Source organism: Lepisma saccharinum, chromosome 6, assembly GCF_977018435.1.
Source record: "Lepisma saccharinum chromosome 6, izLepSacc3.1, whole genome shotgun sequence".
NCBI classification, from domain to species: Eukaryota; Metazoa; Arthropoda; class Insecta; order Zygentoma; family Lepismatidae; genus Lepisma; species Lepisma saccharinum.
Window position 1 is genome coordinate 40527351 of NC_139234.1, and position 60617 is coordinate 40587967.

The 60617-nt window shown below is 37.1% G+C and overlaps 1 protein-coding gene and 1 long non-coding RNA gene across 2 annotated transcripts; one reads left to right on the top strand and one right to left on the bottom strand.

The window, feature by feature from the left end:
- Positions 1-1488: 1488 nt before the first annotated feature.
- LOC145989339 (uncharacterized) lies at positions 1489-5801 on the bottom strand. The gene is made up of 3 exons (XM_083124672.1): positions 5676-5801; positions 3694-3816; positions 1489-2007 (listed from the first exon to the last, which is right to left on the bottom strand). The coding sequence occupies exons 1-3, from the start codon at positions 5737-5739 to the stop codon at positions 1748-1750; spliced, it is 447 nt and encodes a 148-aa protein (XP_082980798.1). The 5' UTR covers positions 5740-5801; the 3' UTR covers positions 1489-1747.
- A 1500-nt stretch (positions 5802-7301) lies between these two features.
- On the top strand, positions 7302-17046 carry LOC145989340 (uncharacterized). The gene is made up of 3 exons (XR_014441828.1): positions 7302-7467; positions 10938-11060; positions 16643-17046. It is a non-coding gene; the product is annotated as an uncharacterized LOC145989340 (long non-coding RNA).
- Positions 17047-60617: the final 43571 nt, after the last annotated feature.

The window sequence follows — 60617 nt, forward strand, 5'->3', positions numbered from 1 at the left end:
GAGCATCTTGGATTAGTTTTAAGTGATGCCAAAACAATATCGAGAAAAGCCATATTTTTAACAAATTTATAAACAGCAATTTTAGCAAATTTAGGTTTAAACACATCAATTTGAGGGGGTCCTCTTTTCTCGGAAGCTTTTTTTTACAAAAATCGTAGGTTTTACACAGTAACAATAAAATTTTATAGACATTTTGCCTTAGTTTTAAGTATTTCTATTCAGTCAAAACACCTCCTCATTTATCGATTTTATAACATGTACTTTCCCACTACTTGTGGAGTTCTTGAAAAGAGGGATGAAGGTCACTTCTTTGAAATTAGCTTTGTATTATCTACGTTCAAGCACAAAGGGGAATCAGCAATTTATACTTATCCTCTTCACTTTTGTCTTTCGTGTGACTGTCGGTATCGGCCAATGATGGCTATTTATTTCCGCTGAAAGCCGCCAACCGTGGCGAAGTGGTTAGCACATCACGCTACGACGCCAGGGATCGAATCCCGGCCTGGGGATGGATGTTTGGGAAATTCCATTCGTCAATTTCATCAGATAACCATTCAGCCCCATCTTCGCAAATTAGCCAAACGTGGCACAAAAAGCGAAGTAAAATAAAGCAAATCAATCAAATCAATCAATCATTTCCGCCGAGATTAGATTGAAAACTTACGGCTTTGAATGATAAGCTAATCGGGACTGGACCTATATTTTAAAGTGAGACCCGAACCACTATGTGCCTCCATTGAGTATTGAACCCGGGATCTATTGATTACAAGGCGACGGCGACACCATCGGAGAGGCCCCTCTAAACATTTATGTACACCACTGCTTACAATAATGTACATAAAGTATTTATCAGGAACTTTACTTTTCATCAAATGGACGTACCATCATTCGTTTTGTTATTCAATAAATATTCAATTTTTTCACTTCTTTCACATACATTTTCTTGCCATGACTGTTGTTTTTACACAAATTTTAACTACACGTAAGCCAGATGATGAATATTTGCTGTTTTATCTCTGATTTTATAGCGTCTTTTTACTATTTATGTAAAAACAATATTTTTTAGTCAAGATACAAAGAACAAAATAAGTATTAACCTTGTATTTCCTTCGTTTCTTAGTCTGTGGTTACATACAACAATACTCCATACGCATCGAAGAAATTAAGCAGTAATTAATTAATGTTCATATTATTACAAATAATTATATTAACGTATTAAATAGAAATAATTGTATTATTATATTTACGAGACTGGCTCCCCAAATTTACGTGCCTCGTGATGTATGACTCTGTAACTAGCTTTTTTTATTTTGTGCTGGAATTATACAATGTATCGGCATCGGTATCGCTGGGTATCGGCCATGGTATCGGTATCGGCAAATGGTGGTAGCGGCCCAGCTCTACTTAAAACAAAAACTCAAATAATATTACAAAATTTTACAATAAATTTTATTCGAAGGTTGCTAATTTACATTAAGCACATACAAGTCTTCAGAAACTCAACACATCACAACAATAACCCTTTGATTACATTTTTAATTATCTCGTTAAGCTCTTAATTCGGCTTGTGAATTCATAATGAATTTGTTTCCAAATTACATCATGTTCTCAAAACGCTTGAACCAATATCCTTCACACCAAACCAGAGAGTTTCTACAATAAAAGTACATTGATATTCATTGTCAGTTTGGAAAAAGTGCACTGATCTATCAAGTCTACTTCCTTTCGGACACATTGCAGGCAAAAGTCAGGTAATATATAGAAGTAGGATATTCAATAGAATGAATACGTCACATCCAAAGATATGAACGAAATCAGAGGTATTTTTAGCAGTAATATGTTTATGAGTAGTCGTGTGTTTAATGGGACAATCAGAAGGCATATCGTCGTTCCCATTGCACAAAGGCGATTTACATGTTTCTTGATAAAGCACTCCTTGAAGGGATACCTTGCAAACAGGATGATTTTGTTCCTTGTCAGCGCAGTCACGTTTTATTGCCGCTATTTCTGAAATGCAAATATACACTCAATATATTGACATGTTAATAGTTTGACAAGCAGTACGAAAGTATAAAAACGTATGTGTGAAAAGTATGCAATGAAACATTTTACCACGTAAGAAATGTGCAATTTCTTAAGTGTTTTTTTTCTTTTAAACTTGAATACTTATTTTAGTGGGATACTGACAATGTTCTAGACGTCTGACAGACGTCATTAAACTCTTGATTTTCGCTACTGAGAAGGTTCTCAAAGGTCCAGGGATTGTAAATAAATTTAATTCCCGTCCGGGAGAGAAAATCTGCAAGAGTAAATGGGTTCTGGACCGGAAAGAACCATTTTATCTTTAAAGTATTTCAATTCGGTCCCAGAATCTTTTTACGTATCAGTTTAAATTCGGTCCAAGTTAGATATTGAAATGAACCAATACGCAACTTGGACAGAATTTAAGTTAAGAAAAAAGTCCTGATTCGCTACGGAACCCAATAGAACCTAGTAGAATTTATGGTTTCCAGAATCTTTAACAACCATGGTTATTGAAGCTCCCAGGTTCGAGTTCGAGCCTGGGCGTAGGTGTTCTTTGTGAGTATTCCTTCATCACTACTCATCGTCAGCCTCTCGATTAGCCATCAGCTACAAAAAATGACGTTAAATAACAAAAATACTGCTAAATACTATCACTAAGTTATAATGTACAGGAAATACTACCCCCTTAACACTGCAAAATACCGCGAAGCCATATGGGAGTTGTGGAGTAATGCTCCACGCCTTCACAATCTAGGCCATTTGTGGAGATGATGTGGTCAGCACCACGCTCCGACTACCTTTAATCCCTTTCTCTCAGGTATACATTTATTAGAGGCCGGATGAACCTCAAAGAAGTGTCATGGAGGGATATTGCTGGAAAAATTCGCACCAAAAATCAGACTCTTGCTAATACATAAAAATATATTCGAAGGAAACATATGGAGGTATGTGCGCACACACACACATACATGAGCCTACAACACGCACTTGCCAACTTTCATAACTCAGAATTGAATGAACCCATTCCTTGCTTCTCAAAAAAATATCTCCTCTCTATCTTTTGTTGTGCCCCTATATTTTCATATTGATGTAACTGACCTACTCTCCTTTTTGTTTAATTGTAACGTCGAGGAATGAATGATAATTAGCCGAATCGAATGAAGGAAGAAATTAAGGAAATACTTATTTGCTGGTCAGGAGGCTAACACTGATAATCTTCAAAGTCTAAAATTTGTAGACCCAAAGTGCTAGGCCTTCGACGTACCATATTAAACTTAAGTTATCGAGATATCACATCCAGTCCAAAATCGACGGGTCCGCATTGTGTCATTTAGAATTCGTGTTATCGTAGTGTAAGGTTGAATAAGAAGTTTATGGAATGAATTTATGAATAGAAAGAAATGTAACAAGTTAATTATATGTGGATTATACCAAAATGGAGCCTTGGGCGTGTTCCTTTTGGGTTACTTCGATTCATTTACAAATTTAAGTTATTTTTATGTTCAAAACATATTGTTCATCCTTTAAAGTTACTTCACATTTGATGGATTGAAATAAATAAATTAAGATAAAATACGAGTTTCTGGCTTCTGCTTGGATAACTTAGAACCAGTTAATTTCCCCGTTATCTATGGATTTATTCAGTATTTGATTGTATTGGATACTTACCACCACTAAATAAGAATTTATCAATGCCAAAGAAACAGATCCCAGTACCACAGTCAGTCGTTGCGGACGTACTCCCCTTTAAACATTCAGGGAATTCTGGATATGTGCAAATGCAACATCTCACTACATAAAAAGGAAAAAAATACTTTGAAAAATACAGGTATTCGTCTTAAACAGATCATGTACACTTTTTGAGTCCCTACCTTAGCTTCCTCAAGCGTTCAGTACATTATTTGACTTCTTTAACAGGTTGGATAAGACGTTTGCTGTCAACTAAGTCGAACGGTGTTGATCATCGCAACAGGCTAACTGCTACCTTGAATTTAACTTCTGGCAACCTATCCAGTAGAGTATTCACCCATGTTAACTGGCTTACCGTTGGTAAACCAACTTTCTTCATACACATATTACCCAAGTCAAACGAAAACCTTGAAATTGCAACAAAAATTGTAGGGTAGACTGTATATAGTTTAATTTTACATGAGGTATCAACTGTTATTTACAAAACGACCTCAAGGCTGCAACACTACTCAAGTGAATTCTTCAAAACGCCATTTTTGAAATTTTAAAGAAATCTGTAAAGAAGAATTTATCAATACTAAATAAATATTACGCACTTACGCCAGTGAAGAGTCATGCCCTCTGTCAGCCCAAATTTGCAGAAATTTCTCGGTAATTGAAAATTCAATATCCCTGTGCATGCTTATCACACCAGCAAGTTTACTAGTAGAGGAGAAAGTTCGAAAATGGGTTCAGTTTAAAGGCAGATGGGTGGAAAGGACTTCGCAGTGGCTCATAAGTGACTGCACGTGGACCCCAAAGACTTATTCTTCTTGACAGGTACTAACTCAATCTTGAAAATATATGTAGATCAGCAATAGGTCTGTGCTGAAGTGTAGCAAACTTGTGCAACCCTACATGCAGAAATATACTAGATAAAATACAAAAACAAATTAAGGTTTTCATTTTACTCTCTTGTATAGAAATTGCCGGAAAATTTCAAGTTTTCGGACTTCTGTTTTTGTTATACTTGCATTCCTATATTGGTGTTTTATTTGTATAATATCTAGTAAAAAATATGTACAATGAATATGAATTGTTGCGGTAAACCATGTTAAATTTTCAGAATACGCAGCTGTCACCTACATTCCACCATGATTTAACCCGACTCTTGTCCAACCAGATGAGGAAACAACATGATGTGGCATAAGCCAAAGAAGGGAAGTTCCAAAAAAGTAAAGAATACAGTAATTATATGAGATTATGACTTGTGTAATTGTGGACATATTGATTTGCTCATTTGTTGTTAACATTATTGAGTTAGGTTTAAAGAGTTATTTGGCAAGTGAAACCAGTTTTCAGATGTCACAAGATTCATCCAAATCGAATATGCGATTTCTGAAGTATTAATTTTCAGTTCTCAACACTATTTTACTAATAATCTAGTTATTTTCTCGAGAATGGAAAATCGTTCAAGCTCACTATACACTATTTTTAATGTTTGTATATTGTCAGGCTGAATATGTCTAAATAGTCAGGTTAATTCAGTTTACTTACAGCATTCATATAAAGAAGGGAAATGCTATAATACAGTGAAATGCGAGATTGGGACCCGGCTTACTATTCAATCATGACCTACATACAGAATAGCTTTAAATGTGTAAGAAACTAATAATATACAATCAGATTTACCGAAAGAAATAGCCATTTTATAAAATAAACTTTCCAGTTAGTTTACGTAATAACTACCTTTCCTTATCTAAAAAAAAGAATGCCAAGATAATCAAACTGTAGTAAACTCTCTATTTTCTTTCACTAGCTCCTCAGTGACTTGGTACCGGGGGCAAGCCATGACATAAACAGTGGGGCAAAGAGAGAATAGAGTGGAGAAGTATGTAGGTTAATATTACTCTTCCCTTTAATCACAGTGCACTTTAAGTAGCAGTGAATTTGTGCACACAAACTAATACTTTTATACTTACTTGCACCAATCTCATCCATCAGAAGACAACCACAGAAAATCGTACAAAGCACAAATAATCTCATGCTTTTACTGGTTCTATCTTAAGCCAGAATATTTAAATCAAACCAATTCTTAGTTCACTAAGCAGCTCTGAGTTTCTTGCCCATCCATTCTATGAAGGCGATAAGTTGATATGGATTCAAAATGTTCATGGTCACAGGTCAATGAAGTATGTGCAGATGATGAGCTCGTGGCCAAAATTGGATACCGTGATACTTCACGAAGTAGGTGGCGTCATACGAGAAATATTATTCTTCTGTTTTGACAGTTTGATGTAATAAATGTCTTCAATATAGTTGTACGTTAATTACTGCACCTCGAAAACCTTTAATTGGAAAAACACTCAACGCAGTACAGACATTTTGTGCAAATGTGTGAGAACCTGGAAGCAAATCCACACGAATATTCCCGACCACAAAGTTTGACGGTCCAACCTGTAGAAATTATATTTTTCCTTGCAACAACACGTAATTAAGAAGTATGATTTATGCACAGACATTTAATTAACAGACTGGAAATGAGAATCGTAGCTTTTCTGGCTACGTGATTCGAGCAAGTGTTCTCGGGTTTCTACATTCCCTGATGATGAGAGCAATGCATGTGTTCGAAACGTTGGAGGCTAACGCCGATTGAATCTGGCTCGTAACCCGAGAACACTTGTTCGAGACTGGAAATGGTGTTGCCAGAAATACTCTTTCCTCATTAGCAATAGATATTTAAGTAGTATTTCAGAATCGAGCATTTAAATCAGCTGTAAGTGGGTTTCATGTGACGTCAGGATTCGCACAGCCGCCAAGGTCGCGGTCAATTTTGTTTGTCCTGTGTTAGGAAATATTTTGAAATAACATGAGCTTCTGTTTGAATAACCGAATACTGCACAATGTACCATCGTAAACAAGGTTCAAATCTCCTGCCCACCCATTTGAGTTCCGTATGCATACAAGAACTGGCCTCCATAATGGCTGCTCGGACCCACAATGCAACAGTTTGTGACGTATGTGAAACACCTATAGTGAGCAAAAAAACTGTCTATTATAAGAGAGATAATACTAATACCACTTTTACGTTAATCCAAGGAACTTGAGACTGAGAGCATGTAGCGTGTAAATGCTCCATTCCGAAACACTACTTAAAGATCTATCACTAATTCGGAAACAGTATTTCGGCAACAGAATTTTCAGTCTGTTATTTAGATGTCAGTACGTAAGTCATAGTTCTTAATTATGTGTTGTTGCAAGTCAAATAGAATCTCTAGAGGTTAGACCGTCTAACTTTGTGGTCGGAAATTTTCGTGAGATTTGCTCCGAGTTTCTCACACATTCGCACAAAACGCCTGTACTGCGTTGAGTGTTTTTCCAATTAGCGGTTTCCAAGGAGCGCAAATTGACTCACATTCAAGAAATGTGTTATATGAAACTGTCAAAAGAGAAGAATTATGTAATATTCCTTATATGACGTCACCTACTTCGTTAACTATTACGACATTCATCTTTGGACACAAACTAATCATCTGTCCTTGATTGATCTGTAACCATGAACTGGTTTTATTTTCTACCAACTCGAATTAATTTAAACTGTATGCTTTCCAAGGATTAGCTTGGGATAAAAACTCGGAGCTGCTTAGTGAACCAAAACCAAGAACTGATTTGACTGAAATAATCATGGATTAAGATAGAATCAGTATAAAATGAGAGTGTTTCTGTTTTTTATGATTTTCTGTGGTTGCCTTTATTTGGTGTCGAGTTTTGCATGTAAGTATAAGGTTTTCAGTTTCTGTGTACAAATTCAAAGAATACTTAATGCGCACTGCTAATAATGGTAAGCAATATTAAACTATGTTCCCATTCCCCTGTTTGTGTCATGGATTCCCCACTGACAAGTCACTGGTAGAAATAAGTGCCAGTCAAAGATAACAGCATAGTATCATTGATCTAACGAACATACTTAATATTGAACAAGGGTAAAACTCTACTTTACGTCCTTTTCCTAAGGAATACGTGTCATATATCGTTGGAAAGCATATTGTATAAGGAATTCAACAACGTAAATCCCAAAGCGAGGAGAAATTACCTGGAGGAGGAAATCGATAAAAACCGATGTTGTCCGGATATGCGTAATTGAACGTACTGAGGAAATTTTTCGATGATGAAGCACTTATTTAGGGGTGAAATGAGTGCTAATGAAACCTAACCTAACAGACCTAACCTAACCTCGTAGGCATACCTCGTCCCCGTGAATGGTTCGTGGGGCTACCCGTGCATGGTTTTTGGAGCTAACGTGAATGGTTTGTGGGGCTACCCGTGCATGGTTTTTCGGGCTAACGTGAATGGTTTGTGGGGCTATCGTGAATGGTTAGTGGGGCTATAGTGAACAGAAAGTGTAAAAAGAAAAAAGGTACTTACCCGAAGAGATGCCGGCTGTCTGCAAGCACGGTTTTGAACGATGCACAAAATTATTACTGGGGATAAACGTATTTTACACTATCTACAAGTTTTTGGAACCTGTTCTTCTTCATGCACCATACACACGCACAACGCACCGCGAACGCAAAGAAGCAATCACCACGCAGAACTCAAACGAGCAAAGCACACGCATTCACAACGCGGACACAAAGACGAGCCTGCAGTGTTGTTAACTCCCATCGGTTACCACCAAAAGGCAATAAGGACGTAAAGTAGAGTCTAGCCCAGGTGTTATCAAAGGAAACCTGACAATCGTATTACACTATGTATGCATTATTATCTCTTTACGGAATATGATTTACATGTAACACGCACATAAATACTTCCTCAAAATACCAAATATTTACATTGCAGCGTGAGGCAAAATTTATACCAAGTACAGAAAATATTAAAATAGTTTTACAATAATGGCAAGTATATTAAATGCAACCGACTTGTAATTTCCATTTACAGAATTGCTTTTACTTTAAGTAAATCTGTACGTAATAAGTTTGTGATATAAATATATGTTGTGTGTTATCTGTTGCTTAAAGTAATATTTAGAGTATATGAGTATGTCCCAAATCTCTGATATCTTCCCTCGTTATCATCTTTTCCAAGTTGAAAATTCATTGTATCAAGACATTTTTCTCCTTTGTATGAATGCTATGACTAAATAGGATCAAACTCAACTTCTAGTTAGGTAAAAAAAAAAAAAAAATATTTGCAAGAAATGCAAATGATGTTGAAAATTGTAAAACGCCTCAGGAGTCATGTGTCCGATTTGGATGAAACCTCGACATTCGAAAAATGTTTCCTCTATCTGACTTGAGTAACAAAAACTCCAACTTGAATAACACCAGCTTAATAATAACAACAAATAAACAAATCCATTATCCACGGAATTAAAAAAAAGAAGAGTAATCATTTATCGCCTGCATGTAAGTGCGAAATAACACTGTTCACACGACCGATAATCAGTAGTCCTCCTTTTATCCACTTGCTACTGTGGTTGTAAAATAGAACAAGCATGTTGGTAGTACATGAATTTTATAGTAATTGGAGACGTATCACATATCTTACGACAGCACACATCTTCACCCAAACACGAAACATAGTATCCAGCTGATTACTGATACCTAACTATAAAGGTGAACAAATGGTAATCAGTCAGGTTTTTGACACTGCATCAAACTAACAAGGAAGGGTTTAGCACCAGATTTGTTAAAAGGGATCATACCATGATGAATCATTTTTCACCTTGGAAGAGACCCAGCGCATTCAGCGGAATCAACAAGAGTCTTCATCCCAATGATGTTCAATCTGTAGCAGTGATCTTATAAGATGTTCTTCTGTAGGACTACTCATCACTAAATACGTTGAGTCCGGAACAACTGTGATTAACAAAATTGTGCAAGTTTATGAAATTTGGGTATAGGTATTAGGGAATTTTTATGTTTAATGACTTTAGAATACATCAAATTGTATGGATGCAACGAGTTTATTGTTTCATATTTGTTTTTAGCCTATCTATTTGTTATCAAACTTGAATTCGTATATCAATAGAAACACCCGTAACAAAACAAATGTAAAACTCGTGACAGATTTTTATTTTATTTTTGAATTTTATATTGAATTTAAGAATATTTTTAAAAATAAAAATGTTGAGAATTCACTTTGTTCTTTATACATAACACAACATACATTTCTATGTATAAAGTTGATTCAGGGATCAGAGTTTTTTTATTTCAAGCTTTCCACCTACAAAGACAGTTCACAAAGTTTTATAAAACCCAATTTCAATTTCTCTAACAAGTTTATATTTTTGTTATGTAAGTTTAGCTGCAGCAACAATTATTGATGTATTACTTCTGTTTCTGTTGCAATTGAGAAAGAAAAATAAGTCACACTACCTTTACAGCTAAAAAATGGAGGGAAAATGTAACACCAGTGAGAAATGGATTGGCTAAATTACTGGTACGTCTGCTGGTTGTAAGAAACGCTCGTAATATAAAGTTGATGCATCTATCAATAGTGTGTCACAACGAAACAACAGTTTCCCGTTGTATTTAGTGCAGTCAAATTAGACCAATTTTCTTGAAACGAAGGAATTAATTCATAACAAGCTGAAATTTGGTACATAACTTCTTTACAGCATTAATAACAACATATTAAAGTCCCAGGCGACCACCTTGTCGCTAAAGCCGCCATATTGAAAAAATGGTGAACATATGAAAGTTTTCACGAAATAACAGTACTACTGGACTGTAGCTTGAATGTCGATGTATATCTTTCCTATACCACTAGTAGCTATCATATTGAAAAAATGACGGACAAATTCCAGTTTTCCCGAAACAATGGAACTAATTCTTAACAAGCTGAAATTTGGTACATAACTTCTTCATAACAACATATCAAATTGGGACCTTTACAAATGCAGGTTGAGGACTAAGGAGTCATCGATCACCCACCTTAAAGTAAAAATCAGATAGCAGTTGTCATGTAACGATGTTCATTACTATCATTCGATTCAGTTGGAAGATAAAAGAACAAACCACGTAACAAGTCAATCGGTACTTTGTTTCAAGTTCTATTAATTCAGTCTTTTAATATTCTACCTTTTATCATGATACAAGCCAAGTCTTGTCCAACCTACTAAATTAGCCATACGATGTGTACCTTCAGGGAGTGAAGCTACGGACCAAAGCAGACAATATAACCTGTGTAATATTGGAATAGTTATATTTTTTCAAGTAATGTCTTTCTCCTTTTTTATATAGCAGAATGCTACCGTTGCACATATCCACAAATTCCCACCTGCAGATGGTCAAAGTCGTCTCCGAAGGTTCCCTGTGATACGGGGATCTGTTTCAATGGCATTTTAAGAACTCTACTTACAGGTAGTAAGTATCCAATACAACCAAATCCTTATTCTGTCTGGAGATGAGTCGCTTAATTAAGTTTTTCTAGAGTTATCCAATCAGTAGCGACAAATTTGCAGATATTTAAAATTATTTATAGCAATTTGTCAAACATGTAGTAAATATTAAGATTTAAAAATATGTTTCTTGTCTTTAAAAATAACTTGAATTTGCCGATTATTCTACTTAGTCCCAAACGAGTGCACCATGTGCTTCACATGATGCATCAACTCATAATGTTTTCGTCACAATTTTCAGCAAGACGTTGCATCACCACATAGGTCCAAGATTGTGGGAAATGTCCGGAACATAACTTTCCCATCGCTCTGAATCCGTAGCGGGGGTCCAATTACCTTGACCTTCTAGATCCCCTGATATTAGATCCCTGGACCTTTTTGTGGGCTTATGGTAAAGACAAACTCCTGTATTAATCTAGATTATCCGCTAAACAGAATAATCTATACCACTGTCTCTATTGACGGGGACATGTTAAGGCATGTCACGCTATTGCTATTGAAGCGTGAAATGGTAAACAAACTCCATGGACACCCTGTACTACCAACAGTTCATTTTCGCTTTAAAATTTCTGGGTGCACTTAAGTAAATAGTAAACATCAATGGATTAATTTAAGCCACTTGCTACTTTGAAGTTGTTTTCATTTAAAGTTTCACAACCAGCGAGTGGCATATTCTGTAATGGAAGAACATTTTTCTTCCGTGAAAAAGAAAGGTAGTGATTCGAATCAGTTATTTTTAACGTTGTTACTACAAGCAACACGTATTTTTTTTTTTCGAGTAACTGAAACTAGTCACTTTTTGAAATGAGTAACGTTAACTGAAACCCATTTACTTTTACAATTAGCTAGTAAATAAACTAAGAGTTATTTTTGCAGTTGCTATTCATTAACCATACGCAAAGAAATACATCTTCCTGATAGATTATTTATATATAAATGCTTGCTTGAAGGAAGTTGTAATTTAATAAATATTAAACATTATTGCGAGAAAATAGGATACCTACATCGCCAAAATTTCCAGTGCCCTTACCAGAGTTGTGATAATTTTTAGAATGCCCATGACACGGGAGGAAATACTTTACCTGTAGTGTATGTCTGTTACAAGCATAAAAACAGTCTTGTGACGTTTCGGGAAACCCACGTTTCATTCATCGTACATTTATTTTTAAATTTGATTAAAGATACATTTATAGCAATGTGATAAGTTTAACAAAAAAGGGAAGCAGTTATACAATGGATCTTGTCAATGTTACATTGTTGTAACATAACAACTTACCTGTGAAACAAGCAGTCTCTTTTTCTTGTTATTTCATTACTATTATTTCAAATGAAAATGTTCATCAAATTTTAATTATACGAGGGGATGCTGAAAAGTTCGTAGCCTGACGTAGAAGGAATGTACAGGGTGAGTATAAAGTATTTCCCTGATTACAAACTTTTATTGCTAAACAACTATGCTAGATACAGATATGCGGTTTGTTGGAATCGTAGCTTAACTCATAATGTTTTGTTATCAGTACACTTCAGTACATTTCGACGTGCTCTCTTTTTTGCCCTTAGAACGTCTAGGTGATACTCAATTTGTCTCCATGTCTTTGCCAACATCTCTTCCGTCACCGTCTCTATAGCATCTCGTATTGGTGTCTGAAGAGTTTGCATATCAGGAACTGGTGAACTAAACACTGTGTCCTTAACGTAACCCCATAAAAAGTCAAGAGTGGGTTATGTCCGGCGAACGCGGTGGCCATGATATGGGACCGTCCATCTGTCTGGAAAGGTGTCATGCAAGTACTGGCGAACAGTTAACTCCCAGTGTGGCGGTGCACAATCTTGTTGAAACACTACCCATGGTTGAAATTCCTGTAATTGAGGCGCAACGTAAAGTTTCAACATGTCCAGGTAAACTGTTGACGTAATGGTAGGCTCAATGAAAGAGAACGGTCCAATAATTTTGTTGTGCATTAAGCCACACCAAACATTCACTTTCGGGCTTCCCCTTATGTGCTGTAACATGACATGTGGGTTCTCCGACCCCCATATACGGACATTATGTCTGTTTACTTTCTAGAATATGTGAAACGTCGCTTCATCTGAAAATTACGCTACCTGAAACACAAGAGAAGAAGAAATCAGACAAGAGAGGAAGAAATCAGACAAGAGAATAAGAATCAGACAAAACAAAGAAATGGAAAAAAACTTGATGTATTGCACTACTTATTGCCATAGGTTTTATTTGCCTATCTACCGTGGAAGTTGAGATATAAATATTCATAATCAGGGAAAGACTTTATGCTCACCCTGTACTTGGAATGATGAAACTTCATAGTTACTCAACATACTCCCCTCCAAGCTCAATGCACTTTCTGACCCGGTACCCCAACTCTTGCAAACAACTTTAAAAAAAAAATCTGAGTTCCCGGGTGTTTTTTGAGCTGATGAAACAGAAAGTAGTCCGATGGAGCAGAGTTCTGCAAGGTGTTGCTCATTTCCTCGTGGATCATGTTCGTAGACTTGCTCTGGAGGAACAGAAACTTCATCACAGCCTTGCACTCCATGTTTGTAAATTTCGCTTGCTGAGCAGACATGGTCACTTAATAAACCTGAAACAACAACAAAGCCTGTCAATTATGCAATGCCTTTTGGAATATGTACGTACATACAAGGATATGTACTTTCAAGACATAATGTGACCTTCCTCTAAACAGTTTGGGAACTTAGTCGGGTTACGAACTTTTCAGCATCCCCTCGTAGATTCCAAAACATCATCAGGCAACTCAAAATCATCTTCTGTTTTATAAAGATTCGTGATGCTTTCAGTCACATTAAATTTGAAAGATGTGGCTTACCCCAATTGTGATAAAGGAGACTCCATAGTGGGTCTATGTTCGCAGAAGAATACTGGATGGTATTAAATAATGAGAATGACAACATGACATTTTCCCTTAGTGACAGCATTGCTCAGTCGTATTTTTGTTATTTTGCGTTCCCTCTTTTACACTGTTGGCGAGGAGCGACGCTGAAGAGATGATTAGGTGAATTGATGAAGAAACACTCACAGAGAACACCTACGCCTAGAATTCGAATTGGAACTTCGATGGTAAGATCAAAAGTTGACCACATATAGCGACCACCGAGCGGGCTAGTGCTTGGTCAGTATCCTAATCTGTATATATAAAAATGTATGTGTGTGTGTATTTCGGCCTAACTCTCGAGCGCCTGGAGCAATTTCAACCATACATATATGACTTACAATCTGGAAATAAATACTGTGGGGGTAAGACACCCATGGCATCCCTAGGGTGACATGTAAAAATAATCGAAAACGACCGATATTAGTGTGGCATCCATAGTTTTCGGGGTCGCTAAGATGAATAGTGACACTCCCAATGCCGTTCAACTCCAAGTTTATCGTCTATCGGCATGGAGGTGAGAGGGAGTGAAAAATAAAATGTCAAAAATGACCTATATTAGTGTCGAATCCATAGTTTTCGGAGTCGCTAAGCTAATTGGTGGCATTCACGATTGCAATTTTCATATGTGTATCAAGTTTGGTTGAAATTGCTCCAGGCGTTCAAGACGTTTGATTACTTTATAATTTGTATACTGTGCTTATACTTTTCAATACCTGTAAATAGAATTAGTTACATTTTACACTATAGTTAGAATTCATTATTTTCCTCTCTAATAGAAGATTGGGATAAATAAATACCCGGGCAACGCCGGATAATCGGCTAGTAAATAAATATTCGTGTCAATGGGTAGGGTAGGTTCCTAAAGAATACACACTTAGTGTTTAAAGTCATATAACGGAAACGTAAACAAACAGAAACACAAAACAACTGCATTTACTTCTTAAGTAGTATCTTTACTTTCGTATGGAACTAAAAATGAAATGAATGGGAACAAAATATAGGATATACAATTATCTTTTTAAGTGGATGCAAAATAGTAGTCTTAGGGGACTAGTCCTCAAAGAGTACGCAACACGTCCTCAAAAAGTACGCACTTGAAAGTGTCGTGCAGGTGAAGGAAATAAAACCTCTTCACATGTCACACTGAAAGGCACCCTGTCCTTTATATGAAGAGCAAGCTTCATGCCACCATTGCTCGCACCCGCCATATTGAATTCAGTCTTCTGTAATTGGTTCCTCGTAGATTTCGTGGCATCCTGGGCAGTTGACAACTTCTTGAAGGTCTGTATATGTGGAAGGTACAACAGCATCAAATTTCAAGCGCTTTTTTCATTTGCAACGCTTGCCTCCTATACGTGGCTCCTTAGTTTGGATGATGCAGACCCCAATGTTGCTCGATATGGTGATGATGTCATTATTTCGGATTTTTTTCCGCATCTACTGCGCTTCAACTCATGCTTGGCTTTGGGGGGGGGGGAACAATTCAGAAGGAGATGCTCGTAGGTCAACTTCTGACTGTCTGTTGCTGCCATTGTCACTTCGACAGTTTGTACTTTCAGACACTGCACTAGCAATGAAATTCCTCGGATGCTGAACATCATCCTCAAGAGGCTGAATTGAAATATCTGAGCACTGACTGGATTCCTCCTGGTGCACTGTTCATTTTATTTGTGATTCAATCTATATAAATTCTTCTAATTTTACAGAAAATTATTGAGAAATTGTGACCTCAGACATCTTTTAAAAAATATCAGACATTCAAGGAATTTTACTACGCAGAAACTACCCTGACCCTCAAGAGTACGCATGCGAACTCTTTGGGTACTGTTCAATGCGTACTCTATGAGCACAACGCCACACTTAATGTTTGGTCACCAGATGGAATAATCAATCAGACTAGACATGTGAAATCCACACCTATGTATTCTCAAGGCGTGCACAGATATTTACTATACAAGTCATTGTCTTCCCGGTTTAGCGTTATTGGCCAGACGTTATATTCTACAAGCGTAATATTACACTGAAATGGCAGTAAAGTACTTACCTCCTAATTACTCAGCAACTGCCAGTCGCTTGTTACTTCTTTCATGCTCATACACAACCTTCCGTACTGCTGCTTGCTAACGTTTAGAAGCTACCATCTCACAATGCTGCCAACTTTGGAAATTGGCCCTGCGTACTCTTTCAAGACCGCGTCCTCTTATAGGAACCTACCTACTTTAAATATCATATATACACACCCTGTATCATGTCGCAGGCCATGTGTATCAGTTTGATACACAACGTGCATGCAGTGTGTATAGATCTTATACACATCTCCTTGATGTGTGTATGAGTTTCCCTGGCCTCTTGGAAGGTTGTCCAATCTTGGTTTCTAAGTTTTCTCCCAAATGGCGTGGGAGTCAAGCTTTGAGAGAAACTAAAATGTGTATCACACAGGCCATGAGCATAATAATTATACACACCATCAAAATAGCTCCAACCTCTAACAAGAAAATACAAATTTCGGCCTGGCAGTTAAAGTAATAATGCACTTTTGTAATGTGGTGAAATATCCCATCGGTTAACATTCACGATTATGTTACGGGTTAAATAGTTATCAGTTCGTATTATTGTGTATCTGTTTGCATTTCAGAAATCGCTGGAATAGAACGCAACTGTACAGAAAAGGCATTGAATCATTCTTATTGTGAAGTAAGTCTTAGCGGAATCGTATATCTTGAAACATGTACAAAGAATTTGTGCAATTCACGCAGCGAAATGCCTCCTGATTGCCCCAGAAAATATCGACCTACAACTAAAGCTCCTAGAATTGTTACTTCTAAGAGAAATACCTCTAATATCGTTAATATAATAGGATGTGACGTATTGTTCGTGTTGAATATCATACTACTATATGTGACTTGACTTTGCCTACGATGTTTCCCAAGGAAAGTAGACGTTATGTATCAGTGCACTTATTTTCTTACAGCCAATGTATCTTGAATCAATGTAGTTTTATTGTAGACACTCTGTGGTTTGAGATAACGCAAGCATTTACAGAACATGCTTTAATAAAGCATTATAAACTCATAGCCGATGATAATTACACAAATTGTCTAGGTTATTGTCGTGATATGTTGAGTTTCTGAGTAATTGTAATATACTTACTGTACATCCATAACTTTCGAATAAAATTTGTTGTAAGATTTTGTATTCTTATTGAAGTTATTGTTTTAAGTCCGCTTTACGCACATATATGCTCACCGAGATGGAGATGATTATCAGGCGTCAACTTTACCACTACGCCATTGGTAGGTACTCGTATTCTTATTGCATAACAGATTGCATGCAGTTTCAAATGGAAATCGTGGAATTGCTCCACTCCTCCCCTCCTGAATTGTGTAATTTCCGGTTTATATTATAAATCTGAGGAAGAAAATCCTCTGCGCTATGAACAATATATTCTCTTATTATTCATGAGACGTTCTACATCTTTATTTGAAGGTAGGAATGTGTAACTGCACGCTGAAGTTTACCTGCTACAATTATTGCAATATTCCACAGTATTTATTAATTAAATTAAAATTGCCACGCTTGATGATTAGAAGTATATTTTTAAAATCACACAACCATTCGAAATTTTCAGCTTAAATATGTTTACAGCACAAAAATAATAATTTTTAATACTGAGATAAATACAACATTACATAAAATACAAGGGTGGTTCAATAATTATTGTCCCTGACATATAAGCAGTATTATTTTTCCACAAAGTCCCCCTTCACAGTAATGCACTTCTTCCACCTATGCTGTAAAGCCACTATGCCAGCTTCAAAGAATGTCTGTGGCTGAGCCGTGAGCCATTCTTCCGCAGCGTCCATAACAGCAGCATTTGAGGGAAAATGCGTCCCCTTGAGGTGCTCCTTCAACCTCGGGAACAAATGAAAGTCACTAGGGGCGAGGTCGGGTGAGTAGGGAGGGTGTTCCAACACATGGAAACCAGCAGCATGGATTACGGCACCAGTAACATGGCTTCTGTGTGCTGGAGCATTATCGTGGTGAAACAACACTTTTCGCCGCAACATCCCACGCCGTTTCTCCTTGATTGCTTCGCGTAACTTAGGGATTAGGGCTGCATAATAGTCCCCAGTAACAGTGTGTCCCACCAGGTAGTCAATAAGTAGCACACCCTTCGCATCCCAAAAAATTGTGGCCATAACCTTGCGTGCTGATGCTTGCACCCTGAATTTGCGGGGGGGAGGTGAATTGCTGTGCCGCCACTCCATACTCTGTCGTTTGGACTCGGGATCATAGTGGTGGAGCCATGTCTCATCCACTGTCACAAATCTATCACAGAACTGCTTCAGGTCTACCCCCATCAGCTCCAAACCAGCCCTTGAACATTGAACTCTGTCTTTCTGTTGTTCACGGGATAACATTTTGGGACCAATCGCGCTGACACCTTTCTGAATCCCAGGTGTTCATGCACAATGGTTTCCACTGAGCCTACAGAGATGTGCATGATGTCTGCTAACTGTTGCACCGTGATTCTTCTGTCAGCCATAATCATGTCATGCACAGCATCAATGTTTTCTGGGGTGGATGCTGTTGTTGGAGGACCAGCACCAGGGGCCTGTTGACAGCTTTCCCTGCCGCAACGGAAATCGCGGCACCAGTTTTTTACCACCTGGTAGGTAGGAGCCCCATCACCCAACACACTGACCATGTCCTCATGAATCTCCTTTGGGCTTAGCCCCTTTTTCTGGAGGTACTTGATGACAGCTCGTTGTTCGGTTTTCTCCATTTTTCAAACTAAGTGCCACCTCTTACACATAAAAAGAGAAAAACAAATTTACTGTAGCACCTACGGTTCTGAAATTTTGCATATAGGCATCTAAGACATTAGGCTACAATATCCCCATCATTCATTGCAATTCATATCCTCTAAGTATGCCGGGGACAATAATTATTGAATCGCCCTCGTATAGCAGACAGAGAATAACATACGTAAAATGCACCTTCGAAAGTAGTTGAACATAACAATGAACTAGTAGTCCGGTAATAAAGTACTTTGTCTACTTACTGCATTACTTCTCGTTCCTGCCATTTTTGGCTAATATGAAAATTGGAAATGAATGATGATATGATGAAGTTGAAGAAAGGAAACTCACAAAGAACACCCATCCGGCCGAGATTCGAACTCTCGACCCCTGGTACATACAGCTATCAGCATATATATAGGAAGTCCTGGAGCCACCAATGAGAAAAACTGACTGTAGTATATTTGTACCTCATTTCCTTTCCCGCAAGCGTTCATATTTGTGTTCGGTCGTGTGCAGTAAAGCCGTAAAGCCTTTTCCAGATGTCCACATATAACGTTCGGAAAGTAAGGCCACATTAACAGTGACACGACTTGCAGTTGGGAGAACGACGCCTCTCTGCATTAATTTCGGTACAGTTTTAATGAGAACACGCATTGCACAAACATGACCACACCTTTGCACATTAGCTTTCTTTATATTTTTTTGCACTTGTATCATCATGCATGACTCTGCTTCAAAAGTATGGCGTCTTTGGAGCTCATAAACATTCATCGTGCCTCGTTTTGCAGTCCTTACTTTTATGGGCAGTTCATAGCAGCCCGTGACCCCATGCCAGTTACGGTCCTGTATCGATCGTTTGAGTTGCAAGGAGGAGTGGGACTTCGACGTGCGAGGTGATATGAGGCATGGCTCATAAACTGAAGCCATAACGAACGCTGTAAACCCACTCCGGAAATCTTACACCTCGATGGTGCTTTGGTGCAGTTGGACCTCTTGCCCGTCACTGATCCACGGGTTCATTATGATGTATTGGTTTGTGAGGGAGGGCTAATTGCCAGTCGAGGAGATATTAGGATCAACCCTTTAATACCCAATCCTCAAGTGCCAATTGACCCATCTATCATAGTTCGCCGCACTTTTTGACTCTCTTTGCACTCACGGGCCTAGTTGGTTGCAGCACCGAGTCGTCTACTTCGTTCATTTGGTGTCGAGTAATGTATTTGGTGTCTGCAACTTTTTCACTACGTTCTGGAGAGGTGTACAGTGTGGTGTATGAGCACGTGGTGTGTGCTAATCAATCAAATGGACGTTCAAAGCAGCAGACCGCCATGTGTTGAAGCTTATGAACTTGAACACCGCTACAGATTCTTTGCACCAACCTTAAACTGGGGGTAAACCTGCACCACACCGGGTGTCAAAAAGTGCAGCGAAATATACGAAGCCAGTGCTGTCTCAGAGAAGTGTGGACGAAGTTTACTTATTTTTATTTATTTATTTACTTTTATTTGGGATTACCCGGTTAGCAGTTTCTCCCATATCTATTTATTTATTTTTTATTTACATTTTACTTGGGATTACTGCTAAGCAGTTTCCCATATCTATATATGTACTGTACATAAACTTACAATATTTAGTACATTATTATTAAAAGACACTATCAATATAAGTTTTTTCTACTAAATAGTTAAGCCACATTTTCTAAAAAAAAAATGTAACAATATATATCCAACTGCAAGGTTAGGTTCACAAATTATTTGGCATCTTTAGCAGGTTGGACAAGATCTGGGTTGAATAATGGTAAAAGGTAGAACTCAAAATCGTAGTAGCAGTTGCTTTGTGGAGTGTTGGTTCCTCTGGCTGGCAACTGAGCTGAAATGTAATGATGATCATCGTAACAGGGCAACTGCTACCTTCATTTTAAATTCTGAGAACCTATTTCACCTACGTTCCACCATGATTTAACCCGAATCTTGTGCAACCAGATGAGAAAACAACAATTTGAGGTATAATCCAAGAGAGCGAAGTGACAAGAAAGTAAAGAATGCAGTAAATAAATAAGATTATGGCTTGAGTAATCCTGGACATAAAGATTTGCTTATTTGTTGTTATTAAGATTATTGACTACATTTAAAGAGTTATTTAGCACATGAAACAGATACAGGGACCAGTTTTAAGATGCCACAAGATTCATCCAAATCGAATATACGATTTCTGTATTACTCTTCAGTGTTCAACACTGTTTTATTATTAACGTACTTAATTTTTCTCGAGAATGGAAAAAATTTAAGCTCACTATACACTATTTTCAAAGATTTTAATTGATCTGGTTGATTATTTTTGAAAAGCTTAATTAAGTTTACTCATATCATTTATATAAAGAAGGGAAATGTTGTAATACAGTGAATTTTCTGTTGCTTGGGAAACATAATAGCTGAGAAAGATATACTAGATAGATCCGTAGATCTCTACGGATCTATACTCTCATCCTTTTACGGGTTCTACATTAAGTCATGAATACTTCAATCAAACCAATTCTTCGTTCACTAAGCAGCTCTGAGTTTCTTGCCAATCAATTGATCAGAAGACAATATGGAGTCCAAAGAGTCGGTACAAAGAAAATCAGTTCATGGTCTCAGATCAATGACGTATTATTATTATTTACATTTTACTTGGGATTACCGCTAAGCAGTTTTTCCCATATCTATATATGTACTGTACATAAACTTACATTTTTTAGTACATTATTATTAAAAGATACTATGAACAATTTTTTTCCTACTAAATAGTTAAGCCACATTTTCTAAAAAAAGATAACCATATACGAGGGTGGTTCAGCATGCTCCGCCCCTGACCCATTTCCAGTGATAGTAGAGACCTGAAATTTTATATGTAACATTGTTCATTCTTTAGACTAATATTCACAAAGTTTCAAGAATTTACAACAATTTCTATTTTCGTTACACGTTGATGATCAGTAAGAAGTGTAGCCACATGTGGAACAATGGAAAAATCTGAGTTCCGAGCAGTGATAATATATTTACTCAAGAAAAATCTAACACCGAAAGACATCCATGCAAATATGGTGCGAACTCTTGGAGACTCTAGCCTTTCATATGATCTAGTGAAGAGATGGTGCCGTGAATTTAAATGTGGTCGGCAGACCTGTGAAGATGAGCATGGTGGTGGCTCATCTGCAATGGTGACCACAGCAGAAATGATTACAAAAGTGCATGACATGATTTTGGCAGACCGACGAGTGACTGTTCGCCATATAGCAGACACATGTGGCATCTCAACTGGCAGTGTGCATTCAATTATTCACCATCATTTGTTAATGAAAAAATCTCTGCACGTTGGGTCCCGAGAATGCTGACGGTCAACCAAAAGAGGACACGTCGTGTGACAAGTCAGAACCTGTTGCGGACAATAAAGGCAGACAAGCCAAAGTTTCTGAAGAGATTTGTTACAATGGATGAAACGTGGGTTCACCACTTCGATCCCGAAAGTAAACGCCAAAGCATGAAATGGAAACACCCCCATTCTCCACCCCCAAAGAAATTCAAGGTTCAACCATCAAAGGGCAAAGTGATGGCATCTGTGTTCTGGGATGCAGAAGGAATCCTTTTGATATATTATCTCCAACAGGGTAAGACAATCACAGGTGTTTATTCTGCAACCCTAATTGAAGAATTACGTACTGCCATCAAGGAGAAACGCCGCGGAATGTTCGCCCGTGGTTTGTTGTTCCATTGTGACAATGCTCCCGCCCACACCTCCCAAGTTGCGGTGGCTGCAATTCATGCAGCAGGGTTCGAAATTGTCCCTCATGCCCCTTATTCTTCAGAGCTGGCCCCCAGTGACTTCCACCTGTTCCCGTACATGAAGAAACACCTTCGTGGAAAACATGTTGCCAGCGATTCCAAGGTTATGGATGTTGTGAATGCTTGGTTGCAGGACCAACCAAAATATTCTTTTTCTACTGGGATTGAAGCACTGGAAGGCCGATTGGAAAAGTGTGTTAATGTTGCAGGGGACTATGTTGAAAAGTGACAGTGATTTGGTTTTCCTACGAGGGTTCTTTCTATGTCAGGGGCGGAGCATGCTGAACCACCCTCGTATATCCAACTGTAAGGTTAGGTTCACAAATCAAAGATCCCAAACACTGAGGAAAAGGAATTTCTCAGTTTATAAGAGTTTTATAGAATGTATCCCTTTCTTGTGTGTATCTATTACACTCAAATATGATATGGTGTATATCTTCCTTGTTGCCACATGTACAGTTTGGGTTTTGTACAATCCGGATCTTTTGTAAATGACTTTTAGTAGTTGTATGTCCTGACCTAATACGACTTAGTAATACTAACTCATTCCTTGTACCTTGAACTTTTGTAAACCAAGGCCTCATTCTATTGAAATTAGCTATCCTCTGATAAAAGCTGCCTGCATTTTGAAATTCACCTTTGCACCATTCCGTCCAGTTTTCCTTCAACTTTTTCTTCACCCTCGATAGAAGGTCTGTGTACCAGGTTTTCAGCTCCAGTACAGGTTGCATTACCCTAGCTTGTTTTGCATATAAATCTGCCATATCATTTCCTAAATTTTGACAATGTGCTTTAACCCAGGTTAAATTAATTATTTCCCCCTGCTCCTTAAATTTTGTAAAGTTTTTACACAGTTTTTTAATGTATGGGGAGCATTTAAATAATAAATCATAATTGGACTGAATTGAATATAATACACTTTTGGAATCCGTTATTATTAATATATTTTTTCTTGCAATTTATATGTATAAATTAGTGCTTGGTAAATTGCATAAGCTTCAGCTGTAAAAATGGAAAAATCTTCCGGTAAATGTAGCATAATTGATTCCTTCTTCTGTACATCATAAACAGCACATCCTACATTTTGACTACTTTTGAACCGTCTGTATATATAAAGTAATAATCTTTCCATCTTTCCATGTAATCATATTTTGTATATTGTTCAGGAAAATAAATATCTCTATATTCACAAACGGGAAAATCTAGAGTATATATGGGCTTACTACTTACTTTCAATAATTTTTGGTGATCCTCATAGTACTCATTATGTAATTGAACCCATCCAATATCTTCGCAGTTGTTAATTTTGCCTGTATCATATAATTCAACCAAGTCGAATAGAATGTCGTTAAACGGATGATTAACTTCTGACATTGTTTTTAACAAATATTTAATAGACATTTCTCTTTTCCTATAACTTAAGTTCCATTCGTATGCTTGCATGTATACTGCAACATTGGGAGTACTCTTCATCAGTCCTAGACACTTTCGAAGAACTTTCCTCTGCATTACTTCCAAAGGTCGAAATACAAGTTCCGAAACTGTATTAAAGACTATAATCCCGTATTCTCTTGTTGGTTTGTAATAGTTTTTGTGAAAATTCATCATGGTACTTGGATGACTTCCCCATTTTGTCGTAGCTATAGAACGAAATACATTGCAAATTACTTCTGCCTTTTTCACTAACATTTTTACATGAGGTTTCCATGTTAATTTAGTATCAAATATAACGCCTAAATATTTTACTGTATTTTCTATGGGGATGTGTAACCTTTTTGTGTATTGATTCACATTTTTCGGAGCTCCTTTTTTACTAAATATAATCAGCTTTGATTGTTCTGACGATATATTCATAGACCTATTCTCAAGAAATTTCTTTATCTCTATTATTTTCGCTTCCATGTTGGTGACTCCTTTATCTACTTGCTTGACACTCTCATATATACATAAATCATCTGCATATTGTATAAATCCAAATGGCTCAGGACATATTCTTTGAACATCCATTAAATATATATTAAAAAGTAAAGGACTTAAAGGGCTTCCCTGTGGAAGTCCCCTTGTTATCCATCTAGGACCCTCAACTTTATTGTGAAAGTAAAAATATAAACAACGATTTTTTAATAGATTCCAAATTATTTTTAGTTGCATATAAGGAATTTTCATATTTTGTAGAATGTTTAATAATTTATTTATATTTACATTATCATATGCCCCTTTAATATCTAAGAAAGCAGCAATAAGACTACTTTTCCTTTTCATTGTATCATAAATTTTTGATGATAACATTGCCAACGCATCTGTACACAGCATGTCCTTCCTAAATTCAACTTGAAGCCTTGAAAATAAACCCTGTCCCTCTATATGCCAACTAATTCTCTTCAGAATTAATTTTTCAAAAATGTTCTCCAGTACTGAAGACAAAGCTATCGGTCTATAAGATTCTCCTTTATGTGGGCTTTGCCAGGTTTCAATATTGGTAAAATCATTTGAGTGTACCATGATTGCGGTATATTTCCTGAATTCATTATATAGTTGTAGATGTTACAAAGATATATTATACCACATTCCGGCAAATTTTGAATCATCGAATATGATATTCCATCTTTTACTGGAGTTGTGTCATCGATCATGATATTGGTGTATAATCCTTGTGAATGTCTATCTTTAGGACTGAAAGAGAAAATTTCATCAGGGGCATCTGCAGGTTCGTGTTTATTATTACATGTTACCAGTAGTATGAAAGTATATAATATAAGGACAAAAATTGTACAAAAGAAGAGGTCATTTGATTAAACAGCCCGATTTGACTACACTTAAAACTATGCCAAGATGCCCTTATTCCCCATTTCTTCAAGTGTGATATGCTCTTAATTCCAAGAATTCTGAATTCTAGTGTAGAAAAGAAGAACCCTCAATAGACAGATTTGCCTACACTTAAAACTATGTCAAAAAGGGCATATAGCCCAATCGGCCATGTGTGTACATATTTAAATCTAAAGAATTTTGAATTCTAGTGTAGAAATGAAGAACTCCCCTCAGACAGATTTGCCCATGTGTGTAAAAGCTACATCTCTCAGTTTGTTGTTCATAAACTTGTCAAAAATATGCCCCCCTTGATATTGTTTTGACTATACTTAAAACTAGTGCAAAAATGCTTATAAGAGCTTTTGCTTACACAATAATATAATGTAATATATGCTTAAATACTTATTACCTGGAATATGCTCAATATTTTAATTGGACACCAGCCTCAACTCATATATCTAGTACTAAAACAATGTAATATGCAGAGACTTTCTAGAATTGCTCTGTGACTCTCTCATTTCTTACATCATAAACATATGATTTTTCACCTATAAGAATAACACTACATATGGTGTCATCAGGGAGTTTTTCGTGGAATTCACAGATAATTTTAATGTTTGTCCTGTCATTAACCACAACTTGTTTTCTTTTTGAAGTGTTGATGACAAACATGGGTCTCTGTGCTTTGAATTCATCTGGTGTGTAATACATGTCAGTATTGCCAGTAGTGACCCTTTTGTATGCTGTAAATGCTTCATATAATTTAAGAAAATCATCCTTGGACATGTCTAAATTATAATTTTCTCTAGGAAATACCTCATTTCTGCCATTTTTAAGATATATGTTCTTGATGTTGCAGTTATCAAATTTACTTGAATTTTTTTCCTGATTATTGTGTCTTCCAGTCTGAAACAGTACCACCACAAAATCTGGCATGTCATATTGTATACTGGAGAATGAATTTGTAGCATCATTCTCATAATAGGCACCAGTGGCAGGCTTCTGTACACATTGATATGTATAAAATTGTAAAGGAATCTGTGGATTTTTTATTATATCTGCTTTGTATTTAAGAGCATAACTGGCCTCATATTCAACAACCGGGATTCTTAGCTCCATAGTCTGAATAATGCATTTGCCTTCATCAGGTAGGGTATTAGGCAGAGCTTCCCCTGTAGAGTTTATTGCGCTGTACCTCATCAAAGCATTATTATCATTTGCAGCTCTTCTAAATGTGATTCTTAAACCACCTTTCCACATAATATCTTTGTAATCTGAGAAGAATCCTGGCAACAGGCGCATGGGGAACAGTACAGTGTGGCTCTTAGATATAATTTTATCACCAGCCTCAAATCCACCTATTTTGTAGTAAGAAGCCTTGGTTTTGGATAATTTTAGTGTGGCCAAAGCTGTGGAGGTAATGCCGGGATAATCTACTCTGTTTATAACAACACCATGCTTTCTGATCTCAATTTCAGAGAACAGATGTGGCACAAAATTGTCTACCAATCTTATATTTGAATTTGCCGGATAATCTGTACCATCGAGCTTTACAACATCAAATTTGATGTATAGATCTGCTCTGTGGGGGTGTATAAAGCCATCCCCTACATCAAGATCAACCTCAATTTCTGTGTTGGGTTGATTTAAATTTGCAAAGGTCCTCCTGTTTGAGGGGAATGATTGTAGCTCATAACTCTCAATATTTTCCATTTTTTTTGTATGTATTTTTATTTAAATATTAATTTCTATGATTGCATTTGTTGTGGCTCCAGCAAAATCAACTAATTCTTCTTTTTCATTAGTGACCATCAACTCAATGTAATCTATTCTATTATGGCACACAGGAAAATATAATGTTGGGGATGGAGTGTAGATGATGGGCTCCATAAATTCAGAGTTAGGTTTGAATGTTGCAATAATGCCAGTTTGTTTGTGAGTGCCTATGCCATTTGATTTGGTGATCATACCCTCGGCCACATTACAGTGAATATTCAGAGTCTCTATGGCTAAGAATTTAGGTATATTAATAGCAGTGTGTTTGATGGCTGGTTCAAGTTTTGTGTTGTTCTCAAAGCCTAACAGCTCTCCTATAGTACCCAGATCCACTCTCTCTGTAGCAGATACAATCTCTACTCTGTGAGTGACAGAATTTTGAGTTAATACTATACCTCTGGGTAATTGAGCATTTAGAGTAGATAGATTATATTGCCCTGGAGTGATGACAATTTTTTGATCCCCTACTGCAATTGTGTTGTTGTGGTGTGTAATATTAGGGATCAAGTACATGCCATAAAATGCTCTGAGAGCTATTGTTTTGGGATACACTATGTCATCATGTAATCTAAGTTTCAATATTGAATTTTGGCTGGTGAGATGGAATACTCCCATGATGTTTCAGATACCACAGGGCTTTTTGAAAATCTTCAATTGATGGTTTATTTATTTGAGACATATATCTAAGAACATATAAACACAGATGTCCGCAATTAACATCTTTGAAATTTTGAACACGGGCATTATTGTAATAAAGATTATCTGAATTTAGATATTTTATTAAATTTTCAGGTGGAACACCTCCAAATGAATCAAACACAAATGCCTCATTTTTTAAATATTTAAGATAACAGATCCAGTGAGTGCCCTGATTTTTGTACTTATCCAAATTAACAATGCCACACTCTTTGTTGAGTGGTTGTTCTGGTAAAGAATCAGACATGTACACACCTCTAAAATGTTTGATGCCCAGTGGCTTGATTAAAGCTTCAATATCTTGGTTTGTAAGCGGCTCTTGTTTTTTTTTAAACTTATTCATGGCTCTCTTAACACCTTTGCCTTGTTTCTCCATGGCCAGGTTATGGCGCTTCAATTCATCTAATTCTGCCCTATTCTTCTTGGCATCTATTACTGTTTTTGCTATGGCAGCTGATCCCCCAGCCAAGCTCCCTACAGCCCCAAGTGCTGCTAAGATGGCCGGGATAGTAAATATGAAGCCACCCACATGTGATTTTTTTCTAGATTGCTGTAATTTTTTTAATTGGGGGGTACTAAGTAACAATTTCATACCATGGCCCTTGGCAAGACAAGAATTTTTTTTCTTGCGCTGCTTTTTGGTTAAAAGACTATCAATAGTTTTAAGAGATTTAAGACCTGCATAAGGTATCTGATACATAACACCCTTGGCCTTCATCCTAGGTTTATTATATACATATTCACAACCCCCACCCCAGTTTTTGTTTGGTGTCCATAGCTATGGTGGTTCCCAATGCTGCTATTTTCTCACTTAAAGAAGCATCTTTGCTTACAAATCTACCAAATGCAGCCTCTTCTAATTTCTTGTCTGCAACATGTCTCTTGTCAAGATCAGAATGTGTGTTGTATGCTATGTCATGGTCTCTACAAGCAGCATCTAGGGGATTAACACCAGGATCACCTCTGTTTAATCTATGGTCCAATTTTGTGCCTGGACCACAATACTGATAGCCTGGAATGTGTAGTTCAAATGGCAGCTTGTTTATAATGTCATTAACCAGCCCCCGACCCTCAGAAATATTCCAAAATTTAGGTGGTAGAGTATTAATAATTTTTATAAGATATCCAATCCCCTTAGTGTCATTCACTATAAAATTAGACAATTTTGTGCTTATCATGTCCATAATTCCAACCTTTTCATTGTAAAAATTGTGGTTGCCAGCATTTTCCTCCCCAGCTATCACCAATAACCTATCTACAAGTTTCCTGACATCATCAACCCACACAAATTCTTTGGGCAGGGTGTTGTAATGTTTGATTCCACTGCCAGTCTTGATCTGTGACCATATGGGCTTGATTAAGTTGTTATATTTTGCTCCACTGCTAGACTTGACTCTTTTTTGTGTGGGATCATTGTTCTGGTATAGAGCATCTGATTTTATTAATATTTCTTTGTAATGCTTATAATCTTGATCTGTATAGCTGCCAGGCCTTTTCCTAGTCATCAGTTCCCACAATCCAGGTGTGCCGGGATATTTAACAAAAGCACCTTTTTCTCCAAGATGAGATTCTGAATATACAATTAGATCATCTCCCATAAATGTTACTCTGAAATTGCCAATTCTATGTATGATGCTACCATCACGCTCTGTGTCAGCATATAAACCAAAGACCTCATCTTTGTTGTCTTTAGGTGTGCTTAAATATTTTTGAGCAAGAAGACCCAATTCAATAGGATCCTGAGTAGCTTCAATTCTTCGAGGAGCAACAGGACTAGGTGTATGAATACTAGAAAGTGGGGTGATTTGATAATCTAATATGTTCCTTGCAGCTACAGGTACAAGCTCTGTGATCAAATTTTGATTTTGCTCTGTAACAGTTTTGATATTTTTACCTAATTCACTAATAGCATCAATAATACGCTGTTCTGTTTGTTTGTGTTTTTCATAGATTCCTCGGTTCTCTGATTTCCATCCCTTAAATCTTTTTACAAGATAATCTCTTAATTTAAGATCATCAATGATTGGCCTTTTCATGGTTATTTATATATGTTTCAATGTCTAGAAAATTGTTAATTTTATTTCTATATTTACCAGTATTAGGTGTTCTTGTCATATCAATTGTAACAAACCCATAACTATCCTGGTTCCAGCACCTACTGCAAAATTTGGAAAAATCATTGTAGCTCAAGTCCCCACCTACATATTCATCATGTATGTGTTTGAGGTTGGTATGATCTTGATGAAACACACATATAAAATTGCTGTTGTCTCGGATCAGCTGCTTGGGTATTTTTGAAAAAGTCTGTGCAAGGTAGAAGCAATCAATGTTTTTGTGTCGGCCCTGTGTAAAGAAATTTCTAACCTTGTTTTGATTATCCAGTATAATGTCATCAAACACAACAACAAAATTATCGACACATTCATGGAGTGGCTTAACATCTGATTCAAAAGTGGCAATATCCAGTCCATCATATAGCTTCATCAGCTGCTGATATTTTAATTGTTCCAAGCACTTAGAGAAGACATACAAGTGCCTCTTTTTCCAGTCTAACCAGTTGGGTGCCAATAAAAAATTATCAATCATTAGTGTAGTTTTACCACAAGCCGATGGCCCAACAATAAGACATCTAATATTATCAGGCAGCAACTTGCCATTTCTCTTATTCTTCTGTTCAGGTTCTGGCAGCCTCTTTATAACATCCCAGGTGTTCATATTATCACTTTGTTTGCCTCGATCCAGCTGTGTTCTGGAAGTCCTAGCCATTTGACAAGTAACTTGTTGCCTTTTTTGCGGATGATTTTTTCTATGAGATATGTGTCAGGCTGTTTAGTTTTGTTGAGTTCTTCTTCATAGAACCTGTCTTTGAGAATATCTCCTCGGTGATCTTTTATTATATATGTGTTAAGGGTCCCAGGTTTAACTTGATCCACTGTAAATAATTCAGTGCTCCAGTTTCTTGTAAAGCCTCTTTTGAATAAGTGCTTATATTTGCTGATTCTTACTTGATCACCCACCTTGTATTTGGCTTTTCTTGTTGTTAGCTGATATTTAGGATAATAAACAGTACTGATCAATTTTTGCTCATCAGATGAAGTTACTTCAGAGGGTTTCATGTTGATTGTGGAATGGACCGAGTTGTTATATTTTTGTAGAAGTTCTGGAAGAATATTCATCCATTTATAATTACCTTGAAGTGTAAATTGTTTATACATATGATTTTTTAGGGTTTTGTTGAATCTCTCTACAATTGAGGCCTTGAGATCACTGTAACTCGAGTAATGTTGTATTGACTGGCTTTTAATAAATTGTTGGAACACAGAATTATAAAATTCTTTGCCATTATCTGTTTGCAAATAGCGCGGTGATCTTCCACTCTGATTGATGATTGTCCTGAAGGCTTCTGTAACATATTTTCCAGTCTTGGATTTGAGTGGCACAGCCCAGGCAAATTTTGAAAATGTGTCTATTACAGTGAGTAGATACTTGTAGCCCTTGTTGATTTTGTCTAAGTTTTTCAGCTGTCCACTTGCCATCTCAATCAAGTCGCACTGCCATAAATCATCTATGCATTTTGTAACTACTGGCAATCTCTTAAAATTATGTCTGGCTTGTCTGTGTAATTCACCAACAATAATTTGTCTAGACATAATATGTAAACAAGAATATTGCAACTATAGGGTGTTCAGCAGCTGATACTACAGGATTTTCTAAATATAATTTGTCTCCTATTTGTATATTAAATTCCAGAGAGCCATCATCTTCAGCATAAGATGTTTCTAATGTATTGGGATCTGTAAAATCCTCTAACTCTACACTGGTGATTTTTGCTTTGTTGTCAGCATTTGTTATTGATAAGGTTGGGTAGTGGTGTGCCTGTGGTTGTAGCCAATATTTGATCTTGATTGGTCTCAGTGTGCCCCCAACAAAAAATTGGTAATAAAATTGTGCAGGGGACAGCATATATATTTTGCCTCCTGGTGTAAATGGTGAATCATATTCTTTGTTGGGGATGCTGTACAATTCAAGAATTACTGTATGTTTAGGATTCTCGATTATGCCAGTTATTTCTTTTTCTGCTGTAAGCAATCTGCTTGTTACAGATTCAAGTTGCTCATTGATGGTCCTAACAACATCATCATGGCCTGGCTTGATTTTTATGTCCACAACAAGTTTCTTGTATTGTTGCACAATCTCTTGTAGCTGCGTGGCAAAAACAGACAAAGCATTTGCTTGATTGGATTCCATGGTCCCTAGCTGTTGCTTGATATTAGCTACAATTTGCTGTAAATTTTCAACAACTGCCAATTTTGAATTTTGAGCAGTAAGATCATGGACCTGTCTTCTGATATCCTCAAACAGGGCATGAAGTTCATTAATATGTTGATTGGTTGGTAGAGTGGCCACTGTCTGAGTGAGTTGTTTGATCTCTGTCTGGATATTCTTTATATCTTCTGATTTCAATATGCGATTCACAGCTCTCTTAATATTTTTAAGTTCCTGTGATGTAGGCAGATTTGATACAGTATTTTGCAAAGATTCAAGTGCCAATTTCACATCATTTAATTCAGAAGCATCAACCACACTTTGCATAGCATCTTGGAGCAGGGCTATATCTGCCTGAGTAGGTGTTGTTTGTTGTAAAATTTCAAGCTTTGTTTGGATATCATCGATCAAGTGATGAAAATGAGATAGCTCAGATTCAGTGTTGAGGTTTTCAAGTTTTGTGATCTGTTGCTGGACACTGGCAAGGGTATCTACAATACCAGGCAGGCGAGATTCTAGAGATTCTTGTACATTTGTCAAATCACTTTGCACTGCTGCTATTGTACCCTGAAGATGGGTTATGGTACTTTGAATTTTTCCAAAATCTTCATATGTTTCAAGTTGCAGCTTAATATTGGCAACACTCCGAGTTATTGCACTCAAAGCATCAGAAGATGGCAAGTTGTTCATAAAATTTTCAAGTGTCTCAATTTTTTCTTTAACCTCGGCTATGGCATTGTTGAAGGGGTCCAGATTAGGTATCTGTAATGATTGAATCTGTTCTTTTAGAGTGGAAATCACTAGATCAAAATCTTCTTGTGATTTTATGCTTTTGACAATTGTTTGGAGCTGTGCCTGGACATTATTTATTTGCTCTTCCAATTGTTGTTTCAATTGCTCAGAGTTGGTGGCCTGGGTCTTAAATTTGGCTTGAAGAGCTGCTACAGCTTCTTCTAAACTTTGAAAATTATCCAATGTGGCCAAATCAGTATATTTCTGAGGCAATAATCTGAGTTCAGAATCAATTTTAAGAAGAGGGTCCATGCATTGTGATTGCAAATTTGTAATTTCTAGTTGAAGACTGGCATTCAGTGTGGTTTGTAAAGCTTGTAAATCACTTCTTAATTTCTTGACTCTGACATCAAGCATCAGAATCTCATCACTGTGATCTTCATGTCTTGTATGGCCAAATATATCATTAGGCATTTTTGTTTTAGCGGTTATTTATTATTGAATATCTAATTCTTAATTCTATAAAAAAATGTATAAGCTTGTCATAGGATCCCGGGACCTCAATATATAAGCAGTCACCAGCAGAAATAGTATATACAGTGCCAGAAATCATGTTTGAGTGCTTAATTCTATAAATATTTCTCCCTATTGAAATCTTGACATTACCCTCAGGGGTTGTAATAAATTGTAATTGTCCACCTACAGGTAATTGGTAATGATTTAAATTATTGTTAAATATGAACAATGTTTTACCTGTTTCATCATCAACATCTGTAAGTATGCTGTTCAGATGAATAATTAACAAAGCACTTAGTTTAGATATTATATCAGAAGAGGGTTGTGGTGTTGGCAGGTCCATAATAGCCTGTTTTTTGAACCCAAATAAGTTCATAGGCATGTTTATTTATTTCAAATCATGCTCTGTAATTGGGCATTGATTCCCACTTTTCAAATCACAATGACCCCATGGTAGAGTTTGTATGCCACATGACAAAATACATCTCTTATCATCATGTCGGTCCAGAGCCACTTTTCTTACAATATTTGTAGTCAACAAGTGATCCACACTCTGAATTCTATTTTCTGATGTTCTGATTGTGCTACATGATTTGAGGCAATTTTTGTAATCTTCAAATTCAAGCTCTTTGTCAACAATTACTCTGCCAATGCCCTTGGCTTTTTTGCAACAGCACCACTACATGTTTCAAAGCTGTACATCTTGGCCCTTAACCCAGCAAATGCCGCAATAACATCACCAAGTGTCTCATCTTTTAACTTGCCAGGCACCTTTTTGTTGTGGTGTTGAATTTTTGAATGTTCACTGGTATCAAAATATTTAAACAATTCAGGCTGTGCTATATCTTGATAAACATCTTCTGTTTGAATATCAAGAACAAAACTATCTGTGTCCATGTACATCAATTTTACACAATCACCATAAAAAGGTTTCAGCACATTATAATAGAGCTCCAGCATGTGTAATTTGGCCAATTCCAATATTACAGCCCCTACATAAATAGGCTTATCAAACTTAATCTTTGTTTTTTTTTCATATTAAAAAGTGCCATATTTTCATCATAAATTCTTCTGTAGTTGAAATTAGGCTTTGCAATCAATTTTTTGCTCCGGCTGGGGTCAGTAATTATTTTAACATCAATATGTTTTCTGACATTTTCTATTGTTTTGCCATACACAGAATTGACCATCAATTTAAACAAAGTTTTATCAAATTGGCTCATTGCAGATGTTCGAAGCTCTGTGTTTGTATCAATATATGATTTCAACCATCTTGAGTGCCTGAACCTCAAAACTTTGCCAACTTTTCTCACTTGAACACCATGTTTCATCAGGAACTGGAGGTTTTTGTAATATATGACATAACCCTGTTTTGGCTCTAGAGTCATCATCAGTTTCTTCTGTTTAGAGCCAGGTGAGCACTGAACCTCAGGAATTGGGGGCAGATCAGAATATGTGTTGTGTAAATTATCAGGAATTGTCAGATCAACCTCTAAGAACAGGCCATAGTTACTGTCATCAAAATCCTTAAGATCTTCAATATTGAAATCTTCAACCCACTCAAGCCCTGCATATGGCAGTTTATCCATCATAGCATAACCATACAGGCTATTGGCATCCACATACAGTATATAATTTGATGGCAGTGCTGGATCATAATCAGGAATATATTTGTTATTTGCTCTGGCATATCTCTGAGAGTATTGCACCATGCCCCCTCTTATACATTGCTCCATAAACAGATACATGTCCTGATCCTGGATCAGATCCAATTGCATTTTAGTGTTTAAAAACATTGCAGACCATGCTAGGCCTGGCGCACTGTAACAATAAATTGGATCCAGCTTATAATTTTGCATGGAAGATTTTCTAAATGCCTGAAGTATATCAGCTAAGAGAGTGACATCAAGTTTTAAATATGCCTTGTGATAATCACCAAATGTCTGGCATTTTAAATTGTTCCACATCAACTGGGCATGGTGATAATCATCATCAGTGATTCCAGATGCTCTGATTTTGCTGTAAAACTCTTGTTGTGGTGGCAGAGAACACTCATCAAATTTAGAAAAATCTGTAACATAATCATATGGATATACACCCTTCCGCCTAATTAATTTCAGGTCCTGATTTGGAAACATGCCACATGTGATTTTGAATTGATCATCAGATAATTGAGTGGCCAGTGTAGCCAGGCTAGCAGACAGAATTCTGTAGGAATCAAGAAATCTTAAGTGAATAGAAACACCATTAACTTTAATTATTTTGCTAATAGCAATATATTTTTCATTATTTTCTGCTAAAATATTTAAATTCTGCTTGTCAAACCCCTCGTACCTGATGAAATGATGAAAATCATAATTGGATGCACCACGGCAAAATATAGGGACAAATTTTGGTCTCTGGATCTTAATATTACAGCTATTACACAGGGCCATTAAGAATTTACCATCTGTATGGGAATGGTGATGTACCTTGATATTTATATCTGAAAATTCAGAATCACATACCGGGCATTTTTCTGCATTGTTGAAATCTTCATTCTGTTTCTCTGTTAAAGGCAACATGGGTTTTGATTTTAATAAGACATTAGATGCTATGTCATGGCACTCATTTTCTATTCTATGTGCAAATTCTTTGATGGCATCTGGTCCCATGTATAAATATTCTTTACTAACAACACCATCCTGTACAATCACATAATAAAAACTAGAAGGTTCATGTAACTGGTATGGTGTAATTGAAGATTCATCAGGATCTGGGCTACAGAATGCAAGAGGTTTCAGGTTTGACTCAAAATCACAGACTATATATGCTGGGTGTTCCAACAAGGCTTCAAATTTTTTAAAATTGGCTTTTTCACTTGGATTAGGCATCACCATATGAACAGGTTTATGATTGCCACAGTATTTCAGATGCTCAATTAACTTGTTTTTAGCAATTTCTGTATTCACTTTACAAACCCCATTTATTATTTTTTTTACCATCAAATACAGTCAAACATCTTCTGCACAACTTGAATATTGTCTTAGATTTGTCTAATTGTTTTCTGACTAAAGCTTCAAGATTATGTATCAGAGTGTAATGATATGTGTCATCCCCTTCAATTAAGAGCAGATCAATCGGAACAGCAGAATCATCATCAAGTGTACTGATTCTGAGAGGTGCTATCAAGCAATTGCCACGGCCAGTAGAACAAATAAAAACATTAATAGATAATTGTTTATCATTGATATCCCTGGCCTTTTTTTCAAATTTATCAATATTATGAACAGACATTGGATATTCTAAACCCTCCATTCCTTCATCAAAATCATGTTCATGTTGTTTATAATAACTTATTCTCTCAGGATGCCTTAAAACTGGAAACAAAGCAGCTAAAATACACCACAAAAAGCATTTCTCATCATTATTTTCTATGTTAACCACAGCTCTTTTGTTTTTAATATTGGCAGGTAATGGCAGATATGTAGATCCTTGTAATGGGCTGAATTCAGAAATATTAACATAGAGCTTGTGTGGAGATCCGCATAGGCTCCATCCTGACTCTTTTCCAGCAAATTCAGAGTGTTTAATATTCAATTGATCTATCAAACTGCTTATTATTTTGTCTAAATTTGCATTTGAGTATACAGGTACAGTTTCTGTTATGTGGGGCTGTGTAAATTTTGTGCCATTTGATTTCTTATATTGTGTAAACAATTTGAGGGACAGCTTATAAGAGCCATTTTGTGCATTTAGAATTGCCTGCACATCAGGATTTACACTGTTCAAAAAATTCTTAATGTCACATCTTGGCTCTGATTTAAAACAGTGATCCCTTAATTGGCCATTAAAACTGCTATGGATGGGTTCATAGGGTGGCTGCTTTGCTGCTCTAGCATTAACAGTTGCTTCATGCTTCCTTTTCAGACCAGATGTAGATGGTTGTGGGGGCAATATTGATGACTGTACATAAGAATTACACTTATGCCTTTTGTGATATGCCTTGCTTAATATTTTATGGCATCTTGGACACATTTTTGTGGCCTTTCTGCATTTCTTAGGGTTACAAATATGGCGATGCCTAGACCAATTAGAACTAGATATATTTTTATTGCATTGATTGCAATATTTTTGATTTGGCATTTTTTGTTGTTTGTTTCTATAAAATTTCTTGGTCCAAAAAAACAGAACTATGGATAATATGCCAAAACAATTATAACAGCAGTTAGTGGCTGAGCTGGTGCTTTTATACCCAGACAACAGCAGAAACTAGGCTCTGGTGATCCCCAATATAGAGTAGTTTTGCTCTATTATGCTGTTGTACAACACACTTTACCAGGTTTCAAACCTCAGCTGTATATCAGCTAGCAATAAATATTCTCAAAATATCACATGTGGGGATATTATTCTGCCACATGTATTTCAATCTTACACATTTTACCAGAGCCTCAAACCCGGAACCTCTTGATTACAAGGCAATAATACCAACACTTTGCCATCAGGGGAGGCCCACACACTCTACCAGGTTTCAGACCTGGGGACCTCTTGATTACAAGGCAACAAGACTAGCACTTCTCCATAGAGAGGTCTTAAACCCAGAAGCCTTTGATTATAAAGCATATAAGGCATGGGACTATGTCCATATTCTATTGAGCATCAGAACCCAGGAGTTATGAGCTATATATCAGCTAAATACAATTCAAAGTTGGACTTTGAACTGTGCAATGAATATTCTGTAAGTCTCACTCGGGTATATATTATCAGAACAAGACAAAACCTGAATCCAATTCAGGCATATATGACAACATGCAAGAGGCCAATGTTCTTTTTACTAAGAATTTCCCTTGGAGTTAATGACATGATAGCATGTATGGGGAATTTTCCCTGAAAGGGCACAGTGTAGATTTTATCTCAGGCATGCAAGCATATAAAATCTCCCAGGCGTGCATAATTTATTGCTGGCCAGGACATGAAACTGATCAAAGATTAGAAAAAAACATGAAACCAATTTGCTTGCCTGCCCGTGTTGTATTGTATTGATCTGTAAGTTGTAGAGGATGAGAATATAAGCATTTTTGCACTAGTTTTAAGTATGGTCAAAACAATATCAAGGGGGGCATATTTTTGACAAGTTTATGGACAACAAACTGAGAGATGTAGCTTTTACACACATGGGCAAATCTGTCTGAGGGGAGTTCTTCATTTCTACACTAGAATTCAAAATTCTTTAGATTTAAATATGTACACACATGGCCGATTGGGCTATATGCCCTTTTTGACATAGTTTTAAGTGTAGGCAAATCTGTCTATTGAGGGTTCTTCTTTTCTACACTAGAATTCAGAATTCTTGGAATTAAGAGCATATCACACTTGAAGAAATGGGGAATAAGGGCATCTTGGCATAGTTTTAAGTGTAGGCAAATCGGGCTGTTTAATCAAATAACCTCTTCTTTTGTACAATTTTTGTCCTTATATTATATACTTTCATACTACTGTTACCTTCATAATAAATTCATCTTTCCAGGTTTCTTTGAGTGGTATTAATCGAGGGGTATGTGGTTTGCGGATTGATTTAAATTTAGCCCACACGGCACTGATACACTCTTCATTATATATGTCTTCACAATACTTTGTCCACGATTGTCTTTTTGCACTGATATAACTTTTCTTGGCCTGCGCTATTGCTTTCTTATAATTAATCCAAGTTTCCTGATTTGGTATTATTTTATAAACTTTTGTAGCTTCAATTCTCTGTATTTTAAACTTTTGGCAATCTTTATTCCAACAGAACATTTTGCTCCTTGAAGCACCATTTTAAAGCAACGAGCCCTGGAAAGAAAGCATTTTAGCCTGAATGTATGCAATCCCACTGATAATTATTATTATTTTTGAAAGCGACAAAATAATATTGTTTTAAGAAAGTAAGTGTAACTAGTTACCTTCTAAGAAGTAACTTTCTGAACACTGGACTGTATAATTTGTAAGATTTGTTTGAATGAGGATGAATTGTCATAAGATGAAATTGATAATAAGACAATCACAAACACAAATTAATATGACACAACACTAGTGTACTATTGGATACTTTTTTACAACTTCCTCTTTTGCTCTTGTACATGATCTGTCTATAACAATACTAACAGAATCTACAAAATAATCATATGTACTCTTATCAATATTATTTAAATCTGTATTTTTAAATAAGATTGTAAGTAATTAGAATATTTATTCCAATCAGCTTCGTTAACTTTCCGTTTTCTGAGCGGAATATTGAAAGATCTCACTGAATTAGTATCAGTATAAAAGAAACATGGATAATGGTCACTGATTCTTTGATCACTGTCTGTTTCCCACTGAAATTGACCACATATATCATCTGACATTAACGTTAAATCTATATCTGGTGGCCGAGTACCTAATCTTCCTATACACGTAGCAGACCCGTCATTAATTACATTAAAGTTGTACAAATCCATACATTCTACTAACACTTTCCCCAACTTGTCTTCATCCTGATCTCCCCATATTGTGTGATGTCAATTGAAATCCCCTGCTATAATAAAAGGCTTTTATATGCATTAAAACATTTGCGATAATGTATTTGTCGTCAATTTCTGTGACTCTGCACCTGTAGGAATATATATAGATATAATACTAACTTTTTGATTCATAAAAGCAATTTTAATTCCTACGACTTCAATTTTGTGTGTCATATATAGACAATGTATAATCAAAAGATATAGGTTCAAATGGAATGCTTTCATGAATCATAATTTCAACTCCTTTAGTATCATCTTTAATCTTTTCATAAATTATGTGATAATGATTTACTCTAAAATAATTTATGTTTGATGATTTCACAGAGATTTCTGATAAACATAAAAGTTCAGGTCTATATTCATCTATTAATTTCACCAGATTTGGCTTTCTTGCTTTCAGTGATCTTACATTCCAGTGTACCCCCACTAATGTTTTCCATGATTTTTCTTGCACACCCTAAGGTGTCATTCCAAAAAATTCCAAATTCTCAATAATTTTTTGCACCTGGCCATTTATTTGTGAGCGTTCTGTTAGTATTTCTTTTATGCTTAATAAGTCAGAATTTTTAGTTAATGTCGCCATAAGTTCGCCATTAATTGTAACAAATTATACATAAGATCCTTCTGAGATGTTATGTGAGGAAATTACACGATTTTTTCCTGTTCTTCATTGTTGTAAAGTAGATTTCGATGTTCACCTCCTGCATGCTTCTATTTATACACTGGCAAACTTTAAAAAAATATATCTCTCCTCTTAGTTAGATTGGAAGGTAGTTGGAAACACTTCATTACTCCTGTATTGGATAAGAAAGTGGCGGAAGGCAGTTGCCGACAAAGCCATCACTACCTTATGCGCACTTAAACTTGTTTCTGGAAAGCTTTCTGTTGGAGTATTATCAGGCATGATGTGGGCAGTTCGTGGAAGATTTTTGTGTTCCTACTCCACCCCTCTCTGTGTATGTGTGTGTGCGTGAGCGCCCGCACGCCGACACCCGTTTCTTTTTAAGTTTGGCGTATTTTTATTGCATCGACTAATTGCTGTTATGGCTGGGAATGAACCAGGTTAGCAATGGGCAAATAAAAAAGTATAAAAAATACTCCCTCTGTCCCATAATTATAGTCCGGTATGCCAAAATGGTAGTACAGGAATTACAGACGAAGAGGCAGATGGAAAGCACACGGATGAGGAGAGGTACAGTAGATCAGTCTTCAAGATTGTGAAGAGGAACAACGTGACCTTATCGCAACGAGCAAGAAATACCGCCCAGACGATTACCTAAAGGAGGCGTTGGGTTGCAACACACCGGTGTGGCACTGTATGGCAACCGGTCTAGCAAGGCACGCTGCAAATCGTTAGTAGAGCACTCCTTCAGTGAGTACGTGAGAAGAACAGCCATGAACACACAACCCATTATAGGAAGCGACAGGGGTACCAAGAACCTCACGGACAGTAAACGACAGGCAGTGAACGAGTTTCTCTTTGAAAACAGTACGGCTGGCGTAGTGAAGAAAGGTGCCATGACAAGTGCGGCTGAGAAATTTCATGTAAGTACGAGAACAATACGTCAAATTTGGCAACAGGGGCGGCAATCTTCGAAAAATGGGGCCATTTGTGCTGCGGTTGCATCTCGGATGAAAGGCAAAGTCGGAACAAAGAAGAAGGATCTCGCCCTACAACGACTACAGCACCTACCGCTGCGAAAGCGGCAGAATATTCGTTCAATGGCAGTGGCGCTAAATGTTGCTAAGAGTACCCTACACAGGCGTGTGAAGGTAGGAGAGATTAGAGTGCATACAAGCCATTATTGACTGATAGCAACAAGACGGAACGTCTAAAATTTGCCTTGTTAATGCTGGATCCTACCACAGTCGCTTGTCCTGAAAGCGGAAATCCGAAGTTCAACATGATGATGGAGACAGTTCATGTGGATGAAAAATCGTTCTACCTAATGAAGGACGGTCAGAAATTGTACTTGCTGCCCAACGAACCAGACCCGCAGTGAACATGTAAAAGCAAATATTTTATTCCCAACATCATGTTTCTGGCTTCCGTCGCCCGGCCTCGTTGGGATCCTGGTCGCAAGCAGTGGTTTAATGGTAAGTTAGGCATTTGACCGTTCGTCAGCAAGGAACCTGCCAAGAGGAACAGTAGGAATCGTCCTGCTGGTACAATGGTCACCAAACCATTAACTGTTACCAAAGATGTTTACCGGGACATGCTCATCAAAAAGTTAATCCCAGCCATACATGCACAATGGCCTTGTGGACTGCGCGCAGGGAGAATCCAGGTGTCCGTTCAGCAGGACAAAGCGCGTCCGCATATCGTTCCCAATGACCTCGCCTGGATGGATGCTGCAGCGGCCAGTGGAATCACTTTGGATCTCGTATGCCAACCGCCAAACAGTCCGGACATGAATGTTTTAGATCTGGGGTACTTCCGGGCAATTCAGTCTCTCCAGCATCAGGCAGCTCCACATACTATTGATGAGTTGATCGCCGCAGTTGAAACATCTTTCCCTGATCTGACACGCGACAAGCTCAACAACATATTTTTTACTTTGCAGTCCTGTCTCATTAAAATTATGCGCCTCCAAAGGTGGGAACAACTACAGGATTCCCCACATGCAAAAAGTACACTTGAACCGCCGAAACGTCCTGCCATCTCGCTTGGAGTGTCCTCGAAACATTTACGACGAGGCTACAGCAGCACTGCAGCACTAGATCTAGCTCGTTGATGGGATGACAACCTTCCTGGACCAACAATATCTTTCGTCTTGATGTTTTATTTCGTCGAACTTCTTGGTCACTTTGTATTGATCCTGGATTGATTACTTTTTATTTAGGTTCTTTTGGATACTTGATCGGCCAATTTGTACTGATCCTTGAGTAATAAAGTTGTATGACTCATTCCCGTGTTTCATTTTCTTCTTCTTCTGTATACACCAATGTCACAGTTTGAATATCGGACAATTATTATGGGACAACAAACAAAGGTGTACCGGACAATAATTATGGGACAGAGGGAGTACCAAAATTCCTGGCATCAGTAGTTAGTAGTAGTAAAGGATAGGTAAAGTTCCTCGTGCGTATAGCAACGTGCCATGAAGGCACATTTAGGGGGTGTGGTAGTAGGGCACCGCATATTCTCGAGCTCGGCCATTTTGGAGGTGATACGATCAGCACCACGCTCCAGCCACCTTTTTTTTCGCCAGGGTTGTAGTAGAAAGGAGAAAATAGAAATGTTTTGAATTCTGAGTATGTGACAGTATTCTTTGGATATTGTCCCTGAAATATCTGTTAACATCCTAACCCGCAGTTTTTTCAGGATAAACCAGTTGAAGGCCACGAGTGGCTCCTGAGAAGTAATGAACACATCACAGAATGCGCACTAGTTTAGCTCACGTTTCTTGGGGGGAGGGGGGAGAATGATATACAAATTTATTCTACGAATGCTTACGTCATTGTGACACTTACTTACTTCCTCTAGTTCCCTTCTGCCATCGTAGCGTAGGTTTGGTTGCCTCGATCCATCTCCTCCAATACTGTCTGTTTCTCATCATTCTCTTCATCATATTTATTGCCTTATTCCTTTCTCTTCCAATCTTTTCCATTCTGTCTTCAAACATTATCCTTGGTCTTCCTTTACCTCTCCTACCTTGCACCTTTACTTCTAGAATTTGCTTTACCTTTTTGTCTTCATTCATTCTGAATACATGTCCCCACCACTTTAGCTGTCTCTTTTCAATTGTTTTCTCTAGCGACTCCTGTTCCACTTCTCTTCTTATTCTTTCATTCCTCACTTTATCTCTCCTAGTCTTATTAACAGCTCTTCTCAGGTATTTCATTTCACTAGACTGAATTTTACTCAGATGTTTATCTTGAAGTGGTAAACTTTCCATTCCATATGTTAATGTAGGGACCAATACTGATTTGTATAGCTGCATTTTTGTCTTTACTGCCACTTCTTTCTTTCCCATTATTGTTTTACTGAACTGATAATATACTGTATTTGCTTTTCTTTTCCTATATAGGATTTCTTCATCACACCTACCATCACTTGTTATGATGGTTCCTAAATATTCATATTCATCTACTTCTTCCAAGTTGTCGTTTCCATATCTAATTGCTATTTCATGATCTTTTTATCCTTTTGCCACCTGCATAACTTTACTTTTCTTAATATTAAACTTCATCCCTTTTCTCGCAAGTTCTTCTCCCCATTCTATTACGCTCCTCTGTAAATTCTCTTCACTGCTAGCAATTAAGACTATATCATCAGCATATAGCAGTACTTGCAGTTGTACTACTCTCATATTCCAATATCCTATTTGTACTCTTGGGGTTCTTCTTTTGCAAATTTTAGTTATTTCATCCATTACATTAATGAAAAGTAAGGGACTGAGACTATCTCCCTGTTTAATTCCGTTTTCTATTTGAAATTCCTTAGACTCGTTTCCTTCTATTCTTACTATTCCTTTTACATCCTTATATACACTTCTTATTGCTTTAATAAGTTCCTTAGGTGCTTCCTTACTTTCTAATGCCTCCCATAGATATTTTCTAGGTACCGAGTCAAATGCCGTTTTGAAGTCTAGAAATGCTAAGTATATTCTTTTATTTTTGTCCAGCATTTTCCCCATCATTGTTCTTAATATAAAAATGTGATCTTGAGTCTGTCTCCCAGGTCTAAATCCAGCTTGTTCCTCTTCAAATTTTCCCTCTATGATTTTTCTCAACCTCCTTTCCAATATATTTGTATACATCTTATATACCACTGATGATAGACATATTGCTCTATAATTATCACATTCCTTATTACTTCCTTTCTTGTGTACTGGCACAATTATGTTCCTTTTCCACTCTTCTGGTATAGTCTTAGTTCTCCATACTTCCCTTAATATATTCAGTAGTATTTCAGCCATTCTTGGTCCTCCATATTTTATAAGTTCTGGTGCTATTCCATCCCATCCTGCTGCTTTCCCAATTCGTATCCGTTTAATTACTTCTCTCACTTCATTCTCTGTTATCATCATATCTTCTTCTATATGCTCCTCCTCTTCTCTGTTTCTTAATCTCTCATCCTCCTCCTGTTCCTGTTCCTGCTCCTCATCTTGTTCTTGCTCATTTGTCCTATCCTTGAACTTTTCTTCATAGTATTTTCTCCATTCCTCCATCACATTCTCCCTTCCTATGACTAGTACATTTTCCTTATTTCTTATAGCTCTTGCTGCTTTTCCCCATTTTCCTTTCAGACTTTTGACCATATTCCAGAACTGCTTTCTATGTTCTACAAAACTTTGTTCAATATCATTTCCAAACTTCTCCCATGATTTTCGCTTTGCCTCCTCTACAGCCAATTTACTCTCATTTATTTTTTGCACATATATTAACCTATGTTCGTCTGATCTTAATTCTAGGTAATTCTTTCATGCTTTCTTTTTCTCTTTCACTTTCCTCTTTACTTCATCGCTCCACCAATTAGTTCTTTTCCTTTTTGTATTCACCCTAACTTTGCCACATACTTCAATTGCTGCATGCAGTATCACTTCCTTAAATTTTTCCCACATACTGTCAATTTCCATTCCTCTTATTTCCAATTCATTCAATTTTTCTTCTACTAGTTCCTTATACTGTTTTCTCTTCTCTTCCTTAGCCAGCTGCTTTACTTGTATCTTTTCAAACTTCCTATCTCTTTCTCTATTATTCCTCTTAAATCTTGTTATAGCTATTAGCAGTCTGTGGTCAGTACTCAATTCAGCACCTCGAATTACCTTTACATCCATAAAGGCATATCGAAGTGCTCTTGCGTAAATTATGTAGTCTACTATACTCTTTGCCTCCCTTCCCTCAGCTTCATAATTGATTTTATGAATTTTCTTATGCTGGAAAAAGGAGTTTCCCTGTAGCAATTGGTTCTCTACACAGAATTCTATTAATCTTTGTCCTTGTTCATTTATCACACTTTCCCCTCCATATGGTCCCATACAACCATGTGACCTCATCCTATTGTTTCCAGTTCTACCAGTAAGATCTCCCATCAATATTACCTTCCTATTCTCTTCATTCTCTTTATTCACTACTCTTTGTAATTGAGTATAGAAAACTTCTTTCTCCAATATGTCCTGATCATTTGTCGGGGCATAAACTTGTATTATTGTTATTCTTTCTTCCATTTTCAGTCTAACTACTATTATCCTTGAATTCACTGGTTCCCATGATTCCACCCTTTCTTCTCTTTGCTTATTAACTATTATTCCAACTACCTCCTTAGCTCTTCTTCCTCTTCCTACTCCAACATATCTCAGCACATATCCTCTTTCAAGGCACATTATACCACTGCCTTTCTTCCTTACTTCACTTAGTCCTAGTACTGCTAGTTTATACTTTTCCATTTGTCCTACAATCTCCACTTCTTTTCCATTAATTGTTTTAATATTCCAAGTTCCAATTCGGATATTCCATTGTGACAATGGAGTATATTTTGCAGACTAAAGAGGATCTGGCGTCTAGACACAAGGCCAGTATAATGGTCTGTGAAGTTTGGGCTGTGTCCTACGTTTGTGATTGCCTTTCACAAATTTCGTCTTAACACAACTTTCATCCTTATCTATGTGATTATTCAAAAGTGGAAGAAAAGCGAAGTAAAATAAATCACTCAATTGGTCATTGTGTCCCTGCGTTTTTCAATATTTCTTCCTGAACGAAAATTAATGTTTCACGATTTAATGCATCAATATAGTCATGTGAATTATTATTTTCCGTCATCATAGTGTGCTTAATCATTCCTTAAAGCATAGATTTTAACGCTCTTCTCCTTAGTGTAAACGATCTTAACTGTGTGCAAGTTATGTTGGCAAAAAATGGTTAAGAGTAAATCCCAATTGATTGTTAGAAATTTAAAATATTATAACTCTGACGTGACGCATATTAACTGTTCTTAGTTCGCTGTCAAGGAACGATTTCTCCTAACTAAAAAGGATTCCGGCCTCCGTGGTAGAGTGGTTAACACAGCTTGCTTAAACACCGCCTTGGCATTGTGTTCGTTCTGTGTTCATTGTGACTGTCCCTTCATGAAATTCATCATTCCATCGCGCATCCTCATCGTCGCGTTTAGCCAAAAGTGGCAGAAAAGCGAAGTAAAATAAACCAAATCAAACATAAATAAGAAGCTGAAGGGAAAAATTTTCCATTACCAAAAATAAAATATATAAATATACAGTAATTACTTTGTTGACACTGCAGTTTTTCTGGCAGTGTGTAGCTGTCTTAGGGCCGTATGTTCGAATTAGCCGACCTCAAAATATACGAAGAGTGAACGATTGATGGAAATGGGGATGCACATTTCTATGAATTTAGTAAGCATTCAGTCGTAAATCCTGTGGACATAGTGTGATTTTCATGCAAGGAAGGGTTCCTGGGACATCAACTAGGTCGACGTTGACTTATAACATTACGACGGTATGGATTTCTCTCAACAAGTGCAACAAATGTTTATGGTCATGGAAATGATTTATACAATTTATTTGAGTAACGTCGTTTTCTACCTCTTGAAATTAATGGTGACTGGAGATGAAAAGACACAGGTGGCAGATTGTAACGTTCTTTGAAGACAGAGGTCTTAAGTTCGAACCATGATTAAGGCATGTTTGCTTCATCACATCCATGTTATCCATTGGTCAATCATTCTCATTGCCACGGATTAACCAAGAGGCAAAAAGGCAACGTAATATATCCTAAATAGAAAAAAATACAGAAAAGGGGCAAGGAAATGCACATATCGTGCCGAGTCGAGGTTGTGTGTTGCAATACGGAAATATGTAAGTATTATCGCAAGAGCACGTTCAATTATATTAGGGCAGACCCATGTATCACACAATACAGGTGCAATTGTTGTAGGGTGACGTGAACTGTTAATTTGCCTAAACTCTTAAAATACTCTAATATCAATTTTTCTGTTCCACTTATTATTTCCATTTTGAGGGTCTTCATGACCGAGTGCTTTGCATACCACTCTATGAAACCGGAGACTATATGTTCGATTGATTGATTGATTTCCTTTATTTTACTTCGCTTCTTGTGCCACTTTTGGCTAAGTTGCAAATATGGGGGAAGCCTCCCCGATGACGCAGTGGTAGCATCGTCGCCTTGTGAACAAGGGTTCCCGGGTTCGATACCCGGTGGAGGCACATAGTGGTTCGGATCCCACTTTAAACTGTAGGTCCAGTCCCGATTAGCCTTAATGTGCATAAAGTGGACTTCAAACATAAACTCAATCGATCAAACCCAATCAAATATGGGGATTAGTGACGATATGATGAAATTGATGAATGGACACTCGCAAATCCATGCCCAGGCCAGGATTCGAATGCGGGACGCCTGGCGTCGTAGCGTGATGTGATAACCACTCCGCCACTGGGGCCGGAATCTATTTTCGAAGCGTGGGTAATATATAAGAGCTTATTGTGTTCGTTCATTTTTTCTGGTCACTCCAACATTCATCCTTATCGTTAAAACTAAACAAGAGGGATATAATATGGTCGTAAAAATAGCAAAGTTACCACATATGCCTGTCACTTGGCGAAAGAAACGACCTTCTTTGCTCGTTTTCTTTTATATTTGTTTTAGAGCTAATGACAATGGAGAGAAAAGAAACGAAAAAATGAACAACCTATTTTCATTTATGAAGGAAATAGATCGCCAGCTCAGAACCTGATTTCTTGAAAGCTCAAAATGGACAACAAATATTTCTTCCGAGGCCGAATGACCACAGAAAGAAAAGCTGTGCCGTGTCATTCTATAGAATGAAGGGATCTGAACCAGTTAACTGATGGGGTGATGTAAACTACTCATCATTCATCCTCTTGATGAGACCACTCGTCATTGACATGACGAGTTATTGCTTGGCATGCGAAAGGTACAAATTACACAAAAGGAATTAAACTACTGAAAAGACAATGGCAACTCGTTGGATTTTGTGAACCGTTGAACCTGTATCATGGCTGGGTGTAGGATAATTACCTGTCTAACTGAAGTCTCTGAGCTGGATGAAAATAGCGAAGTCCTCTGTAAACTTCTAACTTGTTGACCAAAGCGTGCTTCCACTCTCGACCTCCTGCCTTGCTGACCTCCTCTCTCTACCAACTCAATTCCCAAAGTCCAGTCACTTCCCAGCTTGTCTCACCTCTATATTCCCTGGCCATCGAGCTCTTCCTCGATGCCGAATCGCCGAATCGTGTTTATTATAATTGCTACCATGCAAACCGCTGACACCAAACCCAGAAGTATTACCTGCTTCCTGAATACTCAGGAGGTTTGCATGGCACAACACAATGCATTGTAAACATGCCTAAGAGGCTTGAGACAGCTGAGAAAAACAAGTGAATGCCCTGGTCAACATGAAGCGTTCAGAGAGACTTAAAAATAAACATACAATCTTAGGGATTGATACGTTCGCGCCCTCTAGGAAAAATTTTCTTCTTTGAAAATTTAAAAGTCAAATCGCAAAGCTTGACATGACTCAGGTTCGCCAATTCCATATATTTTCTTAAAAAACCCAAATATACAAAAGAAAATCCACCAAAACATACCTTCCCTTGTTTGCCGTAGCCTGAAGGAAAGAAAAATTTTTATTCCCTAAACTCTATAATGAATAATACCCTTAATACTAACAAATTCGTATGTTTATACGATGTAAAAAACAATAATATATACTATTATAGGACTAGAAATCACAAAGGTTCGTGTCGTTAGGCGAAAACTCTTAATGTACCACATTTTGTGCGTACGTACTGTTTATTATGTATAATTGCTCATCCATTTGCTCCGAGTCAAGAGTCTGTGATGCCTCGCCACGCGGTAACGACTCTGTGTGTTCCGCGAAGCTAACGGCTGGAGGGAACGTCTTGCAAGATGGAACGGAATTCACAATGTTTGTTTATATTGCCGCTCGATATAAACTCTTCAAACTAAAAAATACCTTGAAAAGGTGCACAAATAAGTACACGTAAGTAAGCATGTAAAACATTGTCACATCTCACTGTTTTGTCCGTGTGAAAGCCTGATTATATCAAAATGCGTATGTTTTACGAACTACGTAGCACTGCACTCCTAACATCGCCAAATATATAAACTTGCATGGCTGTGTTGCACATTCCAATGTATTATTATACAATATTCAAATGCATATAGTGAGTTACACTGAAAACTGTCGCTGGTAAAACTTAAGTATAGCGTTCAATTTTCTTTTCTACGTTTAAACTGTACACTGTATACACAACTATGGCGTGGTGAATACCTTTGTATGACTGCACACAAAATTAATAATCTTCCAAGTGACAAAACTATGTGCTTAAGTTCTAAATATCAAAAATGTTTTGCGAACAAATATGTCGCTTTCAATATTCCATGTTGGTGAAAAGAAAGAGATAAAAAAAATAACAATAATACCTGCATGCGACAAACATATGCATAAAATATTGGCACTAAAGCATGCTTTCTAAAATGTTCGAAAGTGCTATAATTATGTTATTTGTATTGCTTGCATGTCCATTTATTATTCGAAGTGCAAAATTTCATCGTAAAAAAAAATTATGCACTAATTGATGCGAACACTGGTCACTTGACACCACTGGTGCGTGTCGCTTCCTTGTAGTATGATGTACACTTGCATGCATATAAAACTAGTTCTTATGCATGACACAAAACTAAAAAATGTATATAAGGGCTATGGAAAAGTATTGTTTCCCATAATGCATGTTAAATAACCAAATAGATACACATGATAGGAGCTCGCATGTGTATGTGTAGAAACACTGTAGCACAATTCTGTAATTATTGTTTGTGACCAGAACTGCTGTTTGTAGAATATATGTTTTCTCTGCTTCCTCTTCTTTCTGGATTGCTTGTCGTCTTGACTGCATTGGGCAATGTAAAAACGTAGTAAATTACCCGTAGAACTTGGGAGATAGGGAAAAATTGTTGTTCGAATTGCAGTGTGGAGGGAAATTTTATCTAGCTCCATCACTAGCTGTTGTTGATAATGTGTAGTCTGTTATACTGGGAAATGTATGGTTGACTACATCCTTCCTGTAAAAGGTAGTCTCTGTGTAGTAATTAGAAATGTCTGCATGTCTCCCTCAAATTGGTGGTGACGAGTCTCTTCTTGAAATAATATTTCAAATGTCTGCATGTCTCCCTCATAGAATGGTAATCAATCTTTCTGCCTGGTAATAGACTGCCTGCGGATGTCCGTCACGAAAAATGCCCATGGATGGTGTAGGCATTGCTTGTCCATGGTGCTCCGTATAGACAGGTTAGGTTAAAAGGAAAAATTATGACAAAGAAAGGAAATTGCAATAGGATGGGTATATATAATTCAAGTATGCATGTACACAAAACCAACTAATTTCCACTGCCTTTTCTTTAAAATTAAATTAAATTGTCTCATCAAAATAAAATATGATTAAAATAAATTGATAAAATAATTGCCATAACTCTTTGAAAATAAATAAGGAAAATTTAAATAAAATATCCAACCGTAATTAAAATATTAATGTCCATGATTAATGTGTTGCCTTAACCTATTAATTATTACTGTGCTGCTCTGAATTAATCTGTTTCGCAAGCTGATGATGCTTATAAAAATAATACCCTAAGGTTGCGGTTAATAACACATTCCAAATAACAAAAACTAATATAGACATAGGCAAAGGGTTTAGAATTAATTCCTGAAATGAAATGTTCTTACTAATTGATTGATTAAGTTGTTTTAAAGCAAGTTCAAGCGAAGTCCATTGGGGAATAGTGAAATCAGATAAATTCTTGGGAATATTAAGTAATAACTCAATTTCCTGCATTTTGACTTGTTCGAAGGCTAAAATTCTTGTGTGTAAAATTTGTTGATCCACAATAATTTGCGAAAAATCCTGATAATTAAAAAATAGAGATTCCCCTTCGTTAAGCTGAATTGATCTGTGTGTGTTCAAATTATTATTCAAATTCTGAATAACAATAAATTGACCTGAGCCTGATATTAAAATACCATTACGTGTTCTAATAAACTGGAATAATTTATTGTCAGTAATAGATTTCACTTTAAAATTACAAAATGTAAAATTCTTAACCAAAAATAAGTGTTGCAAGCATGTTCTAAATTTTGTTGAAAATTATAAAAAATTATTATGGTGTGAACCCTTAAAATAAATATATAAAATTTGTGTTGCGCAAAGCAAGCTATTAGAGTGCTAAAACATTGCTTTGACAAGCGTCTAATGGCCTCCTAATAAACGATAGGCCGGTGCAATTTGCCGTGGTTCATAAATATGCAATGTAAGACAAAAAATTCAGTAAATGCTACTTCTGAGTTTCGTTGAAACTCCAGGTGGTCACAAAATATAGCATCAGGGAATTAAAAAAGGTGAAATTCAAATTTGAAACACAATAAAAATAATAAAAACTTTCTCAATTCCAAATTTTCTTTAAACAAAAGAAATGTATCCACTCAAAACTTCTTGAGTCCGCCGTATACCTCAAATCACTTGGTCGTGTAAACAGACCCGACGCGGAAAAGTATACTTGACCCATATAAGAATGGTGTGTCAATTCCTTAGGTATGTTTAAACAAAATAGATAGAGAATAGTTATGCAATATATTAGAATATAAATACAAATTAATAGTTATTACCTACTGTACTAACATTAACATGAAGTTAATCAGTAAGAAGTAATGAATTTATTGCTGCATTGTCGAATAAGGTGCAGATTGGGTAAGTGAGCTAAATTTCCTAATAATAAATATTAATAATAATAATAAATTCCCAAATTATAACATTTGTGGTAAACCACACTGTTTAAATTTGGAAAGGCTAACGATGCCATGGCGACTTTTGCTGCACATGCCTGTGCCAATCACCGAGGCTTAGCCTGGCATGTTGCTAATAATCTTGATTACTCTAAGTGCATAAAGTGCTAAAATTGCCCTGTTGTAGAAATTTCCCTGATTTTATCAAAATTTCGTTTATCTTTATCCTGATTTAAACCAACTGTACGTCGATTTCCCAAAAACTTACTTACTATAAATATCTCTATGAAAAACGGTAAAATTTTGCGAGAAAAACGCAGAAAAATTCGTCTTGTTGTTCCTTTGAAAATTATTGGTCGTGATTAGTCTGAAGTACATAAATGTGACGTTTTACGGAAAAATTTATCTATATAGAACAAAATATCCCTAACATTGTTTACATGAACTTCTATCGTAAAAATCAAATTCTGATGGCTATATGCGTAACTAAACTGATTCCCTAAAATTTTACTGAACGAACGCCACTAACGCAAAAAAAATATGCAAAGCTTATGGTAAGTGTTTTCTGACTTCCAGCGTGTTCAAAGTACTCGGAAGAGAGCTTGAGTGCAGAAAAGGAATTCGCTGATACCAGACATTCTAAATTGTGCAAGGTTGCATTTGTGGTCGCTGGACGCAACTGAAAATTTCTCTATGGCGATAACAAGAGCTCTGGCAAATTCGCTGCCGTGCTTGCCGACTTCGGGTACGTTCGGGTGTCGTCGGAGAGGTGGAGGGGAAAAGGTTACTGCTTCGAGCAGCGGGCATAGGAACGGAGAAGGAAAATGCAACGCCAGGATTCGTTGATACATGGAATGACGCGTAACTGTTTACAAAACTTTAACTTACTACGAACAAAGTCTAGTAAGCGCTGCGGGAGTTCGAAATAAAGTCAAGGACTTTGAAATGACGTAATAAATTGGATGGAAAGAAAAACTTCGTTGCGCTTGCGAGAGTGTGTTACTTGAACACTTCCGTCCTCGTAATAACAACAGTTGGGAAGCTGTTAGCAAACTAAATGACTAATAAACATTGCATAAGGTACAATCAAACATAAAAAAAATGAATTATACTTAAAATTTGGATCGTAATTAATATAAAATTCTAGTCGAACATGAGGTCGTAGAAAATATGGTCTGTAAACGAAACAACAGGTTCGGGAACCTGAAAATTTGGCTTACTTTCTGCTTTTAAAGTAACACTTGAAACTTTCTCGATTTTACGGGTGACTGATTCGCAAATAACTCTTTAACTTTTACAACTGGCTGAACACAGGGTGAAATAGGCAATTCACTTTCCATTTTGCGACTGTTTTGAACAAAATTAGGACCCTTGCTTACGGCAAATTTTTGAACTCTATCTTTAACGGATAAAATATTCTTCGGCACATCTATACTGTCGTCTTTAGTGACTAAACTATTTCTGGATACGTCTTGAACTTCTTGTTGTGCAATATGTGGAATAAGAACAGTTGGAGGAAAGGGCGGGGGAATTGGCGGGTGACTCGTTTTTAATGGTACCACTTCAACAATCGGTGCAACATCGTCGTAAATCTGGTCACTGGGCGGTGAATCATTAAGTTTGCTTAACGGTAATGCGTTGGTACACTCATGGTCGTAAGTAATAGATTTCTTGCGCTGACATTGAAAATAACAGATTATGAAAATTATAAAAATACTAATAATAAATGTTGTTAATAATAAAATTGTAATTATATTATAAGGATAGTCAAAGGACTTGTTCAACAGATAAATAAAATTAGAAGCTTTTACGTATGGAAGAAATCCGTTTAAAATAACTAAAATCGCAATGATTTTCATGTTGCTTAGGCAATCAAAACAAACAGTTCTTCAAAGCTAATACGTACTTTAAGCCTGCCTAGTCTAAGTAGTAAATATTTTAACTCAACTTTTAATTATTTCTGACTCTAGGCTCAAATTATCTGCGTGATTTATTTATTTAATATAATTTATTTATTCTCTAAATTTATTAGCACTGGTTAACTTATCTTATTTTAAATTTTACTGCAAACTTCTCTTATCTACTTTCAGGTGTTATGTTTAAATACTTAAAATGAATTGAACCGTACTAAGGTACAAGGTAAGGAAAAATTGAGTCTGATTTACTCCTGACTACCTGAAATAAAATAATAATTATTATTTATGCGATCTTTAAATGCATTAAAATACTAACATCACTAAAACTTGAAGAATCTTTTAATTCTCTCTACTCATTCTAAAATATGCTTAGCATATTGTTGTGGCAAAGTTAGAAACTAAAACCGTTGTGGTTTAATCATAATCATTCTGCGATGGCAGAATGGATTTCCAGGATTATCGGTAGCTATCCAATATCCGAAGGAAAATACTTGTTAGTGGAGCGCAATAAAATCTCGACGTCGACGTCTACATATTCATATAATATAAATATTCTCATAACTGGCGCTTAAAAATAAACTTTGCTAATATAAACATATACCTTCTTCTGAAGAGTAACTATAAAATTCTAGTGATGTATTCACTGAGCTAGTATTATTACATACTGCAAAAACTTTTGTGCCTAAAGCACATTATTAAATAATAAGTCTGCTTTTAATCTTTAATATTATTAGTGCTATTCTATTATAAATTATTATTATATCTTGTGAGTGGATTTAAAATATTAAACCTGTTTCACTTTAATAAATGCCGTAACTTGGAGCAAACTTGCAATATTTATATTTAAGTTTTTAAAAACAATCTGCATTTTAAAGTTTTTAACATTCGAAGCTACAACGTGCTAAGGATAAATATTCAACTGTCAAACGAAACAATGTTTCGGACAGGAAAAAAAAAATATATAGATATAAACTAACAATAAAATCTCGTTAATATGTGAGAAACGTCCACGCCGTGTGATGCTCTCCTAATTCTCTTCTAGTTATTCAAAATAAGTTGGCTGTGCCTAACTTTGCTTAAAGCATATAAGTATATGTATATCTGTGTACGGATTCATTCATTCACGTCACTACTGCTTACCTGTGAACGGACATCTCTCGTCACTGCAGCCTAATAATACATCTATTACTTCTCAACTAGAACTTTTAATTAATCGGGCGGTTTATACCCTAAATCACGGTACGAACCTTGTACATGCGTGTCGAGGAATATAATTAGCGTTTCGTCTCTTTACATATTAACATGGATTAAAATTTTTCAGGCAATGTATGCGTAAGTTAAGGTAACGTAAGGCAAGTGACTATCTCGTATAAACTTGACTATCTCCTTAATCTAAGCTCCCTTCATGAGGTGCTAGGAGACTTCAGTCATTAAGAATATAAATGAGTGGTCCTCGGGGCCTTATTCGTTCCCAAAACTATATATTTATAAAATGTAATATCCTCGTTGCAAAAGTCTTAGCAGTCATAGTTCAAGCATTCTAAATCCTTTACAAGTTACGGTCAGTTTTAAACCAAATTTAAATTAAACTTTTAAGGAATTTCAATTAATAATAATAACAAAACAAAATATTTACTCAAACAAGCATACTCTGTGCTATGACTCGTTAAAATGCACATAGTGCTGATTGTCTCTGACTCGGTGGCACTAATTTTATTTTCCTCATTCATAAATAACTTTAAAATCCACTTTTATTCCACGTTGTTAATTAATTAAAAATGTTAAGGGTAAAATCGTTTACTGTTTACTGTAACTTACTGCATCCTCATAACCAACGTTGTAATAATTTTCGTATCCAAAATCATATAAAAAAAAATCTAAAATCACTGTCAATGCAAGAAATCTTCAAATCTAAATGCCTTTCCCTTCTTCCTTATTTAAAATTCTGGATGGTAAAAATTTCCCAGGTGGGAACTTGTCGTAACCATGGTACCGGGTTCGTGAGTGAACCACAGAGCTACCAGGAGCAGATTGATAGGGAATCGTCCACGGACGTCCCTGGGCCGACCGCATTTTTGATGAAATGGGCCTCCCTAAAATCCGACATCGAACCTTCCGCCACGCGGAATGCCGGACGCTCCTGATACCATAGCGCCAGCCCGACGCGGGTAACCGCGACGGAGCTAGGGCGCAGTTCCTCCGCATTCTTACATTTCGCTGATTACCGACCCAGACTCGAGGTCGATAAATTTCATCGCATTCATCCTCATGTTAGACTAAACATCTATCATGGCATATATAAATTCTTCTCCCCCCCATTAATGCAAAAGCTTTAAGCCCTATGTATTTTCAAAAATAATTTTGGCAAGGACATACCAAAAAACTAAACAAATGAACAAACTTTTGGGGTGGGTAATGAACTTAGCACTCCACTACGTGTCAAAATTTGGGGTGGGGTTGAATTTAAAACTGATTAACAAACTCTTTTCTCATCGCATTTCCGAAAAAATGCATGAGAAGCCCTAGCAAATCCACCACGTGTCAAAATTTTGGGTGGGGTTTAAATTTAAACTGGTTGTTGAAACCTCTTTTCTCATCGCATTTCCGAAAAAATGGATGAAAGCCCTAAGCACCTCCATCCACGTGTCATTCTATAGAATGAAGGGATCTGAACCAGTTAACTGATGGGGTGATGTAAACTACTCATCATTCATCCTCTTGATGAGACCACTCGTCATTGACATGACGAGTTATTGCTTGGCATGCGAAAGGTACAAATTACACAAAAGGAATTAAACTACTGAAAAGACAATGGCAACTCGTTGGATTTTGTGAACCGTTGAACCTGTATCATGGCTGGGTGTAGGATAATTACCTGTCTAACTGAAGTCTCTGAGCTGGATGAAAATAGCGAAGTCCTCTGTAAACTTCTAACTTGTTGACCAAAGCGTGCTTCCACTCTCGACCTCCTGCCTTGCTGACCTCCTCTCTCTACCAACTCAATTCCCAAAGTCCAGTCACTTCCCAGCTTGTCTCACCTCTATATTCCCTGGCCATCGAGCTCTTCCTCGATGCCGAATCGCCGAATCGTGTTTATTATAATTGCTACCATGCAAACCGCTGACACCAAACCCAGAAGTATTACCTGCTTCCTGAATACTCAGGAGGTTTGCATGGCACAACACAATGCATTGTAAACATGCCTAAGAGGCTTGAGACAGCTGAGAAAAACAAGTGAATGCCCTGGTCAACATGAAGCGTTCAGAGAGACTTAAAAATAAACATACAATCTTAGGGATTGATACGGTGCTAATTCCTTGATGACTCATGGTTAACATTGCTCTTCTGTGTGGTGTTCACGACTGACAACTGTGCAGCTCTTCCTTATCTTGCATAAAGTTTCGGCATTGACGCTGGAGTGTTTCCAATTCAGTATCGGTTTTTGTTTTTTGCTTCCAATCTAACTGAGGGGAGGGAGACCTTTGTTAAAGTTCGCCAGTGTACTATCCACATCATCCTCATTATTCCTTGTCTGAATTACAGTTCCTGTAGACTTTCCATTTCATTGTTTTTGATTACTTTGTAATTTCTTTAGAGAACCTTTACTTGATTCTCCTTGAGAATTTCCACCATTATAATTCTTTGTTTGCGAATAGGAATTTAGTATGAAATTTTTTCCAAATTTATTTTCAAATTTGGAATAGTCTGTATGACCTTCTGGAGGAACTCTTTTCCATGAAACATTTTCCAAGTACAACCTTAGTGACAATGTTCGACCAGTCACAAATATAGGAGTGCGTTGTGAAAGAAGGAGAACACATGCATATGCTGAACATATTTTATTCAGCTACATGGAACAAAGGAAAACATTAATTTCCGCTGCAACGCAGCAATGTATGGTGTCCACACAAAATAAAACATTTTCGTCCATCTACACGTGACATTGAAGTTCGACCACTGTTAGAGGGGATCCTGTTTACCATGGTGTGACGCCGCCCCGTCGGCAAATAACTGTGGCAATGCGTCGGGGCATGCTGCGGACGAGTCGTTCAAGGTATTCCACATCGATGCGGTGCCATTCCTCCTGCAGGCAGGCGATAAGAGCAGCCACTGTCGTGGGTCCCCTCTGTTGCACACGTCGCTTAAGAACACGCCACACATTCTCAATGGGCGAGAGGTCGGGACTCGATGGTGGCCATGGCAGAGTTTGCACGTGATGGCGAGTCAACCATTCTCTTGTCAGCCGCGCTGTATGAGGCCTGGCATTGTCGTGTTGAAAGATGAGACGCCGCCTGTGGAACAGGTACCTTCGCACTGTGGGAAGATGCCGCTCCAGTATGCGTGTATAGGCGTGTGCATTCACAATGCCCTCACAGACGTGTAGTGGGCCAACCCCAGATGCCGTCATGCATCCCCATACCATCACTGACGCAGGTTTCTGTACCCGACGTTCATAACATTTTGCTTCATTCTGTTCCTCCTTCCGACAAATGACTGTTTTCCGTATTTTCCCGTACACAACATTGAAAATGGATTCGTCCGTCCACAAAACCCTGTTCCACTGCCGAAATGTCCATCCCCGGTACATTCGTGCCCACCGTAGTCGATTGCCTTTGTTCAACATGGAAAGGAAGGGTTTACGTTTCGCCTTGTACACTCGGTAACCGCATCGCTGTAGGTAACGGCGAATGGTTCTGGTTGACACTTCAATGTGAAAGCGTTCTCGAGTCCACAGTCGTAATTCGGCCACAGAAACATGACTGTTGGTCTGTATATAGCGCCTAAATATCCGTAGGTCACGCACGCTCAGCAGGCGTTTTCGACCGGGGGCCTTACCTGGCTCTGTAGTACCCGTATTTTGGTGGCGTTTGATGATGCAGTGGACGGTTGACTTCGCGCCCTATTTCTCGTTCACTGAGTACATCTCGTTGCAACTCCACCACTCTTCTCCTCACGGTGTTGTCAATAGGTTTGCCCCTGGCCATGGTGATGATGCACTGCGGTTCCTCGGTGCACAGCACGCGCTTATATACGGCGGACTCCCTTATCGTGTCCGTGACGTCATTTTTCCGTCGAATGCGCCACTATCTGGAATTTTTCCGTATGGGTCTGGTGCCTGGTCGAAGTTCAATGTCACGCGTATAGTTCCCCGTTTTCGTTCTTTACGTGACCTTAGGTGCAACATGCTGGGATCACGATTCTTGCCTGCTCACACGCCTCCTCTTACACACATGCGTCACTTCTGCGGGCCACCCATTCCACCGCCTATGCCTCTGTGCATTTAATCACGTATTCCTTTCTGGTCGAACTTCATTGTCACCAAGGTTGTATGTATCTGATTTTCTTTCACCCCAATCACTTAAGGCTTCAAATCTGTTTTGTATTGTTATGCTATTTCCTATAACACCAGTCTTTCTTGTGTTAATTTCACTTACTTGACTTTTGTTTATATGGTTTTTTATTTAATCAGCATATGAGTTGCCTTGAACAACATAATTGGTTGGAACATTACCTGTTATTACTTTCTCTCGCGCTTCTTGCCGGGATAAATTGTCATATGCCATAACTCTCATGATTTATCTTTCCATTTCCCATTTTACACATGACTTATCAGTAGCAACATGTTCTCCTCCGCAATTTAAACACTTCGCAGTTTCATTACAATTTTCATGTTCCTCTCTTCCACATCCAGCACACTTAGGTTTATCCTTGCATATGGCTGCCGAATGTGCAAATCTGTAACATTTCTTACATTGCATCACATTTCTAACTTTAGGAGTAACATCGAAAATGTGACTAACCACTATAATCTGTTTAGACATTTCTTGAGATCTAAACGTGAGTGATATTAGCTTAGTAGGAACAAAATAATATGAACAATCATCTTTTCGAATTCTCTTTTTCATTCTTTCCACTGATATTACTGTCGGGTCTTCAATACTTTCTTTAATTTC

What these genes read in the sequence shown, in the direction of transcription:
- LOC145989339 (XM_083124672.1), bottom strand. Translation starts at nt 5,739, where the DNA reads ATGAGATTATTTGTGCTTTGTACGATTTTCTGTGGTTGTCTTCTGATG. An exon ending in GATGGATGAGATTGGTGCAA is followed by an intron (nt 3,817 to 5,675) that starts GTAAGTATAAAA and finishes CTTTTTATGTAG; the next exon opens with TGAGATGTTGCATTTGCACA. An exon ending in TAAATTCTTATTTAGTGGTG is followed by an intron (nt 2,008 to 3,693) that starts GTAAGTATCCAA and finishes TTTGCATTTCAG; the next exon opens with AAATAGCGGCAATAAAACGT.